General features: G+C 41.4%; 1 protein-coding gene across 1 annotated transcript; it reads right to left on the bottom strand.

Moving 5' to 3' along the window:
- Positions 1-34,700: 34,700 nt before the first annotated feature.
- DBX2 (developing brain homeobox 2) lies at positions 34,701-60,358 on the bottom strand. The gene is made up of 4 exons (XM_040343893.1): positions 59,392-60,358; positions 53,329-53,424; positions 39,415-39,602; positions 34,701-36,571 (listed from the first exon to the last, which is right to left on the bottom strand). The coding sequence occupies exons 1-4, from the start codon at positions 59,717-59,719 to the stop codon at positions 36,296-36,298; spliced, it is 888 nt and encodes a 295-aa protein (XP_040199827.1). The 5' UTR covers positions 59,720-60,358; the 3' UTR covers positions 34,701-36,295.
- Between the last annotated feature and the right edge of the window lie 11,731 nt (positions 60,359-72,089).

Below are 72,089 nucleotides of genomic sequence, written 5' to 3' on the forward strand. Positions count from 1 at the left end.
GGTCTGGTATGGATTGCAAGGAGACCCCCTTACGCCGAAAAAACGGCGTGGGGGTCCCCCCACAATCCATACCAGACCCGTATCCAAGCATGCTGCCCGGCCGGTCAGTAAAGGAGTGGGGACGAGCGCCCCCCCCCCTGAGCCGTACCAGGCCGCATGCCCTCCTGGGGAGGTTGGGTGCCCTGGGGCAGGGGGGGCGCCCTGCGGCCCCCCTACCCCAAAGTACCCTGTCCCCATGTTGATAAGGACATGGCCTCTTCCCCACAACCCTGGCCGTTGGTTGTCGGGGTCTGCGGGTGGGGGGCTTATCTGAATCTGAGAGCCCCCTTTAATAAGGGGGCCCCCAGATACCGGCCCCCCACCCTAGGTGAAGGAATATGGGGTACATCGTACCCCTACCCATTCAGCTGGAGGAAAATTGTAAAAGAAAATTAACACACAAAGCAGGGTTTTAAAATCATTTATTAGTCAGCTCCGGGGGGGTCTTCTCCGCTCTCCGGGGGGGTCTTCTCCACTCTCCGGGGGGGTCTTCTTCCGTCTTCTCCGCTCTCCGCTGTCGTCTCGGCGCTCCCCGGTTCTTTTTCCGCTCGCTCTCCGGTGCCTTCTTCGGGGTTGGCCGCCGCTATCTTCTTTTTAGCTCTATTACTAGCGGCAGCACAGCCCGCTCTTCTTTGCCGTCTTCTGCCTTCTTCTTTTCTTCTTATGTTGACGCAACACTTCTTCCCGCGGAGAAGACAGAAGAAGACCCCCCCGAGTGGAGAAGACCCCCCCGGAGAGCGGAGAAGACCCCCCGGAGCTGACTAATAAATTATTTTAAAACCCTGCGTTGTGTGTTTATTTTCTTTTACACTTTTCCTCCAGGTGAATGGGTAGGGGTACGATGTACCCCATATTCCTTCACCTATGGTGGGGGGCCGGTATCTGGGGGCCCCCTTATTAAAGGGGGCTCCCAGATTACGATAAGTCCCCCGCCCGCAGACCCTGGCAACCAACGGCCAGGGTTGTTGGGAAGAGGCCCTGTCCTTATCAACATGGGGACAGGGTACTTTGGGGTGGGGGGGCCACAGGGCGCCCCCCCTGCCCCAGAGCACCCAACCCCCATGTTGAGGGCATGCGGCCTGGTACGGCTCAGGAGGGGGGGCGCTCGCTCGTCCCCACTCCTTTCCTGACCGTCCGGGCAATGTGTTTGGATACGGGTCTGGTATGGATTGTGGGGGGACCCCCACGCCGTTTTTTCAGCGTAGGGGGGTCTCCTTGCAATCCATACCAGACCTAAGGGCCTGGTATGCCCCTGGGGTGGAACCCATGCCGTTTTTTTATTTAAAATTTGGCGTGGAGTTTCCCCTCATGATTCATACCAAACAACGTGGCTAGAATTGGCGGGAATCCAAGTCGGATCCCCGTCGCTTCTATGACGCGCTCGCTGAAATGTGCTTTTTCTATTCCAGTGAGTGCGAGATGTCGGCACTATGTCGCCGAGAATCAGCGCGATGCCGTCGTGCTGGAAACACATTCTCGGCGACAGGTATTGTATGTGAGCAGACTGCAGTTCCTCTTTAAAAACAAAGTAAAAAAAAAATAATGGCAGCAGGATTCGAACCTAGCATCTCTCTTAATCGTTTTACTGTTGCCTCAGGTGCCCGAGCCAGGTAAGCCACGCTACCACCCGAGTTACATTGGACCCTACAGGAGCCATGTCACCTGCTGGTGTTGGTCCACTCTGCTTCATTAAGTTTGGGGTCAATGTAGCCGTCTACCAGGAGATTTTGGAGCACTTCATGCTTCCTTCCGCAGATGAGCTCTATGGGGATGCTGACTTCATTTTCCAGCAGGACTTGGCACCTGCCCACACTGCCAAAAGCACCAAAACCTGGTTCAATGACCGTGGGATTACTGTGCTTGATTGGCCAGCAAACTCGCCTGACCTGAACCCCATAGAGAATCTATGGGGCATTGCTAAGAGAAAGATGAGAGACATGAGACCAAACAATGCAGAAGAGCTGAAGACTGCTATTAAAGCATCCTGGTCTTCCATAACACCTCAGCAGTGCCACAGGCTAATAGCTTCTATGCCACGCCGCATTAAGGCTGTAATTGTTGCAAAAGGGGCCCAAACCAAGTACTGAGTACATATGCATGCTTATACTTTTCAGAGGTCTGATATTGTTCTATGTACAATCCTTGTTTAATTGATTGCATGTAATATTCAAATTTTCTGAGATTGTGGATTTGGGTTTTCATGAGCTGTCAGCCATAATCATCACAATTATGACAAATCACGGCTTGAACTATCTTGCTTTGCATGTAATGAGTCTATCTCATATATTAGTTTCACCTTTTAAGTTGCATTGGTGAAATAAATTAACTTTTGCACGATATTCAAATTTTTCGAGTTTCACCTGTATGTCTACTTTAGCTTGAGAACATACGATATACTCAGAAGATGACCATAATTGCACACAGGCCACTAGTTTTATACATATACTGTATATATACAGTTGCAAGAAAAAGTATGTGAACCCTTTTGGAATGATATAGATTGCTGCCCAAATTGGTCATAAAATGTGATCTGATCTTCATCTAAGTCACAACAATAGACAATCACAGTCTGCTTAAACTAATAACACACAAAGAATTAAATGTTGCCATGTTTCTATTGAACAAACCATGTAAACATTCACAGTGCAGGTGGAAAAAGTATGTGAACCCCTAGACTAATGACATCTCCAAGAGATAATTGGATTGAGGTGTCAGCCAACTGGAGTCCAATCAATTAATTGAGATTGGAGGTGTTGGTTACAGCTGCCCTGCCCTATAAAAAACACACACCAGTTCTGGGTTTGCTTTTCACAAGAAGCATTGCCTGATGTGAATGATGCCTCGCACAAAAGAGCTCTCAGAAGACCTACGATTAAGAATTGTTGACTTGCATAGAGCTGGAAAGGGTTATAAAAGTATCTCCAAAAGCCTTGCTGTGCATCAGTCCACGGTAAGACAAATTATTTATAAATGGACAAAGTTCAGGACTACTGCTACTCTCCCTAGGAGTGGCCGTCCTGTAAAGATGACTGCAAGAGCACAGCGCAAACTGCTCAGTGAGGTGAAGAAGAATACTAGAGTGTCAGTTATCAAGACATTTTGCAGGAGAAATTAAAGCTCCACCCTCCACCTCCACTCCACCTGTGGTGTCACATTTGACACCTTTCAGGGGGAGGGGGGTGCAGATAGCTGTCTAATGACAGGTATTAGCACCCACTTCTGGCCACACAGTCTGCGGGTAGACTGCGGGCAGGACATCAGATCCCGTCCTTCCCCCCCGTTGTGTTCTGGGAAACACACAGCTCCCAGAACACAGCAGGAACCATTCAGCACGGCGGAGCGCGACTCACGCATGCACCGTAGGGAACCGGGCAGTGAAGCCGGAGCGCTTCACTTCCTGGTTCCCTCACCGAGGATGGCGGTGGGGGCAGCAGAGTGACGAGCGATCGCTCGTCCTCTGCTGCGGACCGCGCTGGCTTTCAGGACAAGTAAGTGTCCTAATATTAAAAGTCAGCAGCTGCAGTATTTGTAGCTGCTGTCTTTTAATATTTTTTTTTGTTCAGGGGACATCCGCTTTAAGGCCATCTGTCGATCTGAAGTTCAACAGAAGATGGGTGTTGCAACAGGACAATGACCCAAAGCATATAAGTAAATCAACAACAGAATGGCTTAAATAGAAGAAAATACACCTTCTGGAGTGGCCCAGTCAGAGTCCTGACCTCAACCCGATTGAGATGCTGTGGCATGACCTCAAGAAAGCGATTTACACCAGACATCCCAAGAATATTGCTGAACTGAAACAGTTCTGTAAAGAGGAATGACCAAGAATTACTCCTGACCGTTGTGCACATCTGATCTGCAACTACAGGAAACATTTGGTTGAAGTTATTGCTGCCAAAGGAGGTTCAACCAGTTATTAAATCAAAGGGTTCACATACTTTTTCCACCCGCACTGTGAATGTTTACATGGTGTGTTCAATAAAAACATGGTAACATTTAATTATTTGTGTGTTATTAGTTTAAGCAAACTGTGATTGTCTATTGTTGTGACTTAGATGAAGATCAGATCACATTTTATGACCAATTTGTGCAGAAATCCATATCATTCCAAAAGGGTTCACATACTTTTTCTTGCAACTATGTATATATATATATATATATATATATATATATATATATATATATATATATATATATATCTATATATATATATATATATATATATATAGAGAGAGAGAGAGAGAGAGAGAGAGATATCACAAAAAATCCCCAGCACTGTTCCATGTCATGTTGATCTTGCAGCAAGGTTATGAAGATGTTCATGTAGCAAGGCCGCCAGCTGCCAATCTGATCATGGATACCAGTTTGGCTTCTGTTTTTTCCTAGGCCTAATGTACTATATTTCCTGGTCATTGAATGATTGGGTAATATCACATTTGAAAATGCCAGTGAGTATTCAGATTCAGAAATAAGTTAGCAAAGACTCTTCATTATTATAGTGAGCTAATGGAGATGTACAGTATATGATGACAGATTATGGTTGTCAGCTGCATTTTGTGCAGTGACAAATCCAAACTATCCAAAGGGACTGACAAAGCCTCTAGTGTGCTATGATTTTGTGATTTACCTAATTATCTTTAGACCTTTTAACTCTTCCTGTTCTGCCTGCTAAAAACATGTAGTAGCACTTTGGCCCCTGCCTTCTGCTGCAGTAGATGACTGGCAGCATTAATAACTCAGAAGAAGAGCATGAAAATGTAATATTTAAAGTGGATGTTTAATCTGCTCATATATTTCCATCCCCGCATCCTCTTTCCCTCCCTCATAAACATGTTAATTAAATTATTACATAAAAGCTTTCAATTTCATTGCATACCTTATTTAGACCCAGTGGCAGCAATAATAGGTCTCTTCGCTTTCTTTATGTAGGGACAGTAAAGCCCCATACGGGGTAGAATGTTGGGCAGTATTGGCAGGTTCAATAGAAACCAGCCGACATTTGGCTCGTGTGTACTTGTCACGTACCTGGTCGGAGGCCGAAGTGCTGAGAGGCTTCCCTTGCGGCTAAGTGCAGAGCGCCCCCTGAAGGTGGTACAGAGAGTGATATACTCAAAGAAGCAGGGGTTGCCAGCTGCGACAGGCTGAAGTTATGAAGAGATGTCCGCTGGTAGGCAGCTGAAAAGCAGGGTAAACTGCTGGGCAGGAGTCCCTCAGGAGTACCAGATGAGACTTGGCAGCAGGGAGAACCAGGAGCAGAGTCAGGATCCAGGCCAGAAGTCATACACAGAGGATCAGCCAGGGGTAAGCCAGGGTCATACACAGATCAGCAGGCAGAAGCGGAGTCACTGGAACAAGCCAAGGGTCAAGCCAGGGGTCAAGCCAGGAAAAGGAGATAAGACTGGTCAAAGGCAAGCCGGGTCATTAACGGGAAATCCAAAGATAACAGGAACAAGAACTCAGGAGTACACAGGGAAGCTGAAGATCAACCAACAGTTAATAGTTGCTGCTGCAGGCTTAGACTCAACAGGACAAGACTCAACAGGAAATGACAGGAAATCTTCTCAGTGAGAGGAAGCTCCCCTCCTGTTTAGGTCTGAAGACATGCTTGGCCAGTCCATCACCTTTACCCTCAGATTCTTTAGCAAGGCAGTGGTCATCTTGGGGTCGTTATCATGTTGGAATACTGCCCTGCAGCCGAGTCTCTGAAGGGAGAGGAACATGCTTTGCTTCAGTATGTCAAAATACATGTTGGCATTCATGGTTCCCTGAATGAACTGTAGCTCCCCCAGACCATGACACTTCCACCACCATGCTTGACTGTAGGCAAGACAAACTTGTCACACGCTTGACACCATCTAAACCAAATACGTTTATCTTGATCTCATCAGACCACAGGACATGGTTCCAGTAATCCATATCCTTAGTCTGCTTGTCTTCACCAAACTGTTTAAGGGCTTTCTTGTGTATCACCTTTAGAAGATGCTGCCTTCTGGGACAACAGCCATGCAGACCAATTTGATGCAGTGTGCGGTGTATGGTCTGAGCACTGACAAGCTGACTCCCACTCCCTTCAACCTCTGCAGTAATGCTGACAGCACTCATACTGTCATGACCTGGGCTTGAACCTGGGACTTCGTCTGTGTCTGGCATTGACTCTTCCCACTGAGCTATCTGGGATGCTGGACAGTTCCCTGCCTGATCTGCTGGATAAACCTATCTGATCCATTAGGCTACTCTGCTTTTTGTCTTGATTGTCATTGAACCTTGAACCCCTTGCTCCTCCCATGAACTTCCTATAAAAGCCTTGTCACAGCACTTCCTCTTTGCCAGGTTATTGTGCCTTCCCTGCCAGTGCCTTGCTGTTGTCTTTCCTGCTGCCATTTGTACCTGCAACCACCCGTGTTTGACCCTCGGCCTGTTCCTGGACTACTCAACTGCCTGATCCCAATCTGCAACCACCCGTGTTTGACCCTCAGCCTGTTCTTTGACTACTCTACTGCTTGATCTCAACCTGCAGCCACTCGTTAATGATCCCTTGGCTTGTTTACTGACCACGCTGCTGTTTCATCCTTGTCTGTTTATCCGCTATAGGACCCCGGCTTGCTCACACCCTGGTGGGGCAAACTTGAGGACCGCGACCTGGTACTAGCTTGCAGCTAAATCCATCTCCACCATCAGGAGCTCTGGGGAAAACCAGCTAGTACTTAGACTCTGCACCTCTGGGGAGCCTGTGTCATCTGCCAGAAGTGACTGTCTGTATGCCTGCCACTGCTATAGCTATTGGTCTTCAAGCCTGACGCCTGATCGTGACACATACATCTATTTCCCAAAGACAAACTCTGGATATGATGCTGAGCATGTGCACTCAAGATTATATTAATAAATGTCAATTACAATGATATACGTACTAGAGCCACGACAGGTGAACAGTATGCACATGTTCTACAGTATAAACCAACGCATCAATATTTTCCCAACTGTGTATACTCTGAAGGAAATGTTCTTTTGTTTCTGTTATTTTTTATAAAACTGGGGACATGCACACTTTTTTTCATGGCTCAAGATCTTTTAATAAGCCTGTAACCTTCACAATCTTCTAAATACAAACGTTTGCCTCAAAAGACATTGCAATCCAAGATCTGTTTACCACTTTGGAACTCTGTTTCTGCAGTATGTGAAATGCAGTTGCATCTAAAGGTCTAGCCTATGTGGTTCCCTGATTGATTGTTTTTTTATTATGCTGTCACCTTTTGACCATTTTTCGTATTGCATGTTATTATTTGTATTACCTTCCCCTTCTTGTGCGGTCATTTATTTTTCTTTTGTGTGAGCTTCTCTCAAGGCACGCATTGGGGCTAGGAAAGCCAATACTCCTTTTTGACCACCTTAAATGCTTGAATACCAAGTCTATCTTACTAATGCAACTTAACCACTTAAGACGCGGACCATTATGCAGCTAAAGGACCTTGCCTCTTTTTGCGATTCGGCACTGCGTCGCTTTAACTGACAATTGCGACGTGGCTCCCAAACAAAATTCTTTTTTTCCCACAAATAGAGATTTTTTTTGGTGGTATTTGATCACCTCTGTGGTTTTTATTTTTTGCGCTATAAACAAAAATAGCGTGACAATTTTGAAAAAAATGCAATATTTTTTACTATTTGCTATAATAAACATCAACAAAAAAGATGTATAAAAAAAAATGTTCCTCAGTTTAGACTGATACGTATTCTTCTACCTTTTTTTGGTAAAAAAAAATCGCAATAAGCGTTTAACGATTGCTTTGCGCAAAATTTATTGCGTTTACAAAATAGGGGATAGTTTTATGGCATTTTTATTAATAATTATTTTTTTACTACTAATGGCGGCGATCAATGATTTTTTTTCGTGACTGCGACATTATGGTGGGCACATCGGACAATTTTGACACATTTTTGGGACCATTGTCATTTTCACAGCGAAAAGTGCTATAAAAATGTCAGTGATTGTCTTTCTCAATATAAGGGAACAGACAATCACTGCCCACGCCTGGGCACTTAAAGGGGACATACCCTTACGTGATTGTGCCCAGCCCTACCATTCTGCCGAAAGTATATCGGCGTTAGGCTGTCCTTAAGTGGTTAAAAGGTGAAACTAATATATAAGATAGAGTCATTACATGCAAAGCAAGATAATTCAAGCCATGATTTGTCATAATTGTGAAGATTAGGGCTTACAGCTCATGAAAACCCCAAATCCACAATCTCAGAAAATTAGAATATTGTGAAAAGGTGCAATATTCTAAGCTCAAAGTGTCCCACTCTAATCAGCTAATTAAGCCATAACACCTGCAAAGGGATTCCAGAGCCTGTAAATGGTCTCTCAGTCTGGTTCAGTAGGAATCACAATCATGGGACCTGACAGTTGTACAGAAAACCATCATTGACACCCTCCATAAGGAAGGAAAGCCTCAAAAGGTAATTTGCAAAATAAGTTGGGTGTTCCCAAAGTGCTGTATCAAAACACAATAATAAAAAGTTATGTGGAAGAAAAAGGTGCACAAGCGGCAGGGATGACCGCAGCCTGTAGAGGATTGTCAGGAAAAGACCATTCAAAACTGTTGGGGACTTTCACAAGGAGTGGATGGAGGCTGGAGTCAGTGCATCAAGAGCCACCACACCCAGACGGATCCTGGACATGGGCTTCAAATGTCATATTCCTCTTGTCAAGCCACTCCTGACCAACAAACAACCTCAGAAGCGTCTTACCTGGGCTAAAGAAAAATGGACCTGGTCTGTTGCCCAGTGTTCCAAAGACCTCTTTTCTGATGAGAGCAAATTTTGCATCTCATTTGGAAACCAAGGAGCCAGAGTATGGAGGAGGAATGGAGAGGCACACAGTGCAAGATGCTTGAAGTCCAGTGTGAAGTTTCCACAGTCTGTGTTGATTTGGGGAGCCATGTCACCTGCTGGTGTTGGTCTACTGTGCTTCATTAAGTCCAAGGTCATCGCAGCCGTCTACCAGGAGATTTTGGAGCACTTCATGCTTCCTTCCGCAGATGAGCTCTATGGGGATGCTGACTTCATTTTCCAGCAGGACTTGGCACCTGCCCACACTGCCAAAAGCACCAAAACCTGGTTCAATGACCGTGGGATTACTGTGCTTGATTGGCCAGCAAACTCGCCTGACCTGAATCCCATAGAGAATCTATGGGGCATTGCTAAGAGAAAGATGAGAGACATGAGACTGAACAATGCAGAAGAGCTGAAGGTCGCTATTGAAGCATCCTGGTCTTTAATAACACCTCAGCAGTGCCACAGGCTGATAGCTTCCATGCCACGCCGCATTGATGCAGTAATTGCTGCAAAAGGGGCCCAAACCAAGTACTGAGTACATATGCATGCTTATACTTTTCAGAGGTCCGATATTGTTCTATGTACAATCCTTGTTTTATTGATTGCATGTAATATTCTAATTTTCTGAGATTGTGGATTTGGGGTTTTCATGAGCTATCAGCCATAATCATCACAATTATGACAAATCGCGGCTTGAACTATCTTGCTTTGCATGTAATGAGTCTCTCTCCTATATTAGTTTCACCTTTTTAAGTTGCATTAGTGAAATACATGAACTTTTGCAAGATATTCTAATTTCTCGAGTTTCTCCTGTACAGGTCAGGCATAGGCATCACTATCACAACAGCTGGAGTCAGAATATTCAAACTTCCTGTCAGAGTTTACCACATGGTATAGCACTCCTGCCCAATCTGATGTAGACACCACAGCATTAGTCCAGAGGTGCTAGGCGCTACAATATAACAAACAGAGAATTAATGATGCACTCACAGCATACTTTTGCTAAGGTGATTTATTGTAAATCTGTGTGAAGCTGGATGCCAACAGTCTCCAACAAGATTTTTCTTAACTATGCACTCATGAAACCTTCAGAAGTTTCTAGAGGTTTTTTGAGCAATGAGGGGTGGCAAATTGACCTCCCAAGTAATGGTGCCTCCTTAGTTCTGGAGGCAAAAATCACCCAGTAGAGATAATGGTATGGCACCAGTGGATATTCCTTTTTATTAATTTGGGATATATTGTGGATGCTTTTTGAGCTTAATGTTATTTAACACTGTACTTTTTGGATTGACATTTTAAAATGTGACAGTTATAACCAGTGGCATGCTTTGAATGTAGCATATGCTGCGCATGTGCTATAGGCAGAATGTAAATAAAAACACAGCAAAAACCAATCTTGTGATTGAATTATTGAGCACTTCTAACTTAAGCTTTTTTGGGGAAACAATTAAAGAAGAACTAAAATCTCCAATGCTTACCCTTGTCCAGAGGTCCAACGTCTGCTGGTCCCAGCATCTTCTCCCCAGCTTCTTCTGGGTGCCAGCCTTCAGCCATCTTAATTGACAAGAGTGGGGTGACACAATTCAATCATCCTGCCACATAGGCACTGTACCAGAAATAAAATGAGCAGAAGAGACATTGCATGTTTCTTCTGTAATAAATAGCCTGCCTGCTTATAAGCTTTTCAATTTTGACTTTAGTTCCGCTTTAAATGGGTGGGTTTAATTCCTTTTAATGGCAGCTTATATAAATATTAAGCTTACTAAACTAACCTTAATATGAGCTTTGTGTCAACCAGCACCCTCCTGGTTTAAAAGGGGATTCAAGGTGCACATATGGTAGGTATACGTATATGTATATATTTTGTGTTACCGGCGCTAAACAATATTGTGAATATATAAAAATATATACAAATATAAAATAATAAGATATATGTATTATTGATGCTCAAAAACTCAAAAGTGCTCCTTAGTATAAGTAAATGGGTAGTGAATCTTCCACCAAGTTGTGCCACCACCACCAACTTCCAAAATGCACACTCACCAGACCCAAATATAATAATCGCCTTTAGAATTTGGGGTGGATGTCTCCTCTCTTTACAGCCAACACGCTGTTTACCTCCTTTCATGCCAGAGGTGATACCTTAATTGTCTTAAAACAAGGGGCTCATCATAGTGTAGTATGCTCAAAAAACGCTTTATTTGTATAAAACATATGAAACTCACTCACATGGTGTTGTGCCTCCAGACCGGCACCAGTCTTTCTAGCAGTACCGATCGCCACCAACGCTCATCCGTGTGGTTGTTCTGTCTATCGGCATGCGCTCCACGCCTCGGTCTCTATGCGGTTCAGCAGCAGGGGGATGGCGCGTGACGTGTTTCCACCCCCAACCTGCGTTACCCAGAAGTCTCTACATGTTTCGCAATCGATGTTGCGTCATTGGGAAGCCTTCCTGATGACGCAACATATTGTAACGCTGTCAGCGTTGATGCGGTGTGTACGAGCGCAGCTGTGCCTCTCCCTGGCAGCTGCGCTCTATTCAGTGAGATGTCCGCGTCACTTCCGGTGCGCGGACATCTGCGGTTCACGCTGGAACGCGGAAGTGCGTTCCAGCGTACGGCGCCCGGCTCCTCTCATGAGCCCGGGCTATTTAAACCCCCAGGTTCGGCGGCAGGGTGTTCAGATATTGCAGTTGGACGCCTGCCGCCACCTGTGTATTGGGACCCCTCTGCAGCCTCTCCTTCTTGGACAAATCTGCCAGCAGCCCTGACGCCAATCCAGCCTCCCTGAATCAGCTTCACAGCACCTCTTCCCTGTACCCTGCTATCTGGATGTCAGCAACCTTACTGTTGGAAACCTCCACTTGAAGCTACTATCTAACCGCAAGTACTCTAAATGACAATTAGCTGTTATTACAGTGTATATCTTCTCTACTGTTAAAGGGACAGTGTTCTTATGCTCTATATCTGTTATATTACTGGATCTATCATCTCAGCTCAAGTTTATTCCCTGCACTCAACTCAGTAAGACCACTGAATCATTAATAGAGTCATTTGCATTCAGCCACAGTCAACCTGTCTGTTTAATACTGAACTGCCAGTAACTATATCAAGGACTGTTTATAGTCTGCTGTCTAAATCTAGTTTATGAAGTAATAAACTACCATAATTATAGTTCTGTTTCTCACTGGAGGTTGTGATGAGTAAACCCCAAACTCTTATTGTTCATTGAGAGTGAACCGGTGGTTGAACCCTGAGAAGCCTTCGCTGTTGAGATTCAAAACCATATTTACTAAACCCAGAATATTCTCGCAGGGTCATAACATAATATCTGAACCCAAAAAGAAATAATGGATCCAGCGGATCTCGCAAATCATGTGGTTGCACTTTCCCAAAGAGTGGATAATCTTACAGCTAATATGAATGAGTTACGTATGGAGAATGATGCTTTACGTAATCAAAATTTTGTACAAGCCAGAGATAGACCAGAACCAAAGGTCTGTGCTCCCGAACCTTTCTCTGGTGAAAGAAAAAATTACAGACAATTTATTAGTTCATGCCGCTTGATGTTTGAACTGCGTCCACGTACCTATTACTCTGATAGGATTAAAATCCTCACGTTAATAACTTATCTCAGGGGTGAACCCAGAGTATGGGCCGATACCTATGTGGAGGAACATGGAGATCTCTTAGGAGCTTTTGACACTTTTCTTGATGAGATGAAGACCTCAACAAACAGCTAACAGCTGAAAATTCAATCAGGAATCTTAAACAGGGGAAGAGGCCTGTGGAAGACTTCATTTCTGAATTTAAATGCTGGAGCAGAGAGACTCAATGGTCCGATATTGCTCTTAGAAATCAGTTCCGATTGGGTCTGTCGGAGGCCATGAAGGATGAGCTGGCTCGTGTGGAACTCCCTAATTCCCTGGAAGATCTTATGCACCTCTCAGTGACAATAGATCGGCGTTTGCGAGAGAGAAAAGCTGAACGTGCCACCATCTACCCAGTCATTTCCTATAGGAGGTCTAAATCACCTCCCAAAGATTCCCCAATGGAGCTCGGAGTTATTAAAGGACCTTTGACTTCAGCAGAGAAACAACGCCGCAGAGCCAACAATCTCTGTCTTTACTGCTCAGCTCCAGACCATATCGTTTCCACCTGTCCTCTTCTTAAGAGAAATACTGAAGGTAATTTTTCCCACATTGGTAAATTAAATTCAGTTGGAACCACATCTAATCATTATGTCTTTATTCCTCTTACCCTGCAGTGGGATCAAGAAGAGATTATTCTTGAAGCAATGGTCGACAGCGGAGCCTGCGGCAACTTCATAGATTCAACTGTTGTAAAATTTAATAAAATTCCTTGTGTGTTCAAGCATACTCCCGTGTCACTCACTTTTATTGATGGTTCTAGTTCTTCTTCCGGTCCAGTTTCGACTCAAACAACCCCTCTTGGGGTTACTTGTGCGAGTGGTCATACGGAGACCTTAATTTTTGATATTATTTCATCCCCTGTATTTCCTATAGTTCTAGGTCTTCCATGGTTACTTCTTCATCAACCTACTTTCCTATGGTCCACAAACTCTCTTTCCCTACAGTCTACCTACTGTAAAGAATTCTGTTACCCTTCCTGCATGATCTCTTTTTCAGAAGGGCACCCGACTAATCTGCCAGATTATTTAAATGAATTTGCTGATGTCTTCAGCAAGACCAATGCAGACATACTTCCTCCACATAGGAGTTATGACTGTCCTATAGACCTGATTCCTGACAAGCCTATACCTACTGCCCGGATTTACCCCTTATCACAACCAGAGCTGGTACATTTGAAAGAATACCTGGATGAGAATCTCAAGAAAGGATTTATTAGGCCCTCCACTTCTTCAGCAAGTGCGGCATTGTTCTTTATTAAGAAAAAAGATGGATCACTTCGGCCAGTAATTGACTATCGCTCTCTCAATAATATCACTATCAAGAATAGGTATCCGTTACCACTTATTCCAGAACTCATTGAACGTCTCCAAACCTCCAAAATCTACACAAAACTAGATCTCAGGGGGGCTTACAACTTGATAAGAATCCGGTCGGGGGATGAATGGAAGACTGCCTTTAAGACGCGATATGGTCTTTTCGAGAGTATGGTTATGCCCTTCGGGTTATGTAATGCCCCAGCAACCTTTCAGAGATTCATTAATGATATTTTCCACGATCTGCTAGACATTTGTGTTGTAGTTTACCTAGATGACATTTTAATTTATTCAGACACTCCGGAAGAACACAAGAGACACGTGCGTTGGGTTCTGGCTAGACTCAGAACACACTCCTTATATGCTAAACTAGAGAAGTGTGTTTTCAGTCAGACTAGTATCTCCTTTCTCGGCTACCAGATCACCCCTAACGGAATCCAAATGGATCGTTCCAAAGTGGATTGCATCTTGTCCTGGCCGATTCCCCAAACGAGGAAGGCTCTCCAGCGATTCCTTGGATTTTCGAATTACTATAGAAAATTCATCAAGAACTTTTCAACGATTGTAAAGCCATTAACTAGTTTAACTAGTTCAAAAACACCTTTCTCTTGGACCAAGGAAGCACAGAGATCCTTTGATACACTCAAAGTCAGTTATACCTCCGCTCCCATTCTTCAGTTGCCTAACCCATTATACCATTTCACACTGGAAGTCGATGCCTCACATTTTGCCTTGGGTGCGGTACTCTCTCAACAATCAACATTATCAGAACCATTGCATCCAGTTGCCTTCTATTCCAGAACACTATCACCGGCGGAAAAGAACTATCCTATTGGGGAAAAGGAACTCTTGGCAATAAAAGATGCCTTGGCCAACTGGAGACATCTACTGGAGGGTTCTTCACACCCTATTACCATCCTCACGGACCATCGCAATTTACAACATCTAAAAGAATGTAAAACTCTATCTGCTCGTCAAGTTAGATGGAGCCTATTTTTTGATAGATTCGACTTCAACATTTCCTACCTCCCAGGAACACAAAATATTAAAGCCGACTCCTTGTCACGCATTCACGAAGATCAGTCAAGGGAGATTCCCCCTCTCTCCATTCTTTCATCTAACCGATTCATTGGTACAACTACGTCCTTTAAAGAGTTACTTATCCAAACCCTTTCCCAAGAGGGTTCTCAATTGCCTGAGGGACTACTAAAACAATCTAATGGAATATTTACCTTCAATGATAAAATTTACATTCCACCGAAGTTGCAACTCATACTGCTCAAACAACTCCATGATTCTCCTCTCGCAGGTCATCCGGGAATCAATAAGACCATACATCTCGTTAAGAGAGACTATTGGTGGCCTCATTTGACAAAGACAGTTCAGGACTATGTCGGTTCCTGTCATACTTGTGCCACTAACAAACATTCACGGAAGCCTCCTTATGGACTGCTAACCTCTATCCCAGTACCTAATAGACCCTGGGATGTCATTTCCATGGACTTCATAGTTGATCTCCCTAGGTCTCACGGCGCTAATACCATCATGGTCTTAGTCGACGTTCTAACGAAGATGGCTCACTTCGTTCCTTTAAAGAAGTTACCAACTTCTCAAGAGACAGCAGAAGCTTTTATCTCCAATGTCCTTAAATTGCATGGTTTGCCTACCCAGATCATTTCAGATCGTGGTTCACAGTTTATCTCGAGATTCTGGAAAGCTCTTTGTCAAAACTTACAAATAGATCACCGCATGTCTACCGCTTACCACCCGCAAACAAATGGGCAAACAGAACGTGTCAATCAGACACTCGAACAGTATTTACGTTGTTATTGCACACATCTCCAAGATGACTGGTTTCATCTACTTCCTCACGCTGAATTTGCTTACAACAACGCCACCAGCTCTTCCTCTCAGTTCTCACCGTTCTACGCCAACTATGGATTTCATCCCAAGAGTATGCCTTCTATTTTACACCCAAATAAGGTTCCCGCTCTCGATCGATATCTGTCAACCATAAAGGAAACTCTGAGCATGCTCCGCTCTAACCTTGAGGCTGCGCAGCAAAGGCAAAAAAGATATTATGATTCGCATAGAACAGTACCTCCCTCATACAATGTTGGCGATTTAGTCTGGCTATCCACTCGGAATTTACGTCTTAAAATTCCTTCGAAGAAACTTGGCCGTCAATTCACTGGTCCTTTCCCAATCTCTCAAATCATAAACGCTAACGCTGTCAAACTACTACTACCTCCAAATTGGAAGATTCATCCATCATTCCACGTCTCACTTATCAAACCATATAAACCTAATCCATTTCCTAACAGAGATCCTCAACCCCCTCCTCCAGTTGAAGTCTTAGGTGAGACCGAATATCAAGTAGAGAAGATTCTCGATTCTAGGAAAAGAGGTTCTTCCCTCCAATATTTGATACGTTGGAAAGGCTATTCTTCCATTGATGACTCCTGGGAATGTTCTTCAGACATCCACGCTACTCGACTCATTAAACAATTCCATCGCAGGTATCCTGATAGACCATCTCTTATTAGGAGCACCAGAGGTGCTCCCTTGAGGAGGGGAGTATGTAACGCTGTCAGCGTTGATGCGGTGTGTACGAGCGCAGCTGTGCCTCTCCCTGGCAGCTGCGCTCTATTCAGTGAGATGTCCGCGTCACTTCCGGTGCGCGGACATCTGCGGTTCACGCTGGAACGCGGAAGTGCGTTCCAGCGTACGGCGCCCGGCTCCTCTCATGAGCCCGGGCTATTTAAACCCCCAGGTTCGGCGGCAGGGTGTTCAGATATTGCAGTTGGACGCCTGCCGCCACCTGTGTATTGGGACCCCTCTGCAGCCTCTCCTTCTTGGACAAATCTGCCAGCAGCCCTGACGCCAATCCAGCCTCCCTGAATCAGCTTCACAGCACCTCTTCCCTGTACCCTGCTATCTGGATGTCAGCAACCTTACTGTTGGAAACCTCCACTTGAAGCTACTATCTAACCGCAAGTACTCTAAATGACAATTAGCTGTTATTACAGTGTATATCTCCTCTACTGTTAAAGGGACAGTGTTCTTATGCTCTATATCTGTTATATTACTGGATCTATCATCTCAGCTCAAGTTTATTCCCTGCACTCAACTCAGTAAGACCACTGAATCATTAATAGAGTCATTTGCATTCAGCCACAGTCAACCTGTCTGTTTAATACTGAACTGCCAGTAACTATATCAAGGACTGTTTATAGTCTACTGTCTAAATCTAGTTTATGAAGTAATAAACTACCATAATTATAGTTCTGTTTCTCACTGGAGGTTGTGATGAGTAAACCCCAAACTCTTATTGTTCATTGAGAGTGAACCGGTGGTTGAACCCTGAGAAGCCTTCGCTGTTGAGATTCAAAACCATATTTACTAAACCCAGAATATTCTCGCAGGGTCATAACACATATTTTGATAACGCAAACATATTTTGCTTATAGGTATACGTATATGTCTGAGAGAAAATCCTCTTCTTTCATATTCCAAGTGAGCACCTTTACTTAATGAGGAGGAATCCTCACTATTTTGTGAGGTAGTAGGGCTTAAAGTCTGCTTCTACTTAGGCCAGCCATATACGATTCGAATCTCAGCAGTTCAGGAGGAACAGCTGAGATTCAAACCAATAATGGGCAGTCTAAATGTACCAAGCTGATCAATTGATCAACTTGAGTACAACTAGCCTGCCGGATTCCCTTGCAATTATCGCTAACGGCTGCTATAGCTGCGCGCAATAATCACTGTCTTCTCCCCCATCCTCAGCAGGAGAAGAAATTTACTACTAGCAGGAGGGATTCCACTGTCAGCATTGTCTGTGTGATGTCTTGTACACACGATGGGACCTTTGTCCGACCAAATTCACATCGGAATTTCAACGGAATTCCATCGGAGGAAAAGAGAACATATTCTCTATGTAATCTCCGATGGAATTCATCTGAATTTCTCCGATGGGGCATATACACGGTCGGAATTTCAGATTAACTTTTTCAATCGGAGATTACGTTCGTGTGTACAAGGCATTAGAGGGTTAATCGTGCAACATTCAATAGTCGTTGGCTGTTTGACAGTCCTGTTTAAAGTATACAGCAGTGTTTCTCAAAATTGTGTATGGCCTGCCTTAGAGAATAGTTTCATATAATATCAGTTTGGTTACACTTTAAAACATTTCCATCTCTTAAATTGTTGAGTGAAATATTTCTATTAAAAATAGTTCCTACAAAAGAAGAGGGAGCACTGCCTTTGAGACACCATAGTAGGATATTTGAAAATGAGAAGAATCTAGCAATAAAGTGTAGGTTAGTGTAGTTGGAGTTTTTCTGTAGAGAGAATGCCTGTCAGATGGAATGCTGTATGAAAAGAATGCAAAGGGGAAGATTTGTTGTTGTTAATAGCAAACAGCTTTCAAATGTCATTTTTAACTTGCTAGTTTTGGAAATAAATAATGGTCAGAAATGTTTCCCTCGCGAGTGCTTCCCATACTAGGCCTCAGGGCCCGCTTGAAATATATGTCCTGCGCCCTAGTGATGATACATCCATTCAGTAATGACTTCCTGTTAACTAAACAGTAGGGTGCAAACTGATATTTTTATTATTATTATTATTATTATTATTATTATTATTATTTTGAAGTTGTTGGCTGTTTGACAGTCCTGCTTAAAGTATACAGCAGTGTTTCTCAACTGTGATGCCATTTACTTCTACTGGGGTGCCGCAAGAATGGGACCCAGTTTGCCATGTCTTAGGCCTTGTACAGACGAGGGGTTATCCGCTGAAAACGGTCCGCCGGACCGTTTCCAGCGGACATTCCTCCTCCGGATTTTGATCCGATGGCTTGTACACACCATCGGATCAAAATACGCGCGGAAAACATCCGCGGTCACGTGTCGCGCCGTCGCCGCGACGATGACGCGGCGACGTGCTCGACGCTGGAAGGTAAATACTTCCACGCATGCGTCAAATCATTACGACGCATGCGAGGGATGGGAGCGGACGGACTGATCCGGTGAGTCTGTACAGACGACCGGATCAGTCCGCTGGACTGGATCCCAGCGGATAGATTTTGTAGCATGCTACAAAATTTTTATCCGCTGGGAATCCGTCGGCTGGATTTTTATCGGGAAATGTCCGCTCGGACGTACAGACGACCGGATCTATCTGCTGGAACTGATCCGCGGATCAATCCCAGCGGATAGATCCGGTCGTCTGTACGAGGCCTTAGACTCATGAGTTGCAATGGTGTAGGTGGGCCAGCCAACCAATCATGCTCTAGGGCAGCCAGCACCGTGCCAACTCATAATTCGGATCCAGGCGGATGGCATGCAGGGCTAACCTGCTAATTCAGTTGAGGACAGACATCTGGCTCCTCTATACCTGATCCACTTACAGCCCTCTGATGCATTGATTGAGTCATGAGTAAGGCCTCTTTCACACTAGGCGGATCAGTAATGATCCGCCCCGCGCACCTCCGCTTGCTCAGCGGGGATCGCTCCGTTGATCCCCGCTGAGCCGGCGAATGACAGGGCGGTCCCCGCACACTGTGCAGGGACCGCCCTGTCTTTTCTCTGCTCCCCCCTAAGGGGGGATCGGATGAACAAGGACCGTATGTCCGTGTTCACCCAATCCAATCCACCAGACGGAAGGAAAAGTAGGTTTTTCCTCCGTCACACTTTGGCGGATCAGAGCGGGTCAGATGTCAGCGGGCATGTCACCGCTGGCATCCGCGGCTCCATAGAGGAGCACGGAGCGCCCGTACAGGTCCGCAAAAAAAACTGACAGACGGACCTGTACGGGCGCTCAGTGTGAAAGAGCCCTAAGGCTTTGGTGTGAATAGAGGAGTGTGCAGATAGGAGGACTCTGATGTATTGTAAGGAATCTGACATATAGGAGGGACTCTGATGTATAGTAGGGGCTTTGATGTATAAGAGGGACTCAGATAACTCAATGGGGGGGGACTCAGATGTATAGGGAAGACTCTGATGTAAAAGTGGAACTCTGGAGTTATGGGGGACCTCTAACATGATAGAGGGCCCCTGGTGTGAAGGGGGGCTCTGACATGATGGGGGGGACCTCTGATATTATGGGGGACCTCTAATGTGAAGGGATGACTTATGATACACATTAGCCTAGACTTAGGTTTCCCATTGATAAAAAAAAAACATTTTTGACATTTTTTTTATATTTTAGACTGGGTGCCTTGGGATTTTGCAGTAATCTGAATTCCAGGAATTTAGCAACTTTGCAAAAAGTGCAGGCATGTTATGCATGAAGCCCAATTGGGTGCATGTTTATTGCACTCTGGGAGGATACACTCCGGCTGTGAAAGGAGAGAAGCACACACAGCAGCTATATCTGCCCCTCCCCTCTGCTGCCTGTTCACAGAAGCCTTTGTATTTTGTGAATGAGTTCACAAAATACCAAGGCTTTTGTGAATCGGCAAAAAGAAGGGAGGGGCAGGCATAGCAGTTTCAGCAACTCTGCTCTTGAAGGAATTGAGACCACAGCGAGCAGCATTGGAGCTCCAGAAGTTATCTTCCTGGAGCACAAAAAATCTTTCAGATGTGAATAACAGACATAAGAGTATGAGATAACAGGCACCTTGTTAGACTTAACATATGGTATGCCTGCTGTTTTTGAAAAGTATCAGAATTTTCTGAATTCAGCTTTAACCACTTCAGCCCCGGAGGATTTGGCTGCCCAATGACCAGGCCATTTTTTTGTGTGACGTGGCACCCAAACAAAATTGACGTCCTTTTTTTTCCCACAAATAGAGCTTTCTTTTGGTGGTATTTGATCACCTCTGCGGTTTTTATTTTTTGTGCTATAAACAAAAAAAGAGCGACAATTTAAAAAAAAAAGCTATATTTTTTACTTTTTGCTATAATAAATATCCCCAAAAAATGTACTAAAAAAAAAAAAAGTTTTTTCCTCAGTTTAGGCCGATATGCATTCTTCTACATATTATTGGTAAAGAAATGGCAATAAGCGTATATTGATTTGTTTTCACAAAATAGGGGACAGATTTATGACATTTTTATTAACTTTTTTTTTTACTAGTAATGGTGGTGATCTGCAGTTTTTATCGTGACTGCAGATCACGGACACATGGCGGACACATCGGACACTTTTGACGCTATTTTAGGACCATTGTCATTTATACAGCGATCAGTGCTATAAAAATGCGGGCGCGATCACCGCCGAGCACACGCGATCGCTCGTTGCAGAGCGGGGACGGGGAGCTGTGTGTGTAAACATACAGCTCCCGGTCCTGTCAGGGGGGGAAATGCTGATGCTCTGTTCATACAATGTATGAACAGAAGATCAGTGATTTCCCCTAATGAGGCCACTCCCCCTACAGTTAGAACACACCCAGGGACATACTTAACCCCTTCCCCGCCCCCTAGTGTTAACCCCTTCACTGCCAGTGGCATTTTTATAGTAATCCAATGCATTTTTATAGCACTGATCGCTATAAAAATGCCAATGGTCCCAAAAATGTGTCAAAAGTGTCCGAAGTGTCCTCCATAATGTCGCAGTACAGAAAAAAATCGCTGATCGCCGCCATGACTAGTAAAAAAAAAATATTAATAAAAATGCCATAAAAATACCCCCTATTTTGTAAACGCTATAACTTTTGCGCAAACCAATCAATAAACGCTTATTGCGATTTTTTTTTATGAAAAATATGTAGAAGAATGCGTATCGTCCTAAACTGAGGAAATTTTTATATATATATATATATATATATATATATATATATATATATATATATATATATATATATATATATATTTGGGGATATTTATTACAGCAAAAAGTAAAAAATATAATTTTTTTTCAAAATTGACGCTATATTTTTGTTTATAGCGCAAAAACTAAAAACCGCAGAGGTGATCAAATACCACCAAAAGAAAGCTCTATTTGTGGGGAAAAAAGGACGCCAATTTTGTTTGGGTGCCACATCACACGACCGCGCAATTATCAGTTAAAGCGACGCAGTGCCGAATCGCAAAAAGTACTCTGGTCTTTGACCAGCAATATGGTCCGGGGGTTAAGTGGTTAAGTTACGTTAAACAGCGTGTTATGTTTATGTAGAACTTTAGTTGCAGTTTATCCTCAATAGACATATTGTTAGAATAGCAAGTGTCTAAATAAGATTTTATTGACTGCTGTAATAAAAAGGTTTGCGGATTTATAAATTAGTGAACTGTAATTTATAACTGATATGTTGAAACACTAAAAATTCTGCTTATCCCGAGTATGACACCCAAATTTAAAGTTTAAATAAACATGAGGGCCAGTGAACCAAAGCACTGCAACCCAATTTCCAGGCTCCAGGCCTCTTATGTTTAGAATGGAACAATCCCTGAGGTACGGCCTCAGGCTGTCTAAGCTTAATAATGAGGCCAACCTTGGGAAACCTATTGCTTAGAACACTTTTAACAAACAGTTGATTTTGCAGCAGTTGCAGAAATGGAAGCAGGAATTAAGATTCACTAGTTATGTTTTTGTGACTCTCAGTTATGGGTCAGTGAGTTTTGTAAATAATTCAGTAGTCTGCTTCAATATTTTTTTGACTTATCATTTATGCATTGCATTATCTGTTTATCCCTCAAAAGAAAGGCTAGTACCAAATAAGAGATTTTCCCCTCACCAAGTATCCAGGCCATTCTTTCACTTCTCACTGTCACTGCCGATGATAATGTCTCAGCAGACTTCATAGAGCGCGTTCTTACCTAACAGAAATTGTTCTCAGACTGCCCTAACTAATAGAAATTGCTATGGTACATGAAAAGGTGAGAACGTTTTTGATGTTGTGTATAGAACTTTCTGAAATTTCTGTAGCTTTTCAATTAAAATTCTTCAATTCACACATGAAGATAAAAGGTAGAGTTTCACCAAGTAAAATTAAAGGGTTAGTTCACCTTTCGCAAAAACTGCCTGTAAAGGAGCCCGTACTCAAGATGAGTCTAAATGCTTCTTCTGTCCAAAACCACACCATCCAAAGACCCCTTAGCTTTCCCATTCACTAGTCGTAGCTCAGTGTAGGGTAAAACATCAGACAGTTTATTAGAACCAGAATACAAGTCTTATATACAGTTAAAGAGGAGGTCCCTACCTCCTGCTCATATTACTCATATAACAATACATCTGTAACCAGAAACATAAATTAACATGAGCTAATTAACTAATCCCTTAAAGCAGCTGATGTGACTCCCTAACTACAATACGCATTATCATACATATCAACACAGAACTCCTTCATACAATTGCAGTTTTAATTATCACAACCAACAATGGCTGAAAGACTCTTAGAAGTTATACTAGACTAATTTACATTATAGAAGACAACAGACAGGTGGCTGGAGTTGACATCAGCATATTCTAACAGTAAGTGTCCTAACATTATGAATCAGTCACTATTTCTAATATGGCATATACAGGGTTCCCAGAATCTGTGTGTCTTGGGGGGATATGGACCTGAATCCAAAGTAACACCACCTCAAGAGTCCCCAGGCATACAGCTCACAAAGAGCCCTGTTCCCCCAAATGCCAGGGCCCATGATCGGTAGGCAAGAGGCTAGCATTCAGTCCCCTCCAAAAGCCTCTGTCCCTGCTAGGTCTGTCACACTGCCTATGCAGGTAAGTGTCTAACTGTAGATGAAAACCAACTGTGCAGCCAGATTCTGGGTGGTACTTAAATGGCATACACCTAGAGTTTCCACCTCATCCCTTTAAACCCGAACACATATTAATTACACATTCTGTGGCTAATTGAATGCAGGTAAGGCACTAAGTGAGTTTAATTACCACCTTTATCAGCCACAGAACCTGTGTAATTCATATGTGTTTGGGTTTAAAGGGATGAGGTGGCAACCCTACCTACACCTATCAGGGGCAGTATTCAACTTTACTCAAAGTTGCACAGTTGTTGCTAACCTACAGGTGTCACTTACAGTACCTGCATAGGCAGTTTCTTGAAACAGTGAACTAGCCCTATAGTTTTGAACCCCATCAATGTCACTAGGTGCTGTAAAACCCCAGACTTCATTGTGTTTAGCCAAAAAGTTATGTTTATTTGGGGAATGCCAAACTTGTACCAAACCAAACGCACTGTTCTGGCCTATGGTTAGTTAGACATTTCTATGTCCTCGTCTAGGGCCAGTCATCCTCAGGTAATCGTGGTATGATTACATGTGAACAGCCACCAATGCCTGCAGGCGCTGTCAGATTCCCATTGCTTTGAATGGGACTTCCCACCCACAGCTGTTCACAGGAAACCCCACTGAGTCTACAGATGGTAACACCATTCGGCCCCAGGCGCAAGTGTGAATGGGACCTTATTATCCAAGCTTCCTCAGTTTGTTCTACTTAGTTTGAAATTCTCATACTGTAGCTGCTCTGTTACTGGACGCTCTTGGATCAACCACTATTTTTCCAGTTCAGTAATGCCTTGTACACACGATCGGAATTTCCGATGGAAAAAGTCAGACGGAATCGGATATTCCGACCGTGTGTGTGCCCCATCTGAGTTTTTCCATCGGACTTAGAAAGTGAACATGTTCTCTTTTTTTCCATCGGAAATTCCGTTCGTCTGTATGGAACTCCGACGGAGAAAAAAACACGCATGCTCAGAATAAAGTCGACGCATGCTTGGAAGCATTGAACTTCATTTTCCTCTGCTTGTCTCAGTGTTGTACTACACCGCGTTTTGGACGGTTGGGGGGTCCCTGGATTGTCATCCAGCGCTGATGGAACCGGGAAATGCAAAGACGCCGTGTGATGCAAAAGATGCAAAGACGCTGCTTGATGGAGCGCCACGGCTGCGCTCCATCACGCTGTCACACGGCGTCTTTGCATTCCCCAGTTCCATCAGCGCTTGATGACAATCCAGGGACCCCCACAGACGCTGCAGCCTATACCAGCTTATGGATCGCCTACCGTGTCTCCCTGCAAAGTGAGTTCAGAGCATGTGCTGATCCAGTGACTCCAACACCAGCGGAGCTCATGCACCCCGGAAGCCAGCCACGGATGACATCCTATCTTGATATGCCTGTACCCCCTGCAATCTTGTGAGTAGTTTCCTCATAAGAATTGATGTTTATCTTGTTGTTTTAATAAATCCTATACTACGCTTAGAGGACGCCGCTTTTTGTTTTCTTGTTTTGTTTCAGAATTGCTTCTTCTCGGCAGCTGGCAGCCTTCTCAGCAAGAGTATATAGTATATATCTTTGTTTACCGTTATATGAACTTGATCCGATGGACTGAACTTTTTCATATCATTCATTTATTTATTTTTTAAGACAGCTACAACTGTTTTTCCTCTTTTCCCCTCCTGCCCCTATATCCAGTTCCCTGTCATTCTAAAAAATTTTATATACAATTTTTTCACACTTCATTTGGAGAGCACTTGATTTTATTGTTTCTTTTTTATTCCCAGTGTGTATGCAAGACAGCTTGAACGGAATTCCGTCAGAAAAACCCATCGGAGTTTATCCCGACGGAAATTCCGATCGTGTGTACGGGGCATTAGAAACACTTTTTTTCTGAATATAGTTGATCTTGATGTTGTTTATTAGTTAGTGACTAGCTCACTGGGAAACCCAGCAAATTGGTTATATAAGCTAAAAGCTTTACTGTAAAGGTTTAAAATGTACGGTATATACTGAGCATAAAAATCTACAAATGACTTTCAAATGCTTCCGTTCGGACCTGAAACAGTAAATGGAGATGTACCAGACTCCTGCTGTGAACCGCTGCGTGTTCTAGTATGAACCCAGCCTTAAGCACAGCTGATAGGCTAAATCACTTCACTGAACAAAACAAGGTTTTGTGGGTTACAAGCTAATGCCTATAATTATTATTAGCCAGCATCAGACACTCGCTGCCCTCCCATCTGATTGATTTCAGGAAATAGCATTTACCTATGTTTTAAATTGTTAAAGATGTGCTATTGTGTCCCTTAATATAACACATTCTGCTCTACCTTCGATCATCTTTAATAAGGATTAAAGGGAAAAATATAAAAAATCCTTTAAATAACATCCTTGGAGCTGGCTTAAAGGGGAGTTCCAGACTTTTTTTATGTTTATTAAAAGTCAGCAGTTACAAAAAGTGTAGCTGCTGGCTTTTAATAAACATACACGTACCTGTTCCATGACCAACGACGTGCCGCTGGGAGCTTCGTTCCAGTCCCCCCTTCACCGCCGGCGCCTCCATTGCAACTGTGGGCACCCGGCCGTGACAGCTTTCGGCTTCACGCCGGGCACTCACTGCGTATGCGCAAACGGCGCAGCGCTCTCTGAGTGGACAGGCGATCGCCTGGGACCTGTCACGTGCCCCAGGTGATCGCCTACAGGGAGGGGCCGCTAAAAGGCAATATGACGTATCGCCTTAGTGGTCCCTGGGCAGAAGGAGGAAGTGGGACAGGAAGTCCCACTCCTACTGAAGCTCCCACTTCCCCCCCCCCCAAGAAAATTGCATGCCAAATGTGGCATGTAAGGGGGCGAGGAGTGGATTAAGCGTAAGTTCGACTTTTGGGTGGAACTCCGCTTCAAGGGATGGCTTGTGGATACCATTTTGGCACATACAGTGGTACAACTGTAGGATGTACACCAGCAAAAGTGACAGTTAAAAAAAAATAGTGGCCACTCAATGACCAATCCTTCCCGCTTCTGTTTGTAAACAAAGAAGCCTGGAGATGCCTGGTGACATCATGGTTGACATTTAGCAGCCAGCTATCTTTTTTTGGCCAGTTCAGCAGGAGAGGATTGTTTTTGTGTTGGCGGGTCATCAAAGAATTATTTGTTGTGATAAATGAAGAATAAAGACTTTAGATAAATAAAAATAACAAACATGTTACACTTACCTGCTCTGTGCAGTGGTTTTGCACAGAGCAGCCCCAATCCTCCTTTTCTCAGGTCCCTCTCCTGTGCTCCTGGCCCCTCCCTCCTGCCGAGTGCCCCCACAGCAAGCAGTTTGCTATGGGGGCACCCAAGCCGGGCTGTGGCCCTGTGTGTCTTATCAGCCGTGGCCCTGCCCCCTCTTTCTCCTCATTGGCTCACTGACTTTGACAGCAGCAGGAGTCAATGGCGTCCGCCGCTGTCTCAGCCAATGATGATTGAGAGTCACGGACAGCCGACACTCTTGTGCAACATCGCTGGATCGAGATGGGCTCATGTAAGTATTAGGGGGGCTGCTGCACACTGAAGGTTTTTTATCCTAATGCATTCTATAAATATTCTATTTATTCTATTTATCTAACAAACTTACATACTCACCCATGTGGATGCAGCATTGGTCAGATGGTGCAGCTGTCCCCCGTCGGCTCTAAGATCAAGAAATGAGTGGTCACATGACCACTGTTAAATCAGTTCTTGGTTTTCACTAAGCAGAGAGTGGTGACTGTTAATCGCCAACTCTCTGCTCGCAGCTCTCCCCCTCCAGCGATAACTGGATCACCGGACTATAAGTAGCACAAGAGCAGCTGGCTCAGGCTCTCAGGTGCATTGGGAGGCTGAGCCAGCTGCTGGTAAGGCATTAGGGTAAATCCCAACATTGTCAGGATCCCTGCAGAGCCTGGACCAGCTCCATAATATCATTGCTGGATGTACACCAGCATATTAAAACACTTTCCAGCTGCTTGGTTCAGTTGTAGGCTCCAGTAGCCTTTTACTGGTCTCATTATGTTTTGTTTGCTAAAGAAAACATACAGTGTCTTAAATTCATTAACATATGGCAGTCTATTTGTGCTATTCGTATTTTCTTAATAAATGGTAAAACAGCCTTCCTGTCCATCATCCCATAGTTAATTGATCACTTCTAGTACATTACATAATTGAATTTCCCTGATTAAGCTGTTAACAAAAGATGAATTTTAGTAGATTAATTACATTATTACTACTTAACTTCCAAATCTACATGAAACCTGCTAAATCAAATGTTAATGGCCCTGTTTTGATAGCAGGAATGCCATAAAATATCCTAGGTATAATTTATACTGAGGATATGCGTCAAAGCTTTAAGAGTACACTGAAAATAAAGCAGCAGTGACATCTAGTGGTAGCTGCTTAGTTTAGGTCGTAAGGACACAAAATAAAAACGTTGTCTTACTATGCAATACAGTAATACATTATGCTTTAATATACAGGTGATGTCTTGATATAAGAGTAGCGTCATATCACAACTGAGTATAAAAAAGAAGAGAGGAGCCTCTGGGCCAGATCCAGAGAGAATTGGATTGGCGCAGCGTATCAGAGATACGCTACGCCGCCGTACCTTACCTGGCGGAATTTCAAATCCTCAATGATTTTGCGCCGTAAGTTACGGCGGCGTAGTGTATTTCTGGCGGCAGAATTCAAATTGGCGATCAGGGGGCGGGTTTCATTTAAATGAGGCGCGTCCCCGCGCCGAATGAACTGCGCATGCGTCGTCCAGAAATTTCCCGCCGTGCTTTGCGCGAATTGACATCACAACAACGTCATTTTTTGAACTTAGACGTGAGTTACGTCCATCCCTATTCACGGACGACTTACGCGAATTTATTTTTTTCAAATTTCGACGCGGGAACGACGGCCATACTTAACATGACAAGTCTATCTATACGCCGCAAAATACTATCTTTAACTATACGCCGGAAAAAGCCGACTACAGACGATGTTAGAAAATGCGACGGCCGCGCGTACATTCGTGAATCGTCGTAAATCGCTAATTTGCATACCCGACACGGAAAACGATGCGAACTCCACCCAGCTGGGCGCCGAAGTATTGCATCTAAGATCCGAAGGCGTACGAAGCCGTACGACTGTCGGATCTTACCCAAATGCCGTCGTATCTTGGTTTGAGGATTCAAACTAAAGATACGACGCGGGAAATTTGAAAGTACGCTGGCGTATCAGTAGATACGCCGGCGTACTTGCTCTGTGAATCTGGCCCTCTAAGTGTAGAAATAGGTACCCGCTTCCAGAAAGAAATCAAATCCAAAAAAATGGTGAGGGGAGGAGAGGGAAAAGCGGAACTTCCTTTCTTAATTAAAGTTCAGCTTAGCCCTTGTACACATTGGAGCAATTTGTCATGCGATTTGACAGGTCAAATTGCATGACAAGTCTCACCCTTTTGCCGGCAATCGAACTGTTCAAAACGGTGCAACGCTGACTTTGCGATGTCGCACCGATTTTATAAAAGTAGTTCCTTTTGGCAATTTCGGGTGTGACTTGCATAGACATCTGTAGATGAAGCTGTACAGACCTCTTCCAAGTCACACCCAAAGTCGCACTGACATGTGGCTTTGAAATCATGCAATTTCAGATGGAGTCGCATGATTTCCAAGCCGCAGTCAAAGTGAACGAGGGCTAAGGTTAGTAGGGAAGTCCCCTCTTAGAAGTTTCAAGGTAATGCACAGAGGTCATTTTTCTTGTTTCTAAAGGTGTTATTGACAAGAAGTTTTTACCCCATGTTGGTAACAACCCATGCAATTAATACATACAAAGAAACCAAAACAAATACGTTCAGAAATTAAGGTATGTGTAATAAAATGGAATGACACAGGGAAAAATTATTGAACGCATGAAGAAAGGCATGGAAAGACAAGACACCGGCTGAAATCTATCAGTAATTAGAAAGCAATCCTGACCCATGTCAGTGCAAATTTATATCAGCTGGTTCAGTCTCAACTGATGGCCTATAAAGAGGTGTCTCATTACCAAGATATCAAACAAGAAACATCTCATGATGAATACAAGCAAAGAGCTCTCTCAAGACCTTTGCAAAACATATTGATGGCATTGGTTACAGAAGGATTTCTACACTTCTGAATGTTCCAGTGAGCACTGTTGGGGCTATAATCCTGGAAGTGGAAAGAATATAATTTGTGAGTGATTAAATACCACTAAAAAAAAAAGCTCTATTTGTGTGAAAAAAATTATAAAAACATAACTTGGGTACAGTATTGCTTGACCATGCAATTGTCATTCAAAAAGTGACAGCACTGAAAGCCGAAAATTGGCCTGGGCAGGAAGGGGGTTTAAGTGCCCAGAAAGCAAGTGGTTAAACTTGGAAACTGTGATAGGTGTTTACTCAAATGATCTGGCAAAGTACAAATTTGGATTGGCAACAAAGTATTGTAGGGCATAAAGATTGGTTTGGTCCACAATCAAGATATACAGTTCTTTTATGAAAAACAATCTCAAAGCTCCAAAAAAAAATCTAGGGGAGTTGTTAAATTAGCTGTTTCCACCCTAGTTCCAGACTGGCGTCGCCCACCCACACAGTTAGTCACAAAAAAGGGTCCTTTAAAAAAATAAGAATAAAGGTCCTTTAAGTGCACTGTGTACGGCCCTGGACACAGTGCATTATGGGCAGTGTGACGTCTATGCAGTCACGTTATTGCCGGTGAGATGCTTAATTTTCCTGCTTTTGGGAGTCTTTGTGGTGCAAAGCAATGCACCGCAACACTCCCATATTGCAGTTATTCTCCTGTTGTGTTATTTTCTATTGGCACTGCCGCAGGACATGGGCAGTGCTTTCCTCAGAGCCGTCACTTCTCTATGCCTGTCGGAAACCGGAAGTGACGCCGCGGCTTTGTGGATGGAATACACGGCCCAAGCGGCGCATTTTTTTAGACTCTCTCGGCCAGATTGGTAGGTTCAGAGAGTCAAACAAAAAATAAAATAAATGAAAGATAAAAATATATTGCCTTTTACTATTTATATTGTTATATTTGTTTAAAAGAGTCTACCAAGTTGAGGCTGAGCTATATACCTTGATCTGTAATGTTGAGCTATATACCCTGATCTGTAATGCTGAGTTATATACCCTGATCTGTGAGGCTGAGCTATATACCCTAATCTGTGATGTTGAGCTATATACCCTAATATGTAATGCTTAGCTATTTACCCTGATCTGTGAGGCTGATCTACATACCCTGATCTGTAATGCTGAGCTATATACCCTGATCTGTGATGTTGAGCTATATACCCTGATCTGTGATGTTGAGTTAAATACCCTGATCTGTGATGCTGAGCTAAATACCCTGATCTGTGAGGCTGAGCTGTATACCCTGATCTGTGAGGCTGAGCTATATACTCTATCCTGCAATGCTGGGGCTGAATACTCCTGTTCTGTGATTCTGGGGCTGTATACTCTGTCCTCTGATGCCGAGCTGTATACTGACACTATGGGTGGAAGAAAGTGGAATATGGGGGACTGAGTGGGTGGATTCTATAAGGGGTGGTGCTTATTAGAAGTGTGAGGGGTCAAAAAGGAAGGGCGAGGTCTAGCACTCACCAGCCGCCACTGGTTCAGAGAATGAAAAAACTTCCAAAATATGTGTCTGTGTTTAATGACATTGACACAGGCTGTGCTGTGCTTTGCTACAGCAGATAAGCCGGACAAAAATCACTGTCTGGGCCCTTCTGCCAAAATTGTGTTGTAGTGAATCATAGGACAGATGGAGCAGGGGGGGGCGTGTGCACCCTATACCCGTTAGAGTGGATCAAATACATGTAAATGTACTGTGGGGGTCCGCTAGTGATTAAAACAAGCCATCCTTGAACTCTGTAGCAACTGAGACTCCGAAGTTAGGTGTCTTATCTGGAAAGGCTGGCAGTTTGTCAAGTCAATGCTGCCAAAGAAAATAAAGGGGCAAGAGTTATGATTTCAGTGCCTCCATTGTAAAATTTGAAGATGAATTTATCCACAATGTCTTTAGTCACAGATAAATGGGTAGATATGTGATAGTACTGAACTTAGTAGGAATAATAATTGGTTTTGGAGTGAATCCAAAACGAGGGTGGTTCTTCTTGAGGGAGGTGAGCCTTATGGGAAAGTAGGTATTTGGAGCCCTGGTTGAGGGCCTAGGCTGCTGTATCTCTGATCAAAGTTAGCGAATCACTTTTTAAAACATTTTCAGTCCACTGCCCTCACTTTTGTCAGGTCACTCTGATGCACAGTTTCATTATACCCCCAAGTCAGGCCATTAAACAAACTTTTCTCTGATTAACCCACAAGTGGTTATATAAGTCCTGAAGAAGAGTAAGCACATCCCCCAAAATACATTGGCTAAAAAAATAAACATTTTAAATTAATTTCTATGCACGATGGTTGTTTTTACTTGGCACGCCCAAACACATATTTAAGCTATAGATACACTAGGGAATGTTGGCTTGTTTTAAACTGCTTTTAGTGCTTGTTCAGAATATGTAAATATTTTAAAGCGCATGGTATGGGCACAGGTGCAGCCTAATCTTGACTTTATGACCAAACCATAATGTTAAATAAGGACCGTGTACTCAGCACAGGCTGTGACCCTGGGGCATACACGGACGCTACATGCACACAAGGTGTTTGCAAGACGATCTCTGTTACATGGGAGATGCTGTTCCTTTATTGATGGATGGCCTTCTGTTTGCCTCTGTGAGCTGTCTTTTGCCCCAGCTTTAGGTCCCCTAGTGGATTTTTAAGGGATTCGGTTACCTGCATCTCTATCCCCGACACGTCTTCTTTTGCCTGGGGACTGTAATGTGTATTTGCTCATGTCATTATTGACATATTTGGCCTGGACCTGCGATCATCGATCTCTAAACATATTTTTTGTACTATCTACTACCATCAGTATATATTTCATCTATCATTGGAATCTTCCTGGATGATTATATCCACCGCTGTGTATCAGATTGTGAAAATCATGGCTACATAGTAGCAATAATCCTGTTCATTTCGTCCTGAAGAAGCCCCACGGTGAAACGCGTAGGCGACTTCAATAGGATTCTTTCACTATTCTCTTGTTCTGAATGGTTGTATTGTGATTGTTATCAGTTGCATTCCATTATACCATTGTTAGTGTACATTTTGTAAATTTATGTAATAAAATATATTTTTTTTATACTTCCACGAGCCTCAAAGTCCGATTTTGCCCACTCTTCTTGAAGGGGTACTGTTCTATATTGTTAAATAAGGACATTCTTTCATTAATGAAATGTGAGTTGTGAACTTAGGCTCTTGAAGTAACCACATTAAAGAGAAACTCAAGTCAAACATTACAAAACATAATTTTATCAGGTACACGGTCAATTAAAAAATATTTTGTAGCACCCTCATAGCTAGGCTTCTAGGCAAATTTTGTATTTTGGCTTTGGCTGCAGTCACATAAGCAGTAATTGTTTTGTCTGGTCTGTTCAAGGTTTCACAGGCTGGAAGTTTATTTACCTCCACTGCCTCTAGTAGAAGTTTCTAGAGCTTAGGGCGGGAGGATTCAAAATTTCTGGCCTGAATATTTAGTAAGGCCCAGACAGTCCCTTGGGAGCATAGTCGGTACCAGGGGGGAGGGGGGGCAGAAGGGTCGGATGCCCTGGGCGTTACAATTTATTGGGGGTGGGGGGGGCGCAGTGAAGTGTCCTTCTAAAAGGTGGCTGGACTGGAGTGATTGCTCGGAGGCTCCAGCCGCTATAGCCTGCACTTGTAATGATGTGCCCAGTGCGCTGAGTCCTGCACACCTGACACAAGCTTACACAGACAAGCTTTTCATTTGCCTTGCGCCCTGTCAGCGAAGATTCTCCCCCTGACAGGCACTCTGTACTGTAGTCCAGGCCCGGTGTGATGTCACCATGATGGGAGGAGCAGAGAGTGCAGCGTGATGGGAGGAGTAGAAAGCGCAGCTTGAGCCTCAGCCTAGAGGAGCCAAGGAGGAGGGACTAAGCTCTGCAATGTGCAAGATCTCACGTAAGCCCATACTAGTATTATTGCATATTAGAAAATCAACTACTTTGTTTTGGGCTTGAGGAAGGCATGGTGGGCCATGGTGGGGGTCAGTGGGGGGGGGGGGGTGGTGGTTCTGGCGGGGTGTGTGTCTGGCTGGCTGAGAGGAGGAGGATTCTAATTACAACATAGAACATTTCGTTTTCTAACTCTCTACCTAATAGATAATATTACCTCTGAAAGTATTTCAGCTACAGTCTTCATTCACATTCAGAATACATAGCTGTATTTATGTAATACTTTGTTGTAATTCTGCTATTATGTCTAACTAACCAAATGAATTCTTAAAATAGTAAACACCTTCCAAGTCATAAGTTTTCAAGCTGATCTGCAGTCAGTCTTTCAAAATAACTCAGTCACCCACCCCAGAGTATGTGTTAACCACTTCAACTCCAGAAGGATTTACCCCTTTAATGATCAGGCCATTTTTTGCGATACCACGCTGCTTTAACTGACAATTGCGTGGTCTTGCACTGCTGTACCCAAATACAATTTATGTCCTTTTTTCCCCACAAATAGAGCTTTCTTTTGGTGATATTTGATCACCTCTGAAGTTTTTATTTTTTACGCTATAAACAAAAAAAAAATGTTTGCATTCTTTTTTCAAAGTGCCTCCAATAAAAATACATATAATTAAAATGTGTGAATGAATGCATTAAACCTAATTGAATTTTTATTGTTTTAAGTATTTTCTTGTTTTGAAACGACATCTTCGCCCTGGGCACCAAATGGCCTTGTCCCAGCACTGCTTGGGAGGTATGGTCATATGGTGGTTGGGTTACTGTTAAATAGGCTTGAACCCTGGGAGAGTGGACTCTTTCTCCTCCTGTGGGGATAGGTCAAGGAGCTCAAGGGAAGGGGGACTGCTTGCCTCTGCCCACCTCCCTCCCCCTCTCCTCCATCTTCGCCTGGAATCTGGGCTATTCTGCTGAAGGTTATATCTTTGGACCGATCACTGCCAGGATCTGTGAGTAGAGCCAAAGCCCTGTGTGCAGTTTCTAATGTTTCCCAGCTGGGAGAGGATACTGTATCTCTGCTGCTTAGAGAAAAAACCTTTTGCATAGAAAAAAAGCGTAGATACATGTCTGTCTTTATTTTACTTTATTTATACAGTATGATTCAGACTGGGAGCAGAAGGGTCGTTATTCTTATTGCATTGTGCAAAACACACTCAGGGTAATTCATAAAGAGTATCTATAGCACACTTTCCATTTCCACTGTGCCTCTGTGTGTCAAATGTTGGTGTAGGCAACAGATTCATGTACCTCTTAGAAAGAGGTACCTTAATGTATGGATCACTCTTTGTGGAGAAGCACTAAGGCTGAAGGGTTCATTCAGACAGGCACATTGTCTGTAAACCAAGTCTTAAAGTCATTGTAAATCTAAATAGTTATTTTTTTCTTAAATAACAACCATGTTATACTTACGTGTTCAATGCAATGGTTTTGCACAGAGCAGCCCTGATCCTCCTCTTCTCAGGTCCCCCACCAGCACTCCTTGCTCTTCCCCCCTCCCAAGTGCACCACATAGCGACCCGCTTGCTATGATGGCACTTGTGTGGGCTTAATCTCGAGCCATGCTCTGTGCTCTTGGGGACATCGCTGGATCGTGATCGGGCTCAGGTAAGTAAAACGGCGGCTGGGGGATGGAAAACTGCATACAGTAGGTTTTTTACCTTTATGCAGAGAAGCATTAAGGTAAAAACCTTCTGCCTTTAGAACCACTTTAACTATTTACAGTTTCATTATATACAAACTAGATATACAAACTGTTTGAATGCATTACATTCATACCACCACTTTGTAAAAATAGTGCTATTAGGAACTACCTGAATCTGCTGCTTGTGTTGGTAAAGATACTAAAACTGGTGGCAGGGATTTTTTAAACTGGTACAGAACTTTTCAAAGGGGGCATACCGCCAGAAAAGTGCCGGTGGTGCTTTATGGAATTCCTGTCACTGTGAACATGCTTTCAGGTGACTTTAATAATGTGCTGCTGCTTCATCAAATCAGCAGGCTGGAGAACAAGAAGTGACTAAGGAAGCAGAAAATCATAAGCAATTTGCAAGATATCAGGATGGGAAATGTATTTGACTGAAGGATGCTATAATGGTAGTGTGCAACAACTATGTGGGACATATTATTAAGCTGTTTGTGAAAATATGTTTTTTGCATTTTATGGTATAGGTATATTTAAATCACAATGTCCATTGAGTATAAATTGCATGCCAATTTGTTATTAATCAAGATTCCAGAAAATTCCCCAATGTGCTTTTAAAATGGATCCGTTACCATTGGTCACATCATTTTATATGTCCGTTATATTTGTGAGAAATAGTAAAGAGCTCGCCATAATTGTCATTGGGCCTAAAGTTTGAGGTATCTCGACCATTGCTGTTCCCAGAACACCAGATTACCGGTAACCATATTATTTTGAGAAATGGCATGGCCCAATATACCAAAACAATGTCTGGATTGCAAACAAAAGCCTTGGACTGGTAAGCACATTTCCCTATAAGCATTATAAAACTTTATTTTCAACTTTGACTGGATTGTATCATTAATGTACTTGTTGAAAACTTCTAAAAGTATTACTGTTCTTCACTTTGAAATGATGTTGTATTTTTAAGGATAAAGTATGTTTCAATATATACACTGTTCCATTAAAAATACTTCAAGTCCTGTCAGTGTAGTTTGCCTTGATGACACTTTAAGTCTCTAAGAGATTGTTCTGTGCAATCAAGCTTGAGTCGTTCTGCTAATTGTACTGCCTTGCTTGATATTTTCTTCTTGTTCCTGTTGTTGTGTGGCACTTGAGACGAATCACTGTCACTTGAACACATGCGATCGGCTTGAGATTTCTCTTCTAAATGTCCATCATTTACACATCTATTTGAAAGAACTTCTTTTTCTTTGGAATTTCTCCATTTCATTCTTCTATTCTGGAACCAGATTTTAACCTGTTGATGTAAAGTGAGCTTTATAAGTATATAATCAGAATAACCTATGCAGAGCATACCGAGAATAATGGTTTCATTCTGTAAGTTATTCATTGGAAGGATGACAAATACAGCTTTATGGAAAATAAAAAATATAAAAATATATATAGATATATATCCATATATATATATATATATATATATACTTTCATGGGATTATTAGGAAAAATTGAAAAAAGTACAATATTCTGTAGCTAACTTCCTTATTAATGTTTGTAATTGAAATGTAACCAAGCTAAATTACAAAATGTTTATTCAAATATTGTCTCTGCTGGCAACATAATGAATTAGAATAAGTAATGAACAATCTAAACTGCCTTGATGTTCGTTTTGCTGTTATACCTTCCGCCACCAAGACTGACAATTCTGGCTTTCATTCAGTGCATACACCAAAGGCTATATCAACTCCTTTCATAAAACGTTCTGCACGCTTTTCACTGAATACAAGATGTTTTGTGGTTAGAGGAGGGAAGAGTTTTATGAAGGGAGTAGGTGGAGTGTGAGCAACCCACATAGCATTTACCTATATGCTGTATAAAGACAGAATTGTAAATATCAGCAACTGAAGTTTGGCGCTTACTGTACTTGGCGATAGTATTGTGCTGGAAGCTCACCCAGTATTTATTTTTAGGCCTTCAGCGCGCAGGTTTCTACTCCCTGTTGATACTGTATTGTTGGGGCTGTACTATCAGTTTTAATAATGCAGCACCCATCCACATATGGGACACATCTCATTAGAGATGATTTATTGGTACTTCGAAAATTTCTATAAATAATCTCAACTTTAAGTTCCAGGGGTATGGAGGTTGATGGAAATTGTATTATTACTAATAAAGTGCTGACCATAGCAGAGCAGCCCACAACAGTTCAAGCAAGTCCATACATTCTATCAAACACTGAAAGTGTTAATATTCACAGTATATCAGTTTCAGTTTCCAGATTGCCAATTAAGCCTGCACTTCTCTTATGTGTTGGCTAGGGTGAGTAGCGTGTGCACCTTGGAGGCAGAATGCTAAAACACTGTCCTTTTTCAGGTAGAGAATATTGCCTCCACCAAATAAGTCCACAAGTAACCTAAAAAAATGATCATCAATGCCCAACTGAAATCACAGAAATATATATGCAATTAGATAAATAAGATAAAGCTGTGATAATTTTAGTCAAGCAATCATGTGTTATCAAAAATCCTGGGATTCTCTTTCGAGAGAAAACTCAACCACAGATTTTGATAAGTGGGAATCCTGCCTATAAAGAGATCAAAAAGGTTCGGGACGACTTCAATTTGGTCTTTTTACAATATTCTCATTTTACTCTAAAGTATGTCGTTATTTTTATTTTTTGGGGTTTGGATACAGTAGGAAATTGTTAAAATGCTTTTCAGTGTATTTTTGTATTCTGTGTCTCATTGGGAAGGTTTCTCTTCATTTCCTCTCCCACAGATACAACAGATAAGGAGATAAAATCTATATAAAGTAATGGTTTCCCCTCTTAGATAGCTGTGATTTTAGATTTCTTATCACTTTCTCAGTAACAATGGTATTTAGGACAAACGGAGAAGGCAAATCTACCTAGCGAGAAAACAAACAATAAATATAAAGCTCTAATGGTATCCAATCAACAAAAAGATACATTTTTGCAATGTAAAATTTCTTCTGTTTCGTCAAAATTGCCTGAGGTTAGCTATAAGCTTTTAACCAGATGGCACTGCACACAGTGGAATTACGCCACATGTTTCCCACCCACTCTACACTTTGTTGGCAAGAATGTGGGGAGGATGCCTCGCATGCCAATATTTGGTGGTGCTGCGGTCGATCACTGTTAAACAGGGATCTAATGTGGAATTTAACCCCTGGACGGCACTGTTTCATTGAACATTCAAACCAACAGGCTGTACTGGTAACAAAGAGATATTCCCTCTATTCCTCAATGGCTCTGAAGAGTTGATGATATCTGTCTAATGGAGGAGTTCACACATATTACCCGTTCTTGCCCTGGTCTTAATAATAAGACATGGGTCGGCTGGTTCATGTTTAAATCTTCTTCCTTTTTTCTGAATATTATAGCTAGTTTACCCCCAAGTGATTAACTTATAGGGTATAAATCTAACCTGTGACACAAGCCAATTGGTATAAGATCCCTCTTCCTCCCCACTTAACCCCCCACTCTTTCCTCTCTCCCTTTACACACTGGCTTTTTCTTCCTTCTTTTTCTCCATTCTTTCTATTAAAATGGTGTCAAAGTTCGAGAAATTATTGATCTTGCCTCTATTTTCAGATTTCTGGTTAAGAAAATAAACTTTGTACCTGTTGTATCTTTGTACTTACTGAAAAGTTTTAATTAACAGGTATTAAACAAATAAAGCTCCAATGTTCTGGATACGAGGCAACCAGATAATGGATATAACAGTCTTTTATCTTTTAACTGCATCGGATTGTTGAAGCTCAATAGTCAAGAGATTCTATTTGCTTTTTTTTCCTTTCTTGTTTTTTGTAGATGTGATGATGGGGACGGTTTTTAATTCCTAAAACAAGTTGGCTGATTTTATCCTGTATTATAGTAGTTTTGTATTACAAGATCATTATTTTGGATTATTTGGCCCCTATCATTACTCTCCTCCGGCTAACAATAAAAACCCTACTGGAGTTCTAACTCTTAAATGTTCTATTCAAAACAAGCAAAGTTTTGATTATATATACACTTTAACAAACATACAATAATTATATGACTAACAAAGAGGATAAGGTCACAAATCACACACAATTTAGCAAATCAGCTATGTCAGATCCTGCCACAGTTAACCTTACCTGTGATTCCTTCAGAGAAAGATTAACAGCAAGCTTCTTTCGATCAGTTTTGCTGATGTACTTTTGCTTTTGGAACATCTTCTCAAGTGCTTTCCTCTGATCATCTGAAAAAACTGCACGTCTCAAAATCACACGCCTCGTCTTGTTGTTTGAATCATTTGGTAACAGAGAAAGTTTGCTTTCAATTCCTTTAAAATAAAAATGTTTCATTAGAGGAATATAGCATTTTGATAATGCAAAAACTTAAAGTATTTACTGAATTAGATTCATTGCTTCTATATAAACCATACAAAAACATTAAACAACTTGGAAACATCAGTGGTTTGGCACCAGTAGAGCCTCCCCTCTGGTCTCTCAGGTAAGTAACCACTGGCATAATGATCTTTTTAGCTGTCTCTAAGGGTGAAAATCTTCCCATTTACCATTAATGAAATAGGGGCATTCTTCCCACTGACCACCAGTCAAATGGAGAACACCCATCACAGTCTGCCAATTTTTTTTCCTTTCACTGAACATAGAAGTAGACGGGACCCTGCTCCTCTAGCCACTGATTTATGAGAGTCTGCCTGCATTTATTTTATGGACATTATTATTATTATAATTTTGTTATATAAAGCTGGGGGTGTTAATGATCTGCCTTGGGTGTCAAATACTGTATATTATAACACATTCCTAATTATTCTATTATTATATCAATAGCTTACTGAACTTACAGCGGTTCCCTGAGAATTAAGAATATGTTTGAGAAAATGATTCAGCCTCTGAAAATTGTTGTGATGTCCCTGCATTGAAATTAGAGAACGGTTGATGATCATCCAGAACTTTGTAATATCAATTTACCTTATCGTAGCATTTGTCATCATCAGTTACTTACCCCACATACATCCTTATTTGTATGTAGGGTAAGTAAAAGGTACAGCTATCAAAAGTTTCCATCTATTCTGAGGAAGATGCCAACTGTCATTGCTGTCCGATTCTTTAAAAAAAATGCTGATTGCCTAGCTGTCATGCTGAATTATTATTATTATTATTATTATTATTATTATACACGATTAATTTAGCACCAACAGATTACGCAGAGTTTTACAATGCAGACGGGAGACAGCACAATTACAGAATTCATAATAGACTGAAGGGGGGATCGGCCATTGAGGAGAGAGTTGCAGAATCAATGGCTTCAGGACTTTACAGGCACCGATTTAGGACAAATATGTATTTCTGAATTAGACTTTTTTTATGAAATCTGCTAGTTATTGGTCACAATCTAAAAAAAATTGAGATCATAACATCAATATGACCAGTGCTAGGACAAGGTGCTCTGGCACTCAAGGGGAAGATGCCAAAGTGCACCCTCTCCCTTCACCTGGAGCTGGCATGGGTTCCTACTTGTACATCCCCACCTACACTGACTGGCCTGGTGTACCATGCAAAAATGACAGTCACTGTCTGCTGGCCTTAGGGTTACCAATTTTTTGGTCCATGGAAAACTGAACGCCATGAGAGTAAGTTGTGGTATGGTAAAAATAGTGTGATTCAGTCATTATGAGTGCAATGAAACAAGTTATCTATATAATTCATAGAAGGTGCAAATCTTTTTCTGCTATTTGGGTCTTTTGGTGCTTTTGAAAAGTTAGCAGAATTATGTTTCTGGTATAAAGTGCTTTTTTCCAAATTGGCACTATGAAAATGAACAAACAAATTTTAAATGTTTACATGAGGACAATACTTTGATTTGCACATAACATCAATTTGTGAATAAAGGCTACAACTGCTCCCTGCATTCATGAATGAAGAGAAGGACCTTCAAACAAACCAGCACTGCAGATTATACCAGTGTAAATTGCAGGATCCTGATGTCAATTTGAGAGCTGGAACGCTGTTCTCTGTGTATCAGGAGCTGCCATTGGCACCCCTAATAAAGAGTGGGACCTAACTGACACACTAACAGCAGAGGCCATTGATTACACCAGCAGTGGCTTTCTCAGTGTAGTTGGTTTGACAGCCAGGTCTTTAAGTGCAGAATAAAGTCAGCAGAACCAGGATCCACAGAACCTGAACCATAAACTCCACCACCACAGAAAATGAGGTTGGATTCTTTCTAGCTTCTGTTGGCCTGGTCCTGAACAGAACGGGAGGCAACCAGCAATTTCCTAAGGAGCTCATCAAGATAGCCTCTGTATGTCTTTGACTTGTAGGTTTTCTTGTAGAATGTTTCAAAAGTTCCTTAATTATTTACATCATGCCTCATCTCATTTTGATCATGTATAACTGAATATCATGTGTTTTCCTTTGTTGGAAAACTGTAAATCAGCAAAATATGAGAAAGTTATTTACAGTAATGCCTAACAACCAATCATTAGTTAGCTGTCATTGCTATCATTGTATGAGCCTGTTGAAAAATAATATCTTAGTGGCTGTGCATTTTGCAATTCATCATTGCTGTTTAAACTACCTTATTAGCCTCCCTGGTGGTCTGATTATGTCAGTATTTTTTAATTTCAAAGCAGTACATTGTTTTGCATGGAAATGTGTTGTTTTATATTGTAGGCCTGTAATTCTAATGCCGCGTACACACGGTCGGAATTTTTTCATCGCATATTCCGACCGTGTGTATGCCCCATCGGACTTTTTCCGTCGGAAATTTCGTTCGTCTGTATGGAATTCCGACGGAGAAAAAAAACATGCATGCTCGGAAGCATTGAACTTCATTATTCTAGGCTAGTTGTAGTGTTGTACGTCACCGCGTTTACGTTGGTTGGAATTTGGTGTGTCCGTGTGTATGCAAGACAGCTTGAGCGGAATTCCGTCGGAAAAATAGTATTCCAATGGGAAATCCGATCGTGTGCACTGGGCATTAAGAATAACTCACATAAATCTGTCCAAACAAGAATCTAGTAGACATCCCGGATATGGTTAAGTTTTAAACACAAAATCATAAATTATAATATAATAAAAAATAATAATATAATAATAATAAAAAATGTAATTCAATAGTGTAATCAAACCAAAAAACACTGAAATTTGTCCAAACAAGGGTGCAATATCACTAGTCACTGTAATACTAGACACGTATTTAATGTTTAGTAAACATCCCAGGTATTAAAAATTTGGAAACATGGGACTGCACAAAGTCAGACGTCACAACAGGATAATGGAACCTGGTTTCCTTTCCTATTCTGTTTCAACTGTCATCTCGCTTTAAGCAACAAACCACGCACATCCTTGTAGGTGCTGACTTTTTCTGGGTCGATGGGATGTAGTCCATGAAGTGACAACCTGTTAGGCCTCATACACACGACCGAGTTTCTCGGCAAAAACCAGCAAGAAACTTGCTGTTTTTTGCTGAGGAAACCGGTCGTGTGTACATTTTTCGACGAGGAAACTGTCGAGGAACTCGACGAGCCAAAAAGAGAGCATGATCTCTTTTTCCTCGTCGGGATTGGAGAAAATTGGCTTGTCGAGTTCCTCGACAGCCTAACAAGGAACTCGACGAGCAAAACGATGTGTTTCGCCTGTCGAGATCCTTGGTCATGTCAGGCATTCTGGGTTGACAATGCCAACAGCACGATGTACAGCTCCATTCACAGCCATTGATGGTGTTTGGTGGTTCACAAAGATACGTTTGGCAACTTTCCAAATCAAGTCAGAATGAATCACAGGCTTGTAACTCTTTTTTTGAGCAGAATGTAGGCATTCCACAAGCATTGCTCAAGAAGATGCCTAAAGATCTTCTTGTAGTACTTATTTTGCTGTTTCCTCATTGCTGAGTAAATTGTCATTGCTTGGTTGGCTCTGTCGACACCTCCCATGATGTTATTGTAGGCTATTACTACTTGTGGCTTCATGATTTCTTTCCCACCTTTCATGCCTGCCATAACAGTGGAGGTATTATGAACTTGTACTCATTAGGCACACATCTTTCTTGTCACGCCATCGCAGTGCCATAATTTTGCCTTTCTGCCAGGCAATCATTTCTCCAGTCTTCAGCTTCTTATTGCCAAACATTTCCGGCATGTAGCGCTGTTAGCCCTAATAATTCCTATAGGCATCTGTTTTGTTTTGCAGAAGAAACTCATAAAGTTCAGGAGACGTATAAAAATTGTCGGTTGTTACGCAATTGACCTGATTTAGCAATGGCTCAATAAGTGAAAGAATGGAAGATGTTTCCATTCCATAGTTGCTGTATTTTGGATTGAGTTGTGTTACTTTTCCAGTATATATGACTGAATTCCAAATGTGCCAGTTCATGATTCGCATAGCATGCAGGGTTTTACGCCAAATTGTGCTCTCTTTGATGCAATGTATTGTACCCAGCTGAGCCTTCCCTTGAAAGCCATTAGACTTTCATCTATGCTGATATCTCATTTTGGCACATAGCTCAGTTGGAAATTCTTTAGAATCATTTGAGATACTTCCCAAATTTTCTTTAGTTTTGGTGCAGGATAAGTTGGTTTATCAAATTCTTTGTTGTTTTCAAAGTGTAAAAATGTCATGATCAGGGAAAATTAGTACTCTGACATGACCGCGCTAAAGAATGGAGTGGCAAGTCATTTATTAGTTGTCCAATACCACTTCTGCAGGGGTTTCCCCACCACTCCCTGAAGTATTATTAGACCCAGACATTTCCAAATGTCATCTTTGCTCACTAGTTCCCACTTTCTGCTTCTTGGAAACTTCAGATGCAGAGTAGCTAATTGTTGCTCTTTGTACCGGTTTGTCTCAGTAACAATTTTTTCAATAACCTCATCTGTCAGAAGAGGGTCAGGGGGGAAAATAACAATAAGGCACTCACATTGGCCCACATCCGAAGTATAGGTTCAAAAAGAAAAAAGTTGTACTACATAAAGTAGCGACATGGCGGACTTTAGAGGGCAATCACAGGGACGTATATCGTTATAAAAATAAAGTTTAATTACAAAATAGTACATATACAAATAAATTCATATAAAAAATGTTATCAAGAGAGGGAACATAGATACATATTTGAGCAATAAAACGTCTCGCCGACGCGTTTCGCCTTACGGCTTCTTCTGGACGAGTTGTATGGTTTTATAACACGGAAGTATTGCTACTTGTATGTGTCTGAAAGAGAATTGTACATTTATAACATATAGATAACATAAAACATAATCCAATAAAAAATTGAAAGGCAGCATGCAATAAAGCCAAACATAGTACCAATGGAGTTGGTGGTCATCTGCATCCATCAAGGATCATTAGGTTAGTACCAAAAATAAGTACGTAAGCTGTTAAAACAGAGAAAAATAACCAGAAACTGACAAGCAAAATATCTCAGTGTATATATAGCTTTATATATGTGTGAACAATGGGCCAAATTCTCAAAAGAGATACGCAGACTTAACTGCTGTTCAGCCTGCGTATCTCTGTGCCTAACTTTGGAAACGATTCTCAAAAGGCTTTTTCCAAAGTTAGGCAGAAAATCCGGCATGTGTAAGACACTTACACGGTCAGATTTTAGGATGCAGTACCGCATCCGCCACTGGGGGCATTTCTCATTGAAATCCAGCTTTGCGTATGCAAATGAGGACTTAAGTAGATTTTCAAAGCATTTCAGCACTTTGATTTCTGCCTAAGTTCCGAATTTGCCGGCGCAAAATTAGGGCTGGATTTATAATGTGTAAAGTTAGCCAAACCTTGTAAAGGCCCATTTCAGCGACGGCATTTGGTATGCATTCCTGAGGGAGAACTCCACGGCAATTTTTAAATTCAAAACCGGCATGGGTTCCCCCCCAGGAGCATACCAGGCCCTTAGGTCTGGTATGGGTTGTAAGGAGACCCCCCCACGCCGAAAAATTGACGTAGGGGGTCCCCCTACAATCCATACCAGACCCGTATCCAAAGCACGCTACCCGGCCGGCCAGGAATGGGAGTGGGGACGAGCGAGCGTCCCCCCCCCTCCTGAGCCGTGCCAGGCCGCATGCCCTCAACATGGGGGGGTTGGGTGCTCTGGGGCAGGGGGGCGCACTGCGGGCCCCCCCACCCCAGAGCACCCTGTCCCCATGTTGATGAGGACAGGACCTCTTCCCGACAACCCTTGCCATTGGTTGTCGGGGTCTGCGGGCGGAGGCTTATCGGAATCTGGGAGTCCCCTCAAATAAGGGGGCCCCCAGATACCGGCCCCCACCCTAAGTGAATGGATATGGGGTACATCGTACCCCTATCCATTCACCTGGAGGCAAAAAGTAAAATGTAGTAAACACACAACACAAGGCTTTTTAAAATATTTTATTATTCTGCTCCGGATGCCCCCCCTGTCTTCGTTATTAGCTCTATTTCCAGGGGGGGCTTCTTCTTCCGCTCTCCGGGGGTCTTCTCCGCTCTCCGGGGGTCTTCTCCGCTCTCCGGGGGGGCTTCTCCGGACTCCGGGGGTCTTCTTCCATCTTCTCCCCTCTTCCGCTCTTGACTCGGCGAACCCCGGTTCTTCTGCAGCTCTCCGGTGCCTTCTTCTTCAGCGCTGGCTGCCTGCTATGTTTGTGTGTTAGCTCGATTTCAAACAGGCAGCCGGCGCGGTCTTCTGTGGCGTCAGGGTCTTCTGGTCTTCTGTTCTTCCGATGTTGTCTCGTCGCCGGTTGTCGCTGTAATGATGGAAGCGCGCCTTGCATCCCATTTATATAGGCATCGCCGTCCCATCATGCTCCGGTAGGTACCCACGTGGTGGGTGCCTACCCACGTGCACCCACCACGTGGGTACCTACCGGAGCATGATGGGACGGTGATGCCTATATAAATGGGATGCAAGGCGCGCTTCCATCATTACAGCGACAACCGGCGACGAGGCAACATCGGAAGAACAGAAGACCAGAAGACCCTGACGCCACAGAAGACCGCGCCGGCTGCCTGTTTGAAATCGAGCTAACACACAAACATAGCAGGCAGCCAGCGCTGAAGAAGAAGGCACCGGAGAGCTGCAGAAGAACCGGGGTTCGCCGAGTCAAGAGCGGAAGAGGGGAGAAGATGGAAGAAGCCCCCCGGAGTCCGGAGAAGCCCCCCCCGGAGAGCGGAAGAAGAAACCCCCCCCCGGAGAGCGGAGAAGACCCCTGGAGAGTGGAAGAAGAAGCCCCCCCTGGTAATTGAGCTAATAACGAAGACAGGGGGGGCCTCCGGAGCAGAATAATAAAATATTTTAAAAAGCCTTGTGTTGTGTGTTTACTACATTTTACTTTTTGCCTCCAGGTGAATGGATAGGGGTACGATGTACCCCATATCCATTCACTTAGGGTGGGGGGCCGGTATCTGGGGGCCCCCTTATTTGAGGGGACTCCCAGATTCCGATAAGCCTCCGCCCGCAGACCCCGACAACCAATGGCAAGGGTTGTCGGGAAGAGGTCCTGTCCTCATCAACATGGGGACAGGGTGCTCTGGGGTGGGGGGGCCCGCAGTGCGCCCCCCTGCCCCAGAGCACCCAACCCCCCCATGTTGAGGGCATGCGGCCTGGCACGGCTCAGGAGGGGGGGGGACGCTCGCTCGTCCCCACTCCCATTCCTGGCCGGCCGGGTAGCGTGCTTTGGATACGGGTCTGGTATGGATTGTAGGGGGACCCCCTACGTCAATTTTTCGGCGTGGGGGGGTCTCCTTACAACCCATACCAGACCTAAGGGCCTGGTATGCTCCTGGGGGGTGAACCCATGCCGTTTTTTTCTTAGAAAATTGGCATGGAGTTCACCCTCAGGAATGCATGCTGAGCGACGCTGTCATTTTTTTTTAAAATTATTTGTTTTCCCGGCGCGTCTTTTTATTTCACCCGTCGCAACTTTAGTGTCCCGTCGAAATTCTCAAAGCCGCCCGGCGTTAATTACGTTCGCGCGCTGCACGTCGGGAAAATGACGTCACACGCATGCGCAGTACGGCCGGCGCGGGAGCGCGCCTCATTTAAATTTTAAACGCCCCCAGGAGAGGAGGACCGCCTTACGACGGCGGCACTTAAGTTACACTGCGTGTAATTTCTACCTAAGTGCTTTGACGATCAGGTACTTAGGTAGAAATTTTAAGTCAGTGTAACTTAACTGCTGAAATTTAAGTTACGCACAGTTTTTGAGAATTTGGCCCAATGTGCGCACATATATATGCATAATATTGCGCTTGAGCAAACAAAGAAGGCCAAATGAAAGACCTACCCGGTTAACAATAAAGACACGATTTCCTGATGGTATGGGGAGCCACAGTAGTAATAGGTTCTAGGAGAGAAAAGGGGAGCAGGTAAATGTATCTGTGCATATGCTAGGACCTAATGAGAATATAGACAGCAGCCAAGAGGTTGTAAAAAAATAGTAAATAAATAAAATAAAATGTCAGGAATGGCAAATATCAAAAATGGTTGAATTACCTCGAAGATAGTATGAAAAGGCAACAACCGGGACCAGCAAGGCAGAAGACAGGTGAGAAAGACCTGGAGGGAAAATAGATTCCGTCGCTGGGTGACTACACTGCACTGTCCGCAGTAGAGGGCAGATCAAAAAGGCTTTGGAACCTATATGTAAAATGGCCAGAATAACCCATATGCACAGCGGATGAAAATAGCAAATAAAGAGGGATAACGATAGGGTATTACCTTGCCGCCTATGAAGTGATGTGTGTCCCGGGGAGGTAGCAGCCTGTGCTCCACGCCGAGACTACGGCTGGAGCTGGCTTTAAATAGGCCTGACCAGCGAGGGCGTGTCACGTCGGAAAGACGCGATGACGTCATCGTCATCGCGCCTGGGCCTACGGCGCATAAACATAGGAGCATCAGCTAAGGCTGAGTGAGCTCCAACCAATGGGCGACTTGGTATCCATGCTGACGTGTGTAGCCATGCCTGCCTATCCCAACGAGACCCAACAGGTGGGCGTGACTATAGGCGGGGCGGCATCGATCGTAATCATAGATCATGCCAGCCCCCAGGCTAAGATGAAAATCAATGAAAGGAGCCGCATCAACAAACCAGTGTAGGTAGAAAGATGAAAAAAATGTTATAAATGAAAAAATATATCGGGGCAAAGAAAAAAGAAACTAATATTAGTTTAATGACCCGATAGTAAGAATGGATCACAGCACGGAAAAAGAACCTCGGTAGGAAAACCCCATTTGTAGTAGCTCAAGCAGGCAATATAAATGCAGTGTGGTTAATTGACCACAAGATGGCAGATAAAGAACAGGACGGAAAGGCCTGTAGCAACCAGCAATGGTAACAAGTAAGGGATCAGTTGCATGCTGACAGTCAATAGGATTAAAAACTATTCAAATATTGCAACAAATGGATATTTTCACATTATATCCAATTCCCTGATCAAGGATATTTGGAATTAAATTTTCTCACATCCATATTTATACATATATATACATACATATTGGTTTTCAAAAGAAAGAACAGATTTAGTAAAGAAAAAGAGGAATCAAAAACATTAGATAATTAAATAATTTTTCCTGTATTATTTTAGTTCCCTAGTGAATAAACATCCATATATTCCGAGGGGTCAAGTGTGGATACAGGACCCTGTTCCTTGTTTTCCTAAATACTAGTATTTAGGAAAACAAGGAACAGGGTCCTGTATCCACACTTGACCCCTCGGAATATATGGATGTTTATTCACTAGGGAACTAAAATAATACAGGAAAAATTATTTAATTATCTAATGTTTTTGATTCCTCTTTTTCTTTACTAAATCTGTTCTTTCTTTTGAAAACCAATATGTATGTATATATATGTATAAATATGGATGTGAGAAAATTTAATTCCAAATATCCTTGATCAGGGAATTGGATATAATGTGAAAATATCCATTTGTTGCAATATTTGAATAGTTTTTAATCCTATTGACTGTCAGCATGCAACTGATCCCTTACTTGTTACCATTGCTGGTTGCTACAGGCCTTTCCGTCCTGTTCTTTATCTGCCATCTTGTGGTCAATTAACCACACTGCATTTATATTGCCTGCTTGAGCTACTACAAATGGGGTTTTCCTACCGAGGTTCTTTTTCCGTGCTGTGATCCATTCTTACTATCGGGTCATTAAACTAATATTAGTTTCTTTTTTCTTTGCCCCGATATATTTTTTCATTTATAACATTTTTTTCATCTTTCTACCTACACTGGTTTGTTGATGCGGCTCCTTTCATTGATTTTCATCTTAGCCTGGGGGCTGGCATGATCTATGATTACGATCGATGCCGCCCCGCCTATAGTCACGCCCACCTGTTGGGTCTCGTTGGGATAGGCAGGCATGGCTACACACGTCAGCATGGATACCAAGTCGCCCATTGGTTGGAGCTCACTCAGCCTTAGCTGATGCTCCTATGTTTATGCGCCGTAGGCCCAGGCGCGATGACGATGACGTCATCGCGTCTTTCCGACGTGACACGCCCTCGCTGGTCAGGCCTATTTAAAGCCAGCTCCAGCCGTAGTCTCGGCGTGGAGCACAGGCTGCTACCTCCCCGGGACACACATCACTTCATAGGCGGCAAGGTAATACCCTATCGTTATCCCTCTTTATTTGCTATTTTCATCCGCTGTGCATATGGGTTATTCTGGCCATTTTACATATAGGTTCCAAAGCCTTTTTGATCTGCCCTCTACTGCGGACAGTGCAGTGTAGTCACCCAGCGACGGAATCTATTTTCCCTCCAGGTCTTTCTCACCTGTCTTCTGCCTTGCTGGTCCCGGTTGTTGCCTTTTCATACTATCTTCGAGGTAATTCAACCATTTTTGATATTTGCCATTCCTGACATTTTATTTTATTTATTTACTATTTTTTTACAACCTCTTGGCTGCTGTCTATATTCTCATTAGGTCCTAGCATATGCACAGATACATTTACCTGCTCCCCTTTTCTCTCCTAGAACCTATTACTACTGTGGCTCCCCATACCATCAGGAAATCGTGTCTTTATTGTTAACCGGGTAGGTCTTTCATTTGGCCTTCTTTGTTTGCTCAAGCGCAATATTATGCATATATATGTGCGCACATTGTTCACACATATATAAAGCTATATATACACTGAGATATTTTGCTTGTCAGTTTCTGGTTATTTTTCTCTGTTTTAACAGCTTACGTACTTATTTTTGGTACTAACCTAATGATCCTTGATGGATGCAGATGACCACCAACTCCATTGGTACTATGTTTGGCTTTATTGCATGCTGCCTTTCAATTTTTTATTGGATTATGTTTTATGTTATCTATATGTTATAAATGTACAATTCTCTTTCAGACACATACAAGTAGCAATACTTCCGTGTTATAAAACCATACAACTCGTCCAGAAGAAGCCGTAAGGCGAAACGCGTCGGCGAGACGTTTTATTGCTCAAATATGTATCTATGTTCCCTCTCTTGATAACATTTTTTATATGAATTTATTTGTATATGTACTATTTTGTAATTAAACTTTATTTTTATAACGATATACGTCCCTGTGATTGCCCTCTAAAGTCCGCCATGTCGCTACTTTATGTAGTACAACTTTTTTCTTTTTGAACTCATCTGTCAGAAATAATTGTAAGTATGCCAAGGGGTTTTCACATCTACTTTCATACCAGATGCTCCAGTAAATGGGAATATTGGGGGCGCTGCCTGATCCATACCACAGTCAATAGAGCACCAAGTTTGCACATCACTGAGCTCAGTCGCAGAATCATCGCTGTTGTCACTTTTAGTGTCTGATCACAAATTTTCCCACAAATCACCATCGCTCAATTCTGCAAGTGATTCTAATTCACTATCGCTGTTTTTTAGCTGGTCTAAAACCACTTTTAACCTAAAGGGATGCTCTTTGAATGCCATGGACGTTCTCAAGTTTTCAGGTAGAAAGAACGGTAAAAGTGCAGGCAGGGAACTGGACAAAGCACTAGGGACAAAACTGAGGTGAAATGGTTTGATACAGTAATGTAATCCTAACAGATTACAATGTATTGTGTGTATGTCATGTTTTGAACTTTTGGAATTTCCAGCCCCGGTTCCGCCCCCTGCGTCGCGGCGCTTGCAGAAAAGGGAAGCGCCGGATGCGGGCAGAGGCCAGAGAACACAGCAGGAGGATATCAAGGGGTCGTAGGGACAAGGTAAGTAACATTACAGGGATACTACAGTGTAACCCCAAGCGTGACTTGGAGTTACCGCTTTTGGTACTGAAAATTAACCCCGAGCCACACTTGGGATTACCACCAGGGAGGTTAAGTAAGCTAATGTTTGAAATTTGCACTGATTTCAGAAAATGAGTTTACCTTTACCCTGAAGATTTTTTTTTTTATAAAAGTTAAATATTTAAAATAAAATGTTATTTTAGTAGACATAGCAGTCATCTAAAAAAACAGTACCAGAGTCTTTGGCAACATTTGCTGATCACTCTACAGTTGTAGTAATAAATGCCTTTATAATTTGAACAACAATATTGATTTGACTTTGTAGAAGACCACCTTGAAGGGGTGAGGAAAAGGTTTAGTCATGGTTTTCATTTTTGCATTGTCCTTTAATACCTCCTTGTTAAATGGACAATTAATAGGACACTGAGAAATGTTCAGCGGTTTAGGTTAATAAACAGTCCTGGCAGTTGATAATGGGACCTATGTATTGAGCCAGTTTCTCTATATACTCATCTCACGCTTCTAATCCCTTTTCAGGTAGGAGACCTTATAGGGAAAGATGAGCTTAAAGGAGTCTATAAAAGTCATTTTCATTCACTGCTTTATTTTTCAGTCAAGTATTTAAATGGGGTTCAGAGCTTTCATTGAAATGTGACACAGGATAAAAGATTGCATATAGATCTCTGCTTTATGCCAGTACAAAAGGGCAAATGACCCTTGGTAAGGCCTTTTCAGCATAAAATGGTTTCTAAAGTTCATCTGCACAGTGAAAAATTGTGGTTAAGTCGCGTGTGGATGAGTAAAGAGAAAGTGACGATTGGTCACGGTCCTGTCATCCATTCTAATGCAACCCAGGCCCAGTGAGAGGCTCTGTGGGAAAGTGTCAGCCCCTTGAGAGATGGCCATAAGCCTGCAGGTCATTAAACTAGCACTATTTACTGCCTCACTTGTCACAAATCATTCACTTTAACTACCCTTCAAAATATAGTAATGCCAGTAATATTAAAATATATTGTCTGCACACATTAAAAAAATAACTAATATAAAGAATTGTGATTAATATTGCAGTGCAAGAATAATATTTATTTTCTTATCCTATTCTATCTTATTTTATTCTGCCTGTATAAGTGTCTGAACTATTTTTGTATATATTATAACCATGGGTAATTCTGTTTTCTGGCATTTTTATTTTACACAATTATTTATTTTTTGGTTGTTTAGCAATAGTCTGCTGTTCCCACAAGGCATGTCAGATCTGAACATTTCCCACAGGGCACAGGCAATACTTTTAAATATACAATAGACACAATTTTTTTAAATATTATATACTTTTTCTTCCTAGGTATTTTTCTACAAAGAATGCATTTCTAATTGTTTATTGATATAGATTTGTGTTTAGGATTTCTTATTTAAAGTTATAGATTCAAATATCTGTTTCAAACATCATGATTAGGATTGTATGTACATAGTATATTTTAATGTAGTTATAGCACATAACATATATTTTTTTACAAATAAAATATATATATTTTTTAATTATATATATTATTGCATCTCGAGCTGTGTTTATTGTGAATAGGAGAGTTACATATATCTTTGCAGCAAGGAAGCTATTTGCTTTTTTTTTTTGCCGGTTCATTTCCATTGGAGTATTTTCAATTGTTCTCAGCTCTCATATAGGATAAATCTTCGGAAGAGACCCTGAATGAGACTGTTGTGATTTTTCTTAGGAATTAGACCCTCTCCATTGCATCACCAATTAGCTTTCTTGGACCCATTAAATCCTGCTGCTTTGGTTTACAAAATAACTGAAGCATTACTGATGAAGCATAAAGACTTACTTGAAAAAGCAGTGGGGGAGGCAGAATGCTGACAGGACCCACCACAGCATGCCGGGTAGAAGGGCAGGGACTGCAGAAAAAAGTATTTGGAAACACCTGCAAAAAGTGTAGAAACAGGACATGGTAATTAATGGTAATTTCACTAGAAAAAGATTTTACAGAAAATTTCAGTATGCATATATCATTTGGCAAGAGCTTTAATAAAAAAAAAATTCTTGTTACAATTTCTATCAAATAAATGAAAAACACTGTATTGTAACCATGCCAATGTGTCATTAAATGAATAAAATTAAGAGTGTATAATAAATAAAACATAAATATTAGTATATATATCCTTAAATTTTTCTTGTTACAATTTCTATCAAATAAATTAAAAACACTGTATTGTAACCATGCCAATGTGTCATTAAATTAATAAAATTAAGGGTGTATAATAAATAAAACATAAATATTAGTATATATATATATATATATATATATCCTTACATTTTTCTTGTTACAATTTCTATCAAATAAATTAAAAACACTGTATTGTAACCATGCCAAGGTGTCATTAAATTAATAAAATTAAGGGTGTATAATAAATAAAACATAAATATTAGTATATATAAATGTAATGTTAAAGTAATTTACAAAGTGAAATGTACTTCTAATCCAGTTGTGTGCAGGAAAAATTGCACTTTTTTAATTTCCTGCACACATTGCATATTCGAGAAATATAAAGGTTCACTTCACTTAGCAAATTACCCCAACCCTAAAAGTATTTCTTATTTCAATTTTACTATACTTATGTTTATTGGATTAAGTATTATTTGTGCAGATTTCACATGAAAATAATGGTGGGTCTCCACGTTACAAGTTGTTAGTAAATTTAGTTGATCCAGCAGATAAGATCTGAAATGTGTCTATGGCCAGGGCTAGGTGGAAAAGATGGCAATTGTAAGACTGGACATTCCCTACTAAAAATAGTGTTATTTTTAAGGAAATGTAAAAGCTACTGTAGATGTCGAAACATGCAGGTCGGCTTTGATCACCCTCAAGCATTTACACCAGTTTCCTAAACACAAACATATAGGTGGGGGGGTAGGTGTTCTGTAAACACCTCTGATGCCACCTCTCTAATAGGAAAATAATAGTTTATTCAACATACTTGATCGCATCTCCATCCAGATAAGCCTTAGCTATAGGCTTTTGCTGGCAAACTATAGATATTAGATGGTACCGCTTATCAAGTGTCCCTTTCAGCTAAAGTGGAAATGGATTTTGAAAGCTGTGCCCAAAAAAGGCAGGATGGCAAATGACTAGGCATCAGTAATTCCTGTGGACTTGCTGCAGTTGATCTTTCCCTCTTTACTGACTTGCCATGCCATCATCTGCACTGTGTCTCTGCCTGGAGGCTTCCATCTTGGTAGAGGTAGGGCTTTGCTTCCTTGTATCAGAGTCTTAAGCAAGGATAACAGTGATACTAACTAAATCTCACTTCAAAACCCCCCAAAACTAGCAGTCCAAGGCAGCAGTGCCTTAGATCTAACACTGCAGATATACATATTTAAGCCTGTATGCACAAGAGTGCCTAGGCATCCTTAAATACCAGGAAGTGCACTATTTTTCAGCAGGAATTCAAGGCAAAGGGTACATTTTTAGGAGGAACTTCATAGGTACAATTTACATTTCTAATGCCCTGTACACACGATCGGTTTGTCTGATGAAAACGGACCGATGGACCGATGGACCGTTTTCATCGGGCGAACCGATCGTGTGTGGGCCCAATCATTTTTTTTCCCATTGGTGGAAAAAATTAGAACATGTTTTAAAATTTTCGTATGGTAAAAAAACGATAGAAAAAATGATCGTCTGTGGGGAAATCCATCGGTCAAAAATCCACGCATGCTCAGAATCAAGTCGACGCATGCTCGGAAGCATTGAATTTAATTTTTCTCTGCACGTTGTTGTGTTTTACGTCACCACGTTGGACACGATCGGATTTTTAACCGATGGTGTGTAGGCAAGACTGATGAAAGTCAGCTTCATCAGATATCTGATGAAAAAATCCATCGGTTTGTTTTCATCAGACGAACCAATCGTGTGTACAGGGCATAAATGTTTCCTTTAACATAGCAAACCTTCACTATCTGAGATGAATCTGGCCATATTTACTTGAAAATGGCATAAGAAAACAGTTTACTAACATTAAGTGCCAGTTCACACTATAGCAATGTCAGACATCGCATGTGATTCACACCACACTGCTGTGCAGATCACATGCGATGTCTGTGCAATGCAAATTCAGCCATACAGATTGTATGGCTGAATTTGCATTGCCTTCGGACCAAAATCATGCAGGATCCTTTTTTTGTCCGCACCAGAATGGGATTGCATATCTGTTCACACCCATGCAATCCGATTCTGGTCCACATTCACTGTTCGCACTGCAATTTGCGAACCGAGCTGGGGGTGTCATTAACTTTCTATTATTACACAAAGCGGCTCGCATAGCGTAGTATGAATTGCCTGTGAGTTCTATGCAATGCGGGAACTGGCACTGAAATTGCGCTGGTTCTCGCATCACGCTGTTGTGAACCGGCACTAAAGCAACACCTATCATGCATTCCCATTAAACATCTCATCATGTGCATGAAAAATCCCCATGCACCTGATTGTTTAAATGCAGTTAACACAGTTTAAATGTTTCTTTACTTTACGTCTAGTGACTCACACCCTTAAAGAATAAATTAATATGATATAGTAACATTCAAATTAAAGTGTCAGTCCAACAAAAACAGAGTATTTCATTTAACCCCTTAGCGCCGACCGTATGCACATATGCGGCCTCGGCTTTAAAGTGATTGTAAACCCTTTACAACCACTTTTACCTACCGGTAAACCTAGATTGAGGCTTACCTGTGGGTGCTCAAAATATCTCCTAAACCTCCGCGCTTTAGGAGATATTTATGTTGGGCCCCGATGTTAACGGCACAGGCGCACTTTAGAAAGGACAATCATGCCATTCCTAAAGGAGGCTGTGCCATGACTGGCAGCTCCCATGCGCATGCGAGGGAGTGACGTCATCATGGCTCTGTCCAATCACAGTTCGGGAGCCGTGATACCCGAAAGTAACTCCCGGGAGAGATGTCAGCCACCCGAGCGCTGTACGAGGATGGCTGCGGGGGCTTTGATCTGAGGTGAGTATTACATAATGAGTTATTATGCTATGCCTTTCAGTCTCACTCTAGCCGGCGGAAGTGCCAGATCGTGTTTCGGGTCTCCCGGTGGGTCTATAAATTATTGTCTGTGTTTTGTTTTGTTAATTTACAGTGAAAGAATTATATATTTAAAATAATATAGTGCACTTAGGCTGATATATACATATTCCATAATTTCTGAAAATAACTTTGAATACATGTAAAGTACATAAGGCAAGGCCATAGCCAAATAATCAGCAAAAAAACTGCAGTTTCGGTGCATTTCACATAAACTTTATGGGGGAGATTTACTAAAACTGGAGCACTCAGAATCTGGTGCAGATCTGCATGGTAGCCAATCAGCTTCTAACTTCAGCTTGTTCAATTAGGCTTTGGCAATAAAACCTGGAAGCTGATTGGTTTCTATGCACAAGTGCACCAAATTTTGCATGCTCTAGCTTTAGTAAATAACCCCCTATGTATAGTGAGTTTTGTAGTTTTGAATGGAGAAGTCAATTTTTTGCTGCCTGTGTCCTGTTAGGGATATTTCTCTTTATTTCCTATCTTGGAACGGCAACAAGAATGAGGAGAACTCTCCTCAACCTACAGGGAAGCAACCACTGGAAACGTTGTCCCCTTCAGTTGGAGGATTTTTCCTTGCTTTCAGGGCAATTCATTTTTTTTTCCTCTCTTTCTTCCTCGTTGACACTGTACACCAGGGCTAAAAGAGGAGTGAATCTCCCCATACATACCACAATAAAAGCTTGGCAGAGGGTCCAACCCTTCATCCAACTCTATTCAAAACTGAAAAAAATGTGGCCTTTACATACACTTTAAAGCAACTCTAAACCCCAAAACGTTTATATACTAAAATGTTCTATGGATGCAATGTAGTCGCTGCATTGGTTTTCTTTTTTTTCTTTTTTTCTTCATTTAATTTTTGGGATCCTGCCAATAACATACTTTTTTGTGCTTGGATGACAATGCTCACTCAGTTTCTAATTCTAAGGAGTGCTGTTTTAGCATTGTCCCCTATAAGAAATAATGTGTATTAAGACTACAGAACACCCCCTCTATTCCTGTTATCCATAACATATGGGGGTCTGTAGCCAAAAGAAATAGCTGGGTAGAATACTAACTAGTTAAAATGCAACAGGGTGTATAGGATCAACTCACAAAAATTCTGGCAGGATCAACTGACTTTTTTGCTCACATTAAACAGGTAAAACTAAACATTTTCAATGATATATTTAACAGACCTAAAATGGGCAAACAGTAAAAGTTTTAAATCGCAAACCCTTTAAATCAATGCCACTTTGTTGTGAATGGCCTGGTATATAGTCAGCCTTTTTACAATGTTGAAGTTTTCACTACAATTAAATATTAATCTATGCACAAACTCAGCAAAAAAAATAGTGTGTTGTGGAATTACTAAATTGCTCCTCTTCCAAGTTTTCCTTCATAGGTGACAGATTGTCCTTAAATTTTAACAACATCAAGAATATAGCAAATTCATTATAGAAAAACTATCATTCAAAATGCTGATGTTGTCGAAGCACTGTAGCAAATGAAGAATAATACCAACACACAACATTCCTAAATTAATGTCTGTATTACACAAATTCTGGATTATGTCTTATGTATATAAGAATGTCTGCAAGCATACAATTATTGTTTCAGAACAGATGGTATATGCCAGATGTTGCATTGGCTTCTTTCAGGAAAAACCTTAAATCATTGTCCCATTAATTAATCATATTATTGTTTAATTATGTGTGAATTATGTGGACACTTCCAATTTATAAATAAACATATTGCATCTTGAATACAGAGCATTGTATTAAATACTATTATGTATCCTGTTTAGAATCAATTTCTAAATAGCAATATTAAATGCTTCTTTATGTGAAATGTGTTGTAAAAACAGCATAATATATATAACATAAATTTCTCAATATGCAGATATTATATAGTAATATACAAATGATGAGGTGCCATGGTGTTTATTAACCTATTATTAAAGTTATTCTATCATTAGTGAATAGAGAATTTTTTTTTTTTTTCACAATCAAAGTTTATTAATGCATAAGTTGCAATATGAGAATTGTTTTGATATGCAGGAACCAATTTCAGAATTGCAATATTTTAAATTCCAAGGAATGCATACATGCAGATTTGTCAGATCTGTACATAACCATACAATTCATGGATCCTGATTGGCTGAATTTCTAAACTGTACAGTCCTTCACAAATCAGACAGATGAAAAAGTAACAAATCAGTTTGTGAGCGTTCTTTCTATTTGATTACTGCCACTACATCCATATTATTATTATAGTGATGATGATGATGATTTTGAATACTATGATTGCTATTACTGTTATTAGTTCAAATGTATCTAGAAATGTGACCCTAGGACCTCTAGAAAACCTTAGGACCCTTGGGTACTTGCTTATGTGAAATAACATAATAAAATAATAATAATAAAAACATAATAATAATAATAATAATAATAATAATAATAATAATATATATATATATATAATATAATATTACACTCTTGGTTTCCTGCAAGCAATTAGACAGATTCAGTTGACACTTGCTATAATAGGCCAACAAGCATTCTCGGGTGCAAAAGCAGGTAACATTATCAAATAGATGTTTTCCAGAAGGCTGGAAATGTTCTGAGCACAAAATGAGTTCTGAATCATGGATCCAGAGGCTGGCCATTATAGGCGCTTGGCAATTATTGCAAGAATAACCAGTAATTGGATTATTATTAATATTGTTACATAAACTATGCCCAAGTATGGTTAGGCATTTCTGTTTTCTAAATAAAGTTGATGCACTATTTACATATACTGGTAAATATGAAAAACATACCTGAATTATGGTGGTAGAGGGACTCGATATGTGGATAATGAGCAGGCAGTCCATCTGATGGTTTACTGAGGTGAAAAGCCCAAGATGTAGGATGTGTACCCCCTGATGGGCTAATTTGTTCTGCTGCAGGACACAGAGGGATTGAAGAAGTGTTGTTGGCCACTGGGACATACTTTGGAGCCGGTTGTGCCACATCTCTCAACAAGTTATCTATTAGAAAACTTCTTCCCAGACCCCCATAAACATGGGGAGTTGCTGTATGGTGTACTGATGCTGAATATCCCATGAAGTTCCAGTTCATAGAATGAGGTGGCAAAACTCCAGACATAATCTTAAAGAAGAATTAGACCTTACAAAGTTATCTTCCGTTTTCCAGCTTCCTTTCTTGATAGAGCAGCTGTGCTTTGGCTGCTTCAGTTAACTAGAAGAAGTTGCTGAGTAGTTTTTGTACTTAGAGGTGCAGCCATACAAGCTCTCCAGCTAGATAAGACAAGCAGCTTTTCTGGGAGAAGGTGTGTCCAACTCATTCATTATGTCAAATGGCTATGACATTAACAACAATCAAGTGCTGCCCAGCAATACCGGCCTCTGAAATGCACTTTCCACAAAGTGCTTGCCTTTGTGTGAGAATGTATTTACTCCCACTGAAAATATTCAACTAGTGGGATGATTAACTAAAGAAGCCTTCATGTCAGCTCACTGAACTAGTGTTCCCTTCAAAGGTCCAGCTAATTCAGGAGATTTTTTTTTTTCCTTTTAATTTTAAGTATTTTTTAAATGTTGTGAAATGTGAACAGGTTTTCTGAGCTGGCATAGAACACACTGCCACAAAACTCTAAAAGTACCTATGAGCACAAGATATCAGGTATATACAGTACATGCATATACAGTATGAAGTCAGTGTTCAGATGATAACAGCACAGTGTGTGGTTATTAAAGGTCACAGCAGATAAGTAAAGTAAAACTTAAGTGAAAAATGTGAACCTATACAGTAAAACCTTGGTTTGAGAGTAACTTGGTTTGAGAGCGTTTTGCAAGACAAGCAAAATGTTTTATTACATTTTGCCTTGATATACAAGCGATGTCTTGATATAAGAGTAGCGTCATGTCACAACTGAGTATAAAAAAGAAGAGAGGAGCCTCTAAGGCCCCATGCACACGAGAAGCAAATGCAAACACATGTAAACTCAAGTTTTCAAAGGCAAAAAACGGCGTTTAAAACGCCTTTTTTTGCCGCAAATTTCGCAGCGTTTTGCTGCGTTTAGCTGCGTTTTACTGCGTTTGCGGCTATCAGCTTTTACAACAAAGACATTGTAGACCCTCCCAAAGCTTTGAAACACAAAAACTTTTGCGTCTGAACCAAAAATGTTGCTTCTGAAAAAATGAGCCTAAACCCAACTGCTTTAAAACGCAAAAAAACGTGAATGTGTGCATGGACACATAGGATAACATTAAATGTGTTCAGGGGCAGTTGAAAAAAATGCCCAAATGCCTCTGAACTCGAGTTTACCAGCGTCTCGTGTGCATGGGGCCTTAGTGTAGCAATATGGTAACAATATTTATCAACTTTATGCTACACTTAGGCCTCGTACACACGATAGGTTAAACAGAGGACAACGGTCTGATGGACCGTTTTCATCGGTCGAAACCGATCGTGTGTGGGTACCATAGGTTATTTAACCATCGGTTAAAAAAAAGCCAACTTGCTTTAAATTTAACCGATGGATTCCTAACCGATGGGAAAAAAACGATCATTAGTAGGCAGAACCATCGGTTAAAAATCCATGCATGCTCAGAATCAAGTCGACGCATGCTTGTAAGCATTGAACTTAGTTTTTTTTCAGCACGTCGTTGTGTTTTACGTCACCGTGTTCTGACACGATCGTTTTTTTAACCGATGGTGTGTAGGCGCGACAGGACCATCAATCAGCTTCATCGGTTAACCGATGAAAAGGGTCCATCGGTCCGTTCTCATCAGATGGACTGATCGTGTGTACGCGGCTTTAGAGGTGTCTCTGTTCTCTTTTATACCCTGTAAAAAAAAAGCTTTGATATACAAGTGCTTTGGATTACAAGCATGTTTCTGGAATGAATTATGCTCGCAAACCAAGGTTTTACTGTATTTCTAAAAAGCAAATAAGATAAACTTTACTGCAAGATGCAAAATTTTATTTTCTATGATCATAAAGTGATCTGGGAACATGCTGTCATATGTCAAATTGCACTGTAGATACCAAGCAGTTAGTGGGTACCTGGAAATAATTGTTATGCCCTAAACAAACTATTTAGTGGTTTAAGCTAAAAATGTTCAGGTTTCTAACAAGAATAGCTATACAATATTTAAAATGTTTAAATATACATAATTGTATTGATAAATGACAATTAAATTAAAGGGTCAGTCCACTATTAATACAATGTTGGGTATAGATGGAGTCTGGTGGACTGAGTCAGCCTCTGGATTTTCTTTTACCCCAACAAAAAGACTTATGCCTCGTACAAACGGCCGGACTTTCCGAGAAAAGGCTTTTTTTCTCAGAAAGTCCGGCCGTGTGTCGCTTCCAGCTGACTTTTTTACCGGAAGTCTGATGGACCTTAGAGAACCTGTTCTCTTTCTCGCGGCGGACTTTTGCACGGTCAAAACCGTACAAGGCATTGTTCCTGACTCTGTTCCTGTCTATATGGAGGTTTTGGGTGTATCTGCCCACCTTTGTGTGTTTTCTCTCTTCCTGTTGCATTTCCCAGAATACTAAATAAAATAAAAAAACACAATAGAGAGAGTGGGAGCCCTCATAATGACTACAGCAGGTACACAAATGTGGGAACTCTGATATTTCAACAATGGAGCTCACAGAAATGGTTATTTGGTTTAACTCTTCTGTATCTAACAAAAGCAAAAATATACATTTTTGATTTACTTTTTTAAATAATAGCTACCTTAGGCTAAAGCATGTATAAATTGTAGACCTTAGTCTCCCCTTAGTGCAACCGGTATTGACCTTTTTGTATTTAGCATAAAATAATAATGTTCCCACTGAAATGCTACGTCATTAAAAACAGGATTTTTTTTATCCTTTTCTACCCAGCTTTTTCTGTAGATCTGAAATACAGCAATTTATATTCCTGAAAATAAAGTATCAGCTGCCCTTAACCACCAAAAAAAATGCATAAGTGAAATAACTATAGAGGGGAATTTGGGCGAGATTTATGAAGGCTTTCTCAGTGAGGCTGCTTAACATGCATAAACAGTTGTGAGCAGTATACAACCATGTCCCTGGACGGTGAAACAGGACCCACATGCTGTGCATGGAAATTGCCCTTAACAACATTGGCTATTGTCTAACTGATCGAAAGCCAAAGGTTACTTGTAATCCAATTTCAGTTTCTCATCATTTATAAAAGTGGCACTTCTGCATAGAACTACTATGTCTGACAAATTTGGGATTTTGTCTTTGATGAACTGAGGTGTTATGTATTAGTCAATAGTTTAGGTTGTATGCAAGCGTTGTTAAACAATAGAATGCAGGCAAAGTTTAAGCACAAGCACATTTAAGATTCATAGCGGAAAGCCAGTAATAATGTATTCAGAGTTCCGCAATCAATTCTGGTCCATAGCTTCTTAGAAACAGCTTAAAAATGCAGCCTGATTCTAAAATGTTTTTGATATTTCCCAACAGTCTAGCCTTGGGTGATATTGGTAATGCCTACACACTCATACTAGGAAGTCTTTTAGTATACTTTTACTGCAAGGTGTGTGGGAGGGTTTAAACAAAAAAATGGACAAGGCTATTAATGAGGTTTGGTTTACTCAAGGTTGTTTAGGTTTGAAGAAAACAGTCACAACCAAAGTCATTGTTTAAATTAACCTCAAGGTTCCGCTACACAGAGATGCGCAAAGCAAGCATCTGATAACAAAACCATAATGCTTGTTTGGCTAAAAAAAAAAATGGAGAAAACACTTTGTCATATTCCAGGTTTTCAGTGTTTTTTGACTGATGAGAAGTAGTATGGGTACTTACTGTATATATCATCTTTGTATATGTATGCATGATACTAAATTAACCCACGATTTACATTTGCAGCCAGTCACAGCATAGGAGATGGCAGCAGCGAAGAGGAAGTAACTGATGCCAAAGGCCACGCCCATCCTAAATATGGTTTTTATACCCTTTGCCTGTAGATGTTACCAATTACATGTTACATGTATAATACTTTCTATATGGTTCCTGCTCCGGTTGTGATATACTGGTACTCAGAAGCCTGCACACGTAATATGGATGCCTTAAAGCGGAGCTCAGTGCAAAAGGTGAAGTTCTGCTTTAAGGACTCATCCCCTGCTCCTCTTGAAGAATTTGAACTTTTGAGGAGTGTGGGGGGCAGGTACCCTATTTTGACAGGAACCTGCTCCCACTTCCGCTTTGGTCGCCTAGGCCAGTGGTCATCAATCCTGTCCTGCAGGGCCCACTAACAGGCCAGGTTTTATGTATTACCTTGGGGAGATGCAGTCTAGAATACTGCGATCACTGAGGAGCAAATGATATAAGCTGTGATGTATTTCAGTTATCTTGAAAACCTGGCCTGTTAGTGGGCCCTGCAGGACAAGGTTGATGACCACTGGCCTAGGCGATCTGAATCGGGAGCTCTCCCTGCAGTCTTCTGGTATTGTGACATGTCCTAGAAGACCATTCACGATGCTCAACGCTGTTCACACATGCGCAGTGGGCACCTGGCTGTAAGGCCGCAAGCTGTCACAGCCAGGTGTCCATAGTTAAGATGGTGGCACAGAGGAAAGAAGAGAGCAGGGGAAACCAGCTGGGTTCAGTACACAGCTGGATCGTGGGATAGGTGAGTGGCTGTTTTCTAAAAGTCAGCAGCTACAAAAAAGTATATCATTTTTTGTATAATGAGTCACTAATTGACTTTTGTCTTGTAGTGCCTATTCCTCCACAAAAAAAACCCTGAAGAAGACTTTCTTTAGTCAAAACTTTGGGGTATTGTGATAATATGTTGAATCAGAATAGGATATGTTACAATCCTCTATTTTATATATGAATCTTTTGTATTTGGAATATGTTCTATCTTTACCTGAATTTTAACATGTTTGTATAAATAAAATCTTTTTATATATTTACTCAAATGCAAATTGGTTGTTGGTGCCTTTAAAGTCCCCTCTCCAATCCAAACAACACCCTAAAAATACCTTTGTTCACATTCAAGTTTTCATTCATTTTTTTTGTACATATTTATTGGGATGCAGCACCTGTTCAACACTTGGACAGTTAGGCTATTTTGATCGAATTTTGCATTGCACAGCTATTACTTGATTCTGATGTTGGTTCTGAGGTTGAGGAAAAGAAGTGAAATGAGTCTTTCATCCCCAGGTGGGGACCCTAGATATGATCGGCTTCACAAAATTCGGCCCCTCATAAACCACTTCAACCAAAAATTTGCAGCCTTGTATATCCCCCAACAAGATGCCTGCATCTTGTTCCTGATTACATTTTCTGGCCGCCTTCTTTTTAAACAGTTTCTTTCCAGCACTTCCAATCCAGATGCAGTGAGCTGGCTGCATGAGAGGAATTTTCGGGATTTCCTTCCCGGTACCCCTACCCAAAGAGCACCACAAAAAGATGCCGTGTCTCAAGCAAGCTTGGATTTAGGCGTGACACCTGCTATTTTTGTCCCTCCTGTCCTGGCGAGTGACAAAAATTTAAAGAGACGGTGTAAAAATTTAATAAAAAACAAAATAAATAATCTAAAAATATATATAAATAATTAAAGCACCCCTGTCCCCTGAATTAGTTAATCAATTTTAGATGCAACATACATTATTTCGGATAATTCGTAACTTCAGATAAATTTGAATTTGTTACATTCATTAACAGGAAATTAAATTAAAAGGAAATTCCAATACCTATAATTTAATAGTTATTATTAGCTGAATTTTCGAATTTACGAATGTATTCAAAATAGCAAATTTTGATCATAACGAATGACCCAAAAAATGGAAAAAAAAACGAATGAAACTAAAATGAACAATATTTTGGTAGTGCATACGTCTAGCAATTGCCCCATGCATGTAAGGTATCACCGCAGCAGAGTAGGGCAGTAGACCTACTCTGTAAATCTAAAGTGGTAAACTCTAAAGGCTTTTAACCACTTAAGACCCAGACCAATTTGCAGGTTAAGGACCAGGCCTCTTTTTGCGATTCAGCACTGCGCCGCTTTAACTGACAATTGCGCGGTCATGTGACTAGCTCCCAAACAAAATTGGCCTCCTTTTTTTCCCACAAATAGAGCTTTCTTTTGGTGGTATTTGATCACCTCTGCGGTTTTTATTTTTTGTGCTATAAACAAAAATAGAGCGACAATTTTGAAAAAAATTCAATATTTTTTACTTTTTGCTATAATAAATATCCCCAAAAAATATATAAAAAAACATATTTTTTCCTCAGTTTAGGCCGATACGTATTATTCTACATATTTTTGGTAAAGCGTTTATTGATTGATTTGTGCAAAATTTATAGCGTTTACAAAATAGGGGATAGTTTTATGGCATTTTTATTAATATTTTTTTTTTACTATTAATGGCGGCGATCAGCTATTTTTTTCATGACTGCGACATTATGGCGGACACATCGGACACTTTTGACACATTTTTAGGACCATTGTCATTTTCACAGCGAAAAGTGCTATAAAAATGCACTGTTACTGTAGAAATTACAGTGGCAGTGAAGGGGTTAACCAGGAGGGGCCGCTGAAGGGGTTAACTGTGATCTAAGGGAGTGTTCTTACTGTGGGGGGGCGTGGCTGTGCGTGTGACATCACTGATCGTCATTCCCTAACACAGGAAACAGACGATCACTGACCTCTCCCCGTTCTTCCGCTCTGTGACCCGATCGCGGTACACTGGCGGCGATCGGGTCCGCGGGTCCCGCGGTCACGGAGGACAGGACCAGGGGGCAAGCGTGCCGCTGGCACGCGCTCGCGACCCACAGCTGGGCATCTTAAAGGGGACATACCTGTACATCCATGTGCCCAGCCGTGCCATTCTGCCGACGTGAATAGTCGTGCAGCGGTCCTTAAGCGGTTAAAGGCTTTTAAAAATGTATGTAGTGTGTCGCCGCATGCGCAATTTTAAAGTATGTACTGTTTGGTATCTATGTTCTCGGCATAAAAATCATATTTTATATTTTACCAAACATTTAGGCAATAAAATGTTTTTTTTTCCAGAAAAACTGCATTTTGGAAAATCGGTGTGCAAATACTGTGTGAAAAGAAAAATTGTAACACCCACCATTTTAATCTGTAGAGCCTCTGCTTTAAAAAAATATACATATATCTCTTTCTCTTTCTTTCTCTCTCGCTCTCTCTTTCTCTCTTTCTCTTTCTCTCTTTCTCTCTTTCTCTTTTTCTCTTTTTCTCTTTCTCTCTTTCTCTTTCTCTCTTTCTCTTTCTCTTTCTCTCTTTCTCTTTCTTTCTCTCTTTCTCTCTTTCTCTCTTTCTCTCTTTCTCCTTTTCTCCTTTTCTCTCTTTCTCTTTCTCTCTTTCTCTCTTTCTCTCTTTCTCTCTTTCTCCTTTTCTCTCTCCTTTGTCTTTTTCTCTTTCTCTCTTTCTCTTTCTCTCTTTCTCTCTTTCTCTCTTTCGCTTTCTCTCTTTCTCTTTCTCTCTTTCTCTTTCTCTCTATTTCTCTTTCTCTCTTTCGCTTTCTCTCTTTCTCTTTCTCTTTCTCTCTTTCTCTTTCTCTCTCTTTCTCCTTTTCTCTCTTTATCTTTCTCTCTTTCTCTTTCTCTCTTTCTCTCTTGCTCTCTTTCTCTCTTTCTTTCTCTCTTTCTCTCTTTCTCCTTTTCTCCTTTTCTCTCTCTCTCTTTCTCTCTTTTTCTCTTTCTCTCTTTCTCTTTGTCTTTTTCTCTTTCTCTCTTTCTCTTTCTCTCTTTCTCTCTTTATCTCTTTTTCTCTTTCTTTCTCTTTCTTTCTTTCTCTCTTTCGCTTTCTCTCTTTCTCTTTCTCTCTTTCTCTTTCTCTCTATTTCTCTTTCTCTCTTTCGCTTTCTCTCTTTCTCTTTCTCTCTTTCTCTCTCTTTCCCTTTCTCTCTTTCTCTTTCTCTCTTTCTCTTTCTCTCTTTCTCTCTTTCGCTTTCTCTCTTTCTCTTTCTCTTTCTCTTTCTCTTTCTCTCTTTCTCTTTTTCTCTTTCTCTCTCTCTCTCTTTCGCTCTTTCTCTTTCGCTCTTTCTCTCTTTATCTTTCTCTTTCTCTCTGTCTCTCTTTCTCTCTTTCTCTTGTTCTCTTTTTTTTTTTAATTCTCCGTTTTTATTTTAAGTAAGAAAGAAAGGTAAAGGGATCATACAAAATCCAATAATGATACACACATCATATATGGACTTTACATCTTCCTCTACAACTATATTACATTTCATATATTACTTCAGAGGAAAATAATAATATATCCACTGCAACTTAAAATCCTATATGGTGGGGAAAAAAGACCAACTCAAAATATTATTCCTTCTTTAACATGAAATCATTTTTTCCCCCCCAATTATTTAATTTCCTACCCCAAATAATCCATATATTCCATACTTTAAAGCTGATTCCCTCTTTAACATATCTTCCTTCCCCATTTCTTTTCCCCGATTTCCTCACACCTTATCCCCTCCACAAGATCCCCCTCTCCTCATCTTCCCATCTCCGCCCGTGCTAAGCAACGGGGCAGGGAGAGGAAGAGAGGGTAAAAAAAAAGGGCAACCCCCCTCCGCTGTTTTCTCCAGTGCGCGATTTCCAGACATGCTTCCTATTTTCTCTATCTTCCTATCAGCCTCATTCTTATTCTTACTCCCCTAATAGATCTTTACCTTCCTCTGATTGTATAAATAGCTCCCAAGTCATTTTTATTTGTTCTTTCTTATCTATCGTCATTGGCAAAAGTTTCTCCATTATTCCTATTTTCCTTACTTTTTTATGCCACATTGAGATTGAGGGTACTTTAGGATCTTTTCAGTTTATTGCAATACAGCTTTTGGCCGCATTTATCAAATGACATATTACTGACTTCATATATCTTTTCTGTGTAATTTGTATATGATGTATATGATGTAACAGACAAAAAGCCGGATCATCTGGGATCTGATATTCCGTAAGTAGTCGGGTAATTCTCTGAACTGTTTGCCAGAATTGTCTTATTAATGGGCAGCTCCAAAATATGTGTATGATTGTCCCTTTCTCCCCGCAACCTCTCCAGCATCTGTCTGAGACTTCTGAGAAGAATGTGTTTAGACGCGTTGGCGTATAGTACCAACGTGTTAGTTTTTTTTTAAATTTAATTCTTGTATTTTCGTACACCTTGAAGATTTTAACGTCAAATCTATAATATTTTGGCATTGTACTAGGGAGAAAGTTCGTCCTCCATCTCTTTCCCATTTGGCCAAGCATGTCATTTTAAAATCTTCTGGGGGTGCAGTCAACAATATATACATTTTGGAAACCACGTGGAGGAGTGGTTCAACCACAGTATTCCTCAAATTTTGTTAATGTCCGATTGTAATTTTCTGCATCCCTCAGAGTTTCCAAAAAATGTGTAACCTGCCGCGCTTGCCATATCGGAACTTCACAGCACCCCCCGTTTTGTGTTAGTTCCCCTATTGTTAGCCACCCCCTTTCTCCCAGAAAATGTGAGGCTTGAAATCTACCTTTCTCTCTTAATTTTTTAAATATCTGAGATTCCATGCCTGGCTTAAACTCTAGATTTTCTACAATCGGGTATAGGGGGGAACTTTTAGTTGAGAATTTCGGATTCTGACATACTTTATTGCCAGTCCATAGAGTTGGACCTATAGTAGGGTGTGTTTTAACTATGTGGGGTAGTGCCATATAGCACCATAATGCCCTGTTTAAAGGTATGGGGCACACTTGTTGCTCAATAGTAATCCACAATTTATAATCCGCATGTCTACTCCAGTCGACTATCCTACCCAACTGGGTGGCCTGGTAAAATTTTAACAAATCGGGTGCTGATATTCCCCCATCCCCTTTGGGTAGGGTCAAAAGTTTCCTGCCAATCCTTGGCCGTTTACATGCCCAGATACATTTTATAAATATCGTCTGGACTTGATTGAAGTACGACAGGGGGATTTGAATTGGTAGGGCTTGAAAGAGATAGAGACATTTTGGCACTACACTCATTTTTAAAATATTACATCTCCCGAACCATGAATGTATCCCTCTACTTCAGCCTTCTAGCAGTGTTCTGATTGTACCAAGTATTGGTTTGAAATTTAGCTCAAAAATATCCGTTGCGACTTCACTGCCTGGTTCCCTAGTGCGCATGCGCGAGTCGCGCTGCGCCATCCTCACTGTTCCCCGCTGTGTTCTGGGAGCCGTGTGTTTCCCAGAACACAACAGGGGGGGCGGGAACTGACGTACTGCTCGCAGGTCCCTGCAGAGTCTATGCCCGGAAGTGGGTGCAAATATCTGTCTTAGACAGGTATCTGCACCCCCCTCCCCCCTGAAAGGTGCCAATTGTGGCACTGGAGGGGGGGGGAATCTGATGAGCGGAAGTTCCACTTTAGGGTGGAGCTCCGCTTTAAAAACAACCACACCATCTTTTTGGAGAGCAGCTTGTCTTTCTCCTGAGGTTACCTGTGGGTGTTTCTTTGTATCCTGGGCAATTCTTCCGCCACTTGTGGCTGCAATCTTTCTTTATCTACCTGACCATGGCTTGGTATCAAAAGAGCCCCGAATTTTCCACTTCTTAATAAGTGATTAAACAGTACTGACTGGCATATTCAAAGCTTTGGGTATTTTTTTAGATCCTTTTCCATCTTTATAAAGTTCCAGTACTTTTTTACACAGGTCTTTTGACTGGTCTTTTCTACCTCCTTGTGGCTCAGTGTCTAGCCTGCTTAGGGCATCCAAGCGAGAGCTAACAATCTATTTATACACTAATTGCGATTTCAAAAGCCACAAATGTGGAAAATTAACCTTTAATAGCCATTTTAACCTGTGTGTGCAGCCTTCTGTGTCTGTATCAAGGCCAAATTTCTTGATTTCTGTTATCATTATGATTTTAAAAGGAGTCAAAAACTATGTGATAATAAATGGCTTCATGTGATCACTATCCTTGAATAAAATACATTTTTTGGCATGATTAGTACTATTTTCAATATAAATGGCAAAATTTCACAATTTCTGTCAGGGTATGTAAACTTTGAGCACAACTGTATATATATTTATTGCAATGCTTCTCTTCAAAAGAAATATTAGGCACAACTTATTATAGTGTATATTTTTAATATTTTTTTTAAGTTTGGATAGAGCAGGGTAGGATTAAATCTATTTTTGTCTCCTGTGGGAAGGTTCACCCTTTGTTTTTTCTGCTGATCATTGTCACTGGGACAGAATGTTAGGGGAATTACAACATTTAAAGTTGCCACTAGAACAAAAGGTGATGAGAAATCATTTAATGGGGACACTTGTTCCAGGGAAAATGTCCAATCAGAGAATGACACTCATTTTAAAGGATTTTTTTTTCATATAAAGTTACAAAAGAACACAGAGAGTGCCAACTAAGTGCAGCAGTAGCCTCTCTGGTCGGCATTCCTGAGTGTGGCTCGGGGTTAAATTTCAGTACCATTAGCGGTAACCCCGAGCCACACTCCGGATTGCATTGCAGGATCCTGGTGCAGTATACTCACCTTGTCCCCAGGATCCTGCGATGTCCCTTCGCTATGTCCGTGGGCTGTGTTCTCCTGGCGGCAAATTCAAAAATTACAAAATTCACAATACATACAGTACACTGTAATCTTACAGATTACAATACTGTATGAAATTATTTCATATCCCATTTGTCCCTGGTGTTTTCTCCAGTGCCCTGCATGCAGTTTTATTTTATATATACTGTTCTTTCTGCCTGGAAACTTGAAATTGTCCATAGCAACCAAAAAGTGTCACTTTATGTCAAAGACCAGCTAGAAAATAGCGATAGTAAATAAGAACACTTGCAGAATTGAGCGATAGTGAATAGTGGGGAAATTAATTTTATTATAATTATTATATTATTATTTTTTATCATTATTTATAGTTATTATATTATAATTTATGATTTTGTGTTTCAAACTTTATCATACCGGGGATGTCTACTAGACTCTTGTTTGGACAGATTTAAGTGTGTTATTACTAAGAATTACAGGCCTAAAATAAAAAACGCCAAATTTCTATGCAAAACAATTGTACTGCTTTGAGACCCAAAAATCAGACATAATCATACCGCCAGGGTGGTTAATAAAAACCTTTATTGATTTAAAACAGAAAGCCAAATGCAAAAATCACATTTAGTAGAGTATGATATTCCTATCTGTAATCATAAAGAAGATATTGAGGCCAGTCCACCTGTGGAGTCCGCATCAGCTGCAGCCGGCAGTGTGGCAACAGGCCCTCCCTCGTTGTGACGTCACTTCCAGTTCCGTATTCCACAGTGATTTCCCTCACTTCCAAGATCAGCAGAACATGGTTCCCTGGCACATTACCACACTGCCGCCTGCAGCTCCCCAGGTGGACTAGCCTCTGTATTTCCTTTATGTTTACAAATAAGCACATTATACTTTACTAAATGTGAGTTTGCATTTGACTTTATATTTTGAGTCATTAAAGGTTTTGATTACACTTAGATAGCGCCCCATTGTGTTCTTTTTGTTGCCTTATAGAGAT

The sequence above is a fragment of the Rana temporaria genome, chromosome 3 (assembly GCF_905171775.1).
Source record: "Rana temporaria chromosome 3, aRanTem1.1, whole genome shotgun sequence".
NCBI classification, from domain to species: Eukaryota; Metazoa; Chordata; class Amphibia; order Anura; family Ranidae; genus Rana; species Rana temporaria.

What these genes read in the sequence shown, in the direction of transcription:
- DBX2 (XM_040343893.1), bottom strand. Translation starts at nt 59,719, where the DNA reads ATGTCTGGAGTTTTGCCACCTCATTCTATGAACTGGAACTTCATGGGA. An exon ending in CCTCTACCACCATAATTCAG is followed by an intron (nt 53,425 to 59,391) that starts GTATGTTTTTCA and finishes CACTTTTTGCAG; the next exon opens with GTGTTTCCAAATACTTTTTT. An exon ending in CTCCCCCACTGCTTTTTCAA is followed by an intron (nt 39,603 to 53,328) that starts GTAAGTCTTTAT and finishes TTTATTTTAAAG; the next exon opens with GAATTGAAAGCAAACTTTCT.